The 72,089-nt window shown below is 39.1% G+C and overlaps 1 long non-coding RNA gene across 1 annotated transcript; it reads left to right on the top strand.

The window, feature by feature from the left end:
- The first annotated feature begins 33,494 nt into the window (after window positions 1–33,494).
- LOC148127735 (uncharacterized) lies at window positions 33,495–46,773 on the top strand. The gene is made up of 3 exons (XR_015741061.1): window positions 33,495–33,519; window positions 35,770–36,022; window positions 45,857–46,773. It is a non-coding gene; the product is annotated as an uncharacterized LOC148127735 (long non-coding RNA).
- The last annotated feature ends 25,316 nt before the right edge of the window (window positions 46,774–72,089 follow it).

Below are 72,089 nucleotides of genomic sequence, written 5' to 3'. Positions count from 1 at the left end.
AAACAAATCAGATTGTTACTATTTAAAATGGTTCGAATGACCCACATGTTTGGGGATTCATAATTGCAAGAACATTGTTTGACAACATATTCAGAAAGCAACAGTCCAGAGTATAAACCCATATTATTAAGTGCGAAGAACGAAGGGCTTCCAGAATGAGAAACTAGTTCAGAATATTGAAGGATGGAATATGAATTGTGGAATCATTTGAATGGATGGTGTTGGAAGGAAATTGTGCAGTTCCTGAATCAATGGTACCCAAACTACAACTATCAACAGATCATAGGAGAAGTATTTCACTACATTTGGAACAGTCATGGGATTCAAAACATTTTACTACCGGTTCTGTGGGCGTGGCTTGGTGGACATGGTGTGGCTTGGTGGGTGTGGCAGGGGAAGGATAGTGTAAAATATCCATTCCTACCCCACTCCAGGGGAAGGATACTGCAAAATCTCCATTCCCTCCCCACTCCTGGTGGAAGGTTACTACAAAATCCCATTCCCTCCCTACCCCACTAACCTGCTTTCTACCTCCATTCTCCTGTGCAGAGCAACAAAAGAAGACCCAGCCAATCAGCTGGGACTCAGGAGGCAGAGAATAGATGTGGGCGGGGCCACTCAGAGGTATTTGCTGGTTCTCCACACTACTCAAAATTTCTGCTACCAGTTCTCCAGAACTGGTCAGAACGTGCTGAATACCACCACTGATCTGGAACCCGAAGTTGAGAATAGGTGCAAACCTTGTACGCTGAAATGCACAGAGATATTTTTAATGAAACATACTGCTAGAAATGAGATGACAGGGACAGTGGGATGAGCACAGGGAATTTTTCTCTAATAAAATCCAGGTAAAAGATTAAAATGGCTGTAGTTATAGATCCATAGTTAATTCTGTTCTAAGTTATTTCACTTCACTCTTGTTGACAATAACAAAGGTTTTTCTGTGTTGCCCTAAGAGCAAGAATAGATTTCATGGCTTTATGTACAAGACAATAAATTGCAGCTGAACATTGGGATAAATTTACTGACAGTAGTAAAGACATTTCAAAACTGAAACCAGTTACACTGGAGGGTAGAGTTTTCATATATCTCTTTAGAATACTCTAGTAGTAGATTTCCCACTAATAAGAGGACAAGAGCCTTTCTAACTAGGTGGCTGAATCTAAGCACAAAAAGCTAAGCTAAGCAATAATTGGGCTAGCTAGTTTGGGTTAAGCAGGTCATGGTAACCCAGTTACAGTCTCACTATGTTCTATGAATAGGGCCATCACCGTAAACTTTTAAAAGTTTATATATTTTGGTAAAGTAAGCTATGTGAATGCACTACTAATATTTTGTTAGCCTAAGTTTAGTGCATTGTGTGAACCTCTTAAATATCTTATTCCACTCCAACATGGAAAGCTCTTTGAGCTCCATCCCATGCCAAAGCATTCTAAGGTAGGGAATTTGCTATAAATCTGGATGCCAGAGGGGTTGATGGTTTGTTCAAAAGCTTCAAATGTTTCCTTTTTGGTTCTCTAATAAATACAAACCATTGATATATTTCACGTATCATAGTCTAAAAACAGAAATGAGCACTTTATTTACCCTCTGAGGTATAGAGGTCACTCAGGACTCTGTATTTATCTTATCACATTAGCTGATGTTGTGCCCAAAATATTGAGAAACTATCAAATGTAGTCTGCATTCTTTAGTGTAGTCATCTCTGTATTATTTTACTATATACTGTATTTATTAAACTTAGGCATTTCACTATATAAGTGACTCTGGGTGGTTTACAGATGAAAAGTCATGAATTCATGAAACAGTTAAAATAGTTAAAAGAAACAGTTAAAACAGAATTAAAAGCAATTAACAAACAATCCAAAAAGATTGTCAACTACCTTTCATTTCATAACATGGAATATTATAACTAAAGTTATGATCACTGTGAAATCTGAATATCTAAAACATCTATTTCTCAACCTTGGCAATTTTAAGAGGGGTGGAGTTTAACTCCCAGAATCCCCCAGCCTCTTAAGGTTGCCATTGTTGAGCAACATGATGTAGAAGTCTCATCACAGCAATCCAACAGTAAAATCTGCTGTAATAGCAATAAACTGTAAAAAAAAAAAAAACCACCTCTGCCCAGTTGGATGCTCCATCTTTCTTTTAAACTGACTAAAATATTATTTGGACTGAAAGCTATATAGCATGCTGACAATCACATTCCAACAAAGTGGATAAGCTAGGATAAAGAAGCTGGAGATAAAAACAAAGATCAATCCATTTAAAACAAATATTAGATGATGATGATGATGATAGATAGATAGATAGATAGATAGATAGATAGATAGATAGATAGATAGATATTGAGATAATTAACTTTAGTATAACTGCTTTGTTTGATCATATGGGAAGTTAGAATTCAGCATCAATTCTCAGATAGCTCTTGAAGTTGCACTAGGCTTTAAACTGCCTCAAGAATGTGCCTCTCTGGATTCAGTAATATCTAAACTTTCAATTGGTACAGAATGCTGGGTTCCAATCATATTGGACTTATCACCCCAAAAGTGAAGGAGATTTTACTTCAGTAACACCTCGGTGTAATGGACCATATTTCCCCCCTCAGCTGTCCATTAAATTAGAGATTGTATCATCCAAGGCAATGTAATTGTACAAATCTCAAATTACATCATTTCTCTCACTTGATATCATTTGTGTAATATCAATAAAAGGTCTGGGTAATCTTTGAATAACATTGGGGGGGGGGTTCCCTTATTTAATGTTCATTAAAATCAAAGGGAGAAGCAACCTGGAATTAAGGAGAAACTTCCTAACAGTGTGGACAATTAATCAGTGAAACAGTTTGCCTCCAGAAATCATGGGCGCTCCATCACTGGAGGTTTCTAAGAAGAGTCTAGACAGTTATGTATCTGAAATAGTATAGATTCTAGTCCAGGGGGTTGGACTAGAAGATCTTCAATGTCCCTTCCAGCTCATTCATTCTATTCTATTCTAACATATATATTCCTATATTAAATCTAATAAAAATCTAATAATATTTTTGTTGTGCAGCATTCAGAATCACATTAAATGAATTGGGTAGCTATATAAATGTTGTACATTTATTTATTTAGATGATTTATATAGCTGCCCTTGTCAACAATTCCAGGTGGAAGACAATGGTAACAAGAAAACAAGTACATATACAAAAGGTAAAATTCACAGCAACCAAGAAAATCAATACACATAGATAGAAAATGCCTATGCACTCATGCATTCAGGGCTCCACGCTGAGCACAGAGGCAGACTTTTCATTGTTGCATAGTCATGGTTGTCTTTCGGGAACAAGTGAGTTTAAGTTTACACTGTGTGGCAGTATGTGAAATGAAGTCCCAGGAATCATAATGAATATCTATAGTATCAAGTTTTTAAATGTTTAAAATTCATTGGGTTAAGTTACTCAGTTAATTAACTAATGACCTAACTATATAAGCTACTGCAGTACCAACAAACTATTTAGTTAATTATAGGGACAGTGAAAAAGTCAAAGAACTCTGCTTCCAGTTTTCATTCAGTTATGAAACTTATCAAATATCAGTTAGAAAGTTAGGTCTTGATCCCATTTCAATTTAGCTGGGAAAAAATCTCACTGGACTTTTGGGATTTACCTTTTAATATTCGAATATAGGATTCCCAGGCTAGGCAAGGTGATAAAAATAAGAACTGATAAAAGAGTAAATTTGTTGTTGAGGGTTGAACTGTGGGGTCCTTGGTGCTCCCAGACCTTGATTGTTTTCTTACAGGCATTTCATTATCCAAATTAGAAAACATCATCAATGTTAAAAGGGAATGGAGTTTGCTCTCATTTTATGTACTACATTTTATGTAGTGGCTTGCCCTTTCAGTATTGGTGGTACTGGTCTTGGTAGTTCCTTAATTGGGCTATTGCCAAGATGGCGAACCTATGGCACACATGCCACAGGTGGCACGCAGAGCCATTTGTGTCGGCACGCGAGCCCTAGCCAAACTTACCTACAATATGCATATGTGAGTGCACACCTCCCAGCTGATTTTCTGCCCATTTGAGGCCATTTTCACCCACTCAGGCTTTAATTTTGTTTGTTTTGTCCAGTATGGGAAAACTGTTCCAAATATAGGAAGAAAATGTGAAAAATTATTGGAAGAAAAACCAGTGTCTTCCATTCTCAGAACTCTAGGGTATATATTGTACTCTGACAAATGTATAACATGTATTATTGGCAAGGCACTAGACAAATGAGATATGCAGCAAAGTGTTTGCATTGAAATGAGAAATGCTCCTGTTTACAACTCCATGTGCACCCACATCTCTTTTAGTTTTATTGTTTGTTTTTTGATCCCAGCTGGCATTCACAATGCCAGCAACCATCCCTCACTCTTAGAGATATTCAGTCCTAGAGGTGTTTAAATCCTGCAAACCTGAACACACTTCTCACCACATTGTTTTCAGTTTCCCATTTTCTACACATTTATTAACTGTACATCTGAATTCCCTCTTGCTATATATGATGATTGATTAAAAAGGGAATATTCTCCTCTAGACGAAATTGCTTTTGAAACTAAAAGTATGATGAGTTTTTTAATATCACTCCACCATGATGAGTGAGCTTCGTGTGTGTGTGTGTGTGTGTGTGTGTGTGTGTGTGTGTGCATGTATGTGTGTGTACGTGTATGTGTATTAATAGCAAGTAGACATGAAAAATAGATATTTTAGCAAAAGTATAAGCTAGAGGAATAGGATCAGAACCTTAAAACAAACCAGATTTGATAGATGGGGCTTCTGGAATCAAAACACAGCTTTACTGGGCTTTTCAATCAGGGTTGTTTTTGCAGGCTAGAGTATTTTCACAAATAACGTAGAAATTACCAAAATGAATAATGATGTTGTTTGGAAATGTCATTTGGAAATGTCTCTAGTGAACAAACTTATGTTTAGATAGTAAAAATAAAGAAAATAAATTTGTCTTTACATTAACCATGGGATATGAATGAGATTTTAATTTTTTTGTCATGTTGTTAAAAGGAAAGAATACATTAAAGTGAATTTTTCATCAGTTACTGAATTTGCAAAGGGAAATAATGACCTGTGTGTCCCTTGTTTGTTCATTCCATTTGTTACCATTTAAATGATCATTTAATGATCATAGCTTAATACTGTGTGCTAGTAAAGCACAGCTGTAGGAATTATATTAAAATTAATATCTGGACTACAATGTCCTTCTCTTCTATGTGAAAAATTGCCCCAAATTAGTCTAGTTCCACCAGCCACCATGAGACCTGTTTTAACTATATACAGTATATAGAAAACATTGGTAGACATTCACTTCCAATACACCAACAAAAAGCATCAAAAAGTCAGGAATTCATAGACTTCTCACCTCTATTTTTTCCCCAAAAAAATTTGGTTGAGGAAATAGCGCTGTCTTAAATTGTTCCTAAATGTCTTTGGGATTTGTTTGCCATCTTCTAGCTTGGCTTTGAGGGGGAAGGGGTGAAAATATTCAACTATTTCATTTAACAAGTGGTAACTGCCATCCATGCAATAGTTTGAAATTTTTTTCTATGTTTAAATTCTTCACAGATCTGTGGGTATCACCTATGCAAACGAATGGAGAAATGTTCAGTTCCACATTGATTTTAATATCAATTAGTGCATTCACATATATCTTTTGTACCTCGTAACAACCAGATTGAAAGAGACTATACTGTATAGATACATACCATACATATATACATACATACACACAAGTACATATCTATTTTTAGTCAGATATAATTCTCCTTCACAAGCAAGATACATACTGCAATTTTCCAACATCTTCATTGTTACAACTGCTGAATGGCCATTATTTTCCGTTTTCTGAATTCGGCCTCTGAGCTTTTGAGGACTGGATGCAGATCAGCAAATCGCACAACTTAATGCATTGTGTCTCTGATAATGCCTCTGTCACCTGCTAGGAAACCAGCAAGAAAATAACTGATCAGCAAAATTCTGACATGCGTCAAAACAATGACGAGTAAAGTATTTGGGAAGACCATTTGAGAAGATAAATATTTTGATGAATGTATTGATCTTGGGCCTGCAGACTCTTGTTGAGAAGCTGCTTGAAACTGAACAAGAGGCTTGGAAAAAATCAAGAAGTAAGAAAATTGAAAAATAACATTCAAACTTTTCTTTTTCTTCAAGCGTATATGGTACACACGCACGCACAGGCATTCACAGATAAACCTAAAAACAGTGGGTATACATTTATTTTATATACTATATTTATGTATTTGCATCTATATTCTGTCTAGATTTATAGTCCACTTTCAGCACAAACAATTAAAGTGGGTTTTTTGTGTGTGTGTGTGTGTATAGAAAATCTTAAAATATATAGTTTTCTGTATATTTATCAGAATAAATCACTTGCATTTGTGTATGCTTTATATGTTTATTTCAGGAGATGATTTTTATTTTATTTTAGTATTGGTTTTTGTGGCCACCCAAGACACAAATTATTATTCTGAAGATTAATATAGGATTAAAGCTGGAAAACCAAACATATTTTTTAAAAAAACCAAAATCATATAACCAAGGCCAATACATAATCTCTCAATTTTCACTTATTGTGGCTGAGCTCAACCCTATCCTGATCAAACTCCCATGTGGGGGAGTAAGAACAGTTGGAGATTTTTTTTCAAAGCCATTTTTCAAGGGGAAAAAGAAAGAAAGAAAGAAAGAAAGAAAGAAAGAAAGAAAGAAAGAAAGAAAGAAAGAAAGAAAGAAAGAAAGAAAGAAAGAAAGAGGCAAATTTTTCAGAATGTGAACTGAACAGTTATGTTGGAGGAGGAAAAAAAAAACACATGCTAATACAAAATCCCTGTATCGGACCAAACATTTCAGCTAACCAGGCTTTATTACACAAAATATGTTTTTTTTTTCTTTTTACAACCCTTTAATCCCTTCATTCACGGTGGAGTTAGGATGACTGAATGGAGCTGAACATTTACTGATTATCAATTATATGAAACAGGCAGCAGAACTATTCCGTTATCCTTGTCTTTGTACCAATTCAACTATTGTCAGTTCTTAGACTAAGAACTTTATTTACACTTTATAAGTACATTAATTGACATACATTAAAATGAAATTTCATTGCATACAGCTCTCAAAGGGTCACCATATCCAATGTACACTGTATAAACATGACAAAAAATGAATAAATAAAATATGCATGTATAATATATACATATATAATATGACACAGAGAAACAACATAGTCTAGTTCAGATGTACACATGTATATGACGAGAAAAATTAATCTCTTGAGTTTACCAGACAGATGGCATAGGGAACAAAGCTGTTACAGAATCTAGTAGTCCTGCTAAAAATACTTTGAAACCTCCACCCAGAAAGAAGCAACAGAAACAGACCATAAAGTGTGGTGGGGGGTCTCTAACAATGCTTCGAGCTCTAAGCACGTAGTGCTTATAAACAGTATCTTGAAAAATGGAAAGCGAGCTTCCTATAATCTTCTCAGCTGTCCTTATCACTTTCCGAATGGACCTTCTACTGTATCTGAGGCACTGCTACCACCAAACCAAACAGTGATTCAAGATAAACCGGACTAGGAAACCAAAGTCATTCAAGCTATTACTACTTTTAACAAAAAGGTAACAGTACTAAAATACCTATTTGTAGTACAAATCTGAATGTATTTCCCCCTTCCTCTCTGAGCTTTATGAGAATGAGGAACCTAAATGCTTTCTCAAATTACATTTCTTCACTGGACTCAGATTTCTTTTATCTGATTGTTATATAAATAATGGTTCTTTCTCCTATTCCCCAAAGTCATTCCTTCTACCCATTACATCTATATACTTTGGTATGAAGTTGGAAAGGAGGTCCTGCAGAACTGGGGTATCCTGTTGTATTGAGAAAATTAGCACAAATCCTATGCACTTGATACATCTCAAACATTATTTCCATCCACATTTTCTTTTTTTTTCCAAAAGTTTTTCATTTTTTAAATTTTATACACCTTTTCACATGAGCAACATATTTCCAGATTATAAAACTTGTACATAGTCATACTTTCATTTCCATTAATATTAAGTAATATTAACTTATATCATTATCCATTTCACTCATCTTTAAATAAATTTGCATTTCATACATCAGTCCATTGATTCAATATCAATATCATTCCATACATACATAAGTTTTCAATTCTTTATCCCCTATTATTTCAATTTTCAGCTTACCAGCTATTTTATTTTACATTACTCATCATTATTATCCTTAGCTTTCTCTAAGCTGATATAAAATAAATGATTTGAGAAGAGTAAAAATATAATAAAACCAATATATTTAGAATCCACGTGGTATTTTCCATTCCCTACTTTAATCATAATAAAATATTCTCGTTATACAATTCTAATAATTCATGTGTGTGTGTGTGTGTGTGTGTGTGGTATTCAACTTTGTTCGGGTATTTTCCCACGTCATTATAGTTGTGCTTTTAAAGTTGTAGCAATGTTTTGGCAGAATCTCATCTGCCATCATCAGATAGTGTTCGTCTGTGAGTCAGACTTTCACAGCCATTTCTGTTTTAAATTTGGTGCTAAAATAGAAACAGCTGTGAAAGTCTGACTCACAGATGAACACTATAAAGAAGCCTGATGATTGCAGATGAGATTCTGCCAAAACGTTGCTACAACTTTAAAAGCACAACTATAATGACGTGGGAAAATACCTGAACAAAGCTGAATACCGTACATATAAATACCCACGAAAACTTAAGAAAAAATATATATATTTACACACACACACACACATACATACACACACACACACACACACACATATATATATATATATATATATATATATATATATATATATATATATATATATATGGATCTTTGTTGTTCGGGTTTTCTCAGCGTAAGATTCGAAGTATCTAGGCAGCGTTTCAATGAAGTCTCATTCATCATCTTCAGGCTTCTGTCTTCGGCTCTGGGCTCTCAGAGCCGAAGACAGAAGCCTGAAGATGATGAATGAGACTTCATCGAAACGTGCCTAGATACTCGAATCTACGCAGGAGAAAACCCGAACAACCAAAGATCCACATACAAATACCGCGAGAACCTCAGAAAACAAATTATTATATATATATATATATATATATATATATATATATATATATATATATATATATATTCTTAAGTTTTTATGGTACTTACTTGTATGGTATTCAGCTTTGTTTGGGTATTTTCCCATGTCATTATAGTTGTGCTTTTAAAGTTGTAGCAACGTTTTGGCAGAATCTCATCTGCCATCATCAGGCTTCTGTATAGTCTTCATCTGTGAGTCAGACTTTTACAGTTGTTTCAGTTTTAAATTTGGGGCTAGCCTACTGCTGTGCCAGAATGGTTTTTTCTTCATCCTGATTGATTGGGAGTCTTGGTCTGTGTTTATTGGTCTTGGAGTTTGCTGTGTTCTGCTTGATTGGTGTTTCTAATATCTTCTGTCTGTTTTGTGGCTTTTTTTGTGTCTTGATTGGCTGGCAACATTGTGTTTCTGTATTGGAGGCTTTTAGTGCAGCTTGGCTCTGAGTAAATGGACGGCTATCATTTGTTAGGAAGCTAGGTTTCATCTGGGTGCCTGGTTGGGGTGTGTTTGAGCTGGAGGTATCAGGGGGGATCTGTTTGTGCCCAGGTGTTTGCCTGGCTAGTGGTGTGGAGATTTTTTTGTTTGTTTGTTTGCACAGATGGCAGATTAGATTCTGCCAAAATGTTGCTACAACTTTAAAAGCACAACTATAATGACGTGGGAAAATATCCAAACAAAGCCGAATACCATACATATAAGTACCCACGAAAACTTAATTATATATATATATATAAACATTCCTAAGATTTTTCCGAACAAGTTTTAAGCTAAACACCAATATATTTTCCATGTGGTATCCCCCTTATAGAATCCCTAACCCTCATCTCTAAATTTTTCAGCTTTATTATTTCTTTTAATTTTAGCCAACTTTCCCTTTTCTAAATTTCCCTGGTCTTCCTTCTTTCCTTCTAACATTTCACCCATTTTCTCTCCCCCCCTCCCCCGTTTCCTGTTTTCTTTTTTGAAGTTTCTTCTTGCATAGTTTCTTCTTCTTTTGTTTAATCCTGGGAGCATTTTCTTTTTTATTTATTAACTCTGTCATCAATATCATAGTTTTAATTCCTTTAGTTTCTTTTGGCAGTGAATCTTGTTCTCCATATGTATCTGAGCCTCTTTCTTCTTCCTTTAACTCCACCTCACTGGAATTTCTTTGTTCTTCTGCCATCGCCATTATGTTCTTTTCCAATATCTCCAATAATTCCCTTTTTTCTTTCAACATTCCTTTTACCATTTGTAATTCCAACTTAAAGTCTTTGCTTATTTCTTCCATGTTTATAATCTGTTAAATTATTAATATTCAAAGTCTTTTATTCCAATCCTTGTCAAAAGTCTCCTTTTATCTTTTTATTTTTTTGTTAATCCTTCTGTATCTTTTTCACAATCAACAGTCCCAGGGAATTGCATTTGTATATCCTCCTGGCAGAATTTCTCCCCCTTTTCCTAAATTTCCAGGATTCTTATTATTTTATTTGTCTTTTATTTCATAACAGTTATAAGTCCAGTAAATTTCCATAAAATTTTGCAGGAAAAAAGAAATCTTTAACCATTAGATGGCGCTCTGTATCATTTTCCATTTTTCAAAGTTCTTTTCTTTTCTCTTTTAATTATATTAAACATTAATTTCCAACCATTTCCACAATTAATTTTCTTAATATTAATCAATTCCAGGCAAGTCCAGCATTTACTCTAATGCCTAATTAATGCCAATTTATATCATTCAAAGTTTAGTCTCTAATTTCATTGTAGCTTTTTATGCTCCAATTTTGTTTACCTTGTATTTTCCTCTTATTTTCTGCTCACTGCTGTGTTACTCTTATGTGAGGACACTTTCTTTCTATTTCTCAGGTTTGTTAAGAAAAGATCAAGTTGTTTTATCTGGTTACACATCGCTCACCACTTCACCACTCCAGCACAAAACTTAGGTCCCGGCAGCTTTCCATTTTCAGGGCAGCCATATTCTCCCTGTCTTCCAGGGGAGTAATACCTAGCCAGGGAGGGGAGATGCAGCTCCCCTTGACCCAACTGGTGGTTTCCCCCTCTTTTCCCACCCCTTTGAGGTGGGTCAGGATGAAACCAGTCCCGTTAGGACCCTTCCGACAAGGGAAACACGGATTAGAGCCGCACATGATCGCTGTGTCTAAACCATCGTCGGCGGAAGGCCACCGGAAGTCCCATTTTCATCCACATTTTCTTAAGCACAGTAATTGATCAAGAAAAAAAAATTAGAACTGAACTTAAAAAATCTCCCTCCCTGATATAACAGCTAACATGATGAAGTAAAAAATGGTGTTTCTTAGATCAGATAGAAATGCTGTTTAAACACTGGCAAGATGTTCTCCAATCTCAAAGCCATGAAACAAATAGCCAAATTTCTGTTGAATCAAAAACAGTGAAAGGAAGACAACCTAGCATGTGTGTTTTTTCTGCAAGTACATTATCTATCCTCTGCACTAAAGCAACTAAGGGAGCAGTGTCTATGGAGATTCTCAGTCATCCAGGTCATGGTTGTCTATATGCATATACTCTTCAAATGGTGCAGGAGTATGAACGGATTTCCAGAAAAAAAATGTGTACTACAGAAACCATTTGCACTGCAGTGTGACATGCAGACAACACAGACTCATCCACAACAGCCTGTGATCAACAGTAAAGGGACACAGGGCAGAAAACATCCTGTAGAAAGCACAGCTCCACAACACATCCTTTCAGCAGTTCCAAGATGGCTTCATATCCATTTGCGTTACTCAGGTGACCCTGAGGACACAGACAAACATCCAAGTGGCCTCAATGACTCTCTAAAGGAATGAAAATGACCAACTGTCTGCAAAGAATATAAATATTTCCATTCCCCACCATCTAGTCAGAGCTGAAAAAGCTTCTTGTATGAGAAGCAAAATGTCATCAAAGTAAAACAAGAAAATCCAGTTGCCTCTTGAAAAAGTACTTTTGGAATAATATACCAGTGTTGTCTATGTCTGATTATGGAGTATTTGGAGAGTTGAAATGCACTGCTCAGCCTGGTATGTAGCTGACACATAAGTATATTGATGTTGTATATTTTAGAGGGAGAAAAGGGCAGAAGAAACAGTTTTATTTAACAATAAATACAATGGATTACAATTCTGAAACAAGTTCATATAGTTCAGTTGCTTTTTTGGGTGATTGTAGAGTGGAGAAGTTGACTCAATAAAATAGGACTTCTGAAGTATGCTATTGCCACAAGGCATGAGACATTGGGAGTGATGGATAAAAACAGTCTGGCTGTGCTTTTTGATGTTGGATGAAAATGTAGGAAAGGTTGAGTGAACAAGTATGTCTCCTCAAACACAACATGCATTATGCTTTTCAACTATTGATAGACTTACATTTCCTTCTAGAGAACTTAAGATGGAATATCACAGCTTTACAGATAAATCACCAAGGGGACACCACATGTTATCTATGCCCTGACAAAATAGACGTGCTTAGCTTCCGCAAAATCATTCTTCATGGTTTCAGACTCTGCGGTAGTTCAAGAAGAGAGACTACGAACTGTAATGCAAACCACCTAACCAAAAAGGGCAGTGTGTCATACTATAGCATCTTTACAATATAAGTCAGTATTGGAGTTAATGAAACTATTAAGCAAGATTTATTTAATATAAATGCATAATATAATGAAAGAAAATCATTCCAATGACAAATAAAGATAGAAAAAGGGACTGCTTGGGCTATTTGCAGGTACTTTTGTGATAAAGATATTAGCTTTGCATCTTTTCTGAACATCTTGAGTTCAGTTCCTTATTAATATACTGCTCAAAATTCAAGTGTCAACCCTGAAGCTGGCCTGACTTTTGAGACTGGGAGAGGGAAATAGTTGGGGTGTTGTAGCCAAAACAAAATATTTTCTTGTGGGAGCCAAGGACATTCCTGCAGATGCTCAGAAGGAGGGGATTGGAGTCACCTAGCAAATGGACAGCATCCTGATTGGATCATGTGACTGGTTGTTTTAAGAGAGTGACACCTTTCACTTTTAATCAGATGAAAACCATGGGAATATTCAGGGTTGGTTTTCCCCAGCTCATGCTCATGTCCAATTAACCTGTTCTTTGAGGAATTTGCCTGCCTCAGAGTTTTGTTTGCTATGGGTGTGTTACTTGAACCCCTGACATTAAGCTTGATTCATACCATGCTGAAGTGGCTTCCTTTTGGAGAGGGGTCCTTTCACATATTAATTTTGTTTTGAAAGACTCAGTGGTTTTGTAGATGTTCATATCTTTTTGAATTATATACCAGCCATCTGGAAATTTATAGGAAAACATAGATTTTGCATGCTTTTGTGATTATAAAAAGGTGGCTTGCTATTCTGGTCAGACCCAAAACTTACTTATCTTTCTGTATTTGATCAAGTTTTTTTTTTTTAAAAAAAGAACCCTACTAGCTAAAGTTCTCTATTACTGGGATATTTTATTGGAGGACTATTTGAAACTATGGATTGCAAACCCCAGTGCATGTTTAATTTTCTCACTTTTTCTTAATGGCAAACGGATATGAACATTTTTATTTAATTATATAATTATGTAGGCAAAACCAATTTTATATATATATATATATAACCATGAGAAAGGTAGGGGGATTCCTTTTAATTTTCTATAAAGAAAAAAATGACACATTTTTATATTAATAATTTAATATATTCTTTCCAAAGTGCAATTATGCTATTATTTATTTATTTATTTGATTTGATTTGATTTGATTTGATTTGATTTGTCAATTGCTTACAAGATAATAGGTATAAATATATACATAATTATAAATACATGAAATGGGTACATATAAGAAAAATAAAAGAAACAATAGGACAGGGATGGTAGGCACGTTGATGCGCTTATGCACGCCCCCTACAGACCTCTTAGGAAAGGGGTGAGGTCAATAGTAGACAGTCTAAGGTTAAAGTTTTTGGGGTTTGGGGAAGAAACTACGGAGTCAGGTAGAGTATTCCAGACCTTGACCACTCTTGTTGCCGAAGTCGTATTTCCTGCAATCAAGTTTGGTGCAATTAACCTTGAGTTTGTATCTATTGTGTGCTCTTGTGTTGTTATGGTTTAAGCTGAAGTATTCATTGACAGGTAGGACATTGCAATGTATAATTTTAAATACCATACTTAGATCAGACCGAAGATGGCATAATTCAAGGTTTTCTAGGTCTAGAATTTCGAGTCTGGTGGCATAAAGTATTCTACAACGAGTAGAGGAGTGGAGAACTCTTCTTGTGAAATATTTCTGGACTTTCTCAACTGTGCTAATATCAGATACGTAATGTGGGTTCCAGACTGATGAGCTGTATTCAAGTATTGGTCTAGTAAAGGTTTTGTATGCTCTAGTTAGTAGTGTGATATTACCAGAGAAAAAGCTACATAGGATTAGGTTAACAACACTTAATGCTTTTTTGGCTATGTAGTTACAGTGGGCTCTAGCACTTAGATCATTAGAGATGAGTATTCCAAGGTCCTTGACAGAGTTTGGATCATCAACAAGATCTTGACTATTCAGCTTGTATTTTATTTTCTTATTTATTTATTTATTTGCCAATATGTAAGACAGAGCACTTATTTGTTGAGATTTGAAGTTGCCATTTGTTTGACCATTCTGATACATAGTCAAGATCTTTTTGAAGGGTAGCAGTATTGTCTGTGGTATTGAACAGCTTTATATCATCAGCGAAAAGAACGCAGTGGCTCTTAATATGATCACAGAGGTCATTTATGTAGAGTATGAAGAGAGTTGGTCCTAGAACTCTGCCTTGGGGAACACCACTATTGACAGGTACAGAATTTGATAGGACGCTCACAGTTTTGACCATTTGTTTGACAGGAATGCTTCTATCCAGTTATGCAGTTGTCCAGAGATACCATAAGATTTTAGTTTTAGGAGTAGTTTGTCATGTACCATTGAATCAAAGGCTTTACAGAAGTCTATGTAGATTGCATCTATTGCTTTGCCCTGATTGAGTTGTGCAGTCCATATGTTTTTGCAGTGTAAGAGTTGCAGATTACAGGATAGTTTTTTCCTGAAACCAAATTGTTTATTGGAGAGTAGGTTGTTTGTCTCTAAGTGGAGGATGATGTATTGGTTAATAATTGATTCCATGACTTTACAGGTGACAAAGCATAAGGAGATTGATCTGTAATTTTCAACTAGGCTGGGGTCTCCCTTTTTGAAGATGGGGATGACCATGGCTTGTGACCATAGGTTAGGCAAGGAGCTGGTCCTGAAAGATTTTTCAAAGATTATGCTTAGAGGTTCGGCTATCGCAGTGGATAGCTTTTTTAAGAAGTAGGCACATATTCCATCTGGTCCAATAGATAGAGATTGTTTTAGATTGCATAGTGCTTTTTCAACATTGTCTTCTGTAAAATCAACATGTATTAGATCACTGTAGTTGTTTGTGGTTCGGCTAGGAAATACTGGGCATGATCCATTGCTGTTTACAAATACTGAGCCAAAGAATGTGTTAAAGATGTTGGCTTTAATGGTGTTGTCGTTGCAGTCTTTACCATTAGGTCCTATCAGGGGTGGGATGGACCTTGAGTCTTTTAGTTTGTTATTTACAAAATTGGAAAAAGCGCGGGTGGAATTGGTGCATAGAACGTTTTCCTCTTGTTTAATGTGATAATTGGTGCATTCAGTCTTTATCTGGTGGCATAAATTTTTGTATTGGCTTTTGAAATTGGCAACGTGACCAGATTTGTTTTTCCGCCAGAGTGATCTCTTTTTGGATTGAAGTGTCCTTATTGTTATGGGTAATCTGGTGTTTTTTTTTTGGTTTTTTTTGTTTTGGGAGTTGTTGTTGGTACATATAGTTTGATGACTCTTTTGACTTCAAGTAAAAATATGTTGTAATGGTCTTCAACAGTATTGCATCCAGTGAATAGAGATTGCCAATCAAGGCATGAGAGATTGTTGTCTATAAGATCATAGTTGCCTTTTTTGAAGTTATAATTGGGGATTACATAATTGTGATGATTTTTGTGTGGGCGTATGTTGAGACAATAGTCAGTCATATTGTGGTCATTGCTGGTAAAGGGTACTTTAGTTTGTATTCCATAAATTAAATTCAAACTATTGCAGAAGATGAGATTGAGGCAGTTGTTTAGTCTAGTGTTGTTGGTTACGAGTTGTTCCAGTCCCAGCATTGTAGAAGGTTGCGTGTATGGGTTCAGTTGTACATTCATTTAGGGTCCAGTTAATATGAGGTAGATTAAAGTCACCAAGAAAGATAAAAGCGTGTGGGCAGGATGCTGCCCATCTTAGTAGTGTATTTAGCTTGTTTACATGTTCGATGTCATAATCAGGTGCTCTGTAACATAGTAAGAATCGAAATGTGATATTTAAGGATAGTTCACAGATGATGGTCTCAGGAATAGCAAGCTCCTGGGTAACTTGGGTGTTTTTTAGATGTAAGGACTTTTTATAGAGGATAGCAACACCACCTCCTCTACAAATTTCATGATTTAATCGGTAAACATGATAGTCTCTTACTGTGGTAATGGAGTCAGGGAGAGATGCATTGAGCCATGTTTCACAGACAAATATGATGTCGAATTTAGCCATATTTAGTAAGAGGAGAAATTCAGGTATTTTATTCGCAAGGTTTCTTGCATTGAGTAGCTTGCATTTAAGGCCAGCAGTAATTGGAATTGAGGTAGTTAGGGACGTGCATGCCTAGTCTTGGGTGATGGTGGATTAGTTGAGGTAGGGTTGTGGTTGAAGGTTAAAGCTGAGTTGCTGGTTGTGTGACTTACTTTTGATACAGTCAGCATGGTAGTCAATGTACAGGTCCTTCTCTCCATTGTCTAGATGTTTTTTGAGTTCAGTGCGGAGTACACAGGAGCGGGCACGTTGCTGTATGGTTAGGTCAGAGTGACAATGGAGGTTCTTTTGGTTGGTGTTGGTTTTGGCGAGTGAATTTATAGTGCAAATGAATTTACGTTTGCTTGATTCATTTTTGCAAATGATCCTGCAGAAGTATGGGGCCACAGAGCCGTCTCTGTTTTTGAGCTCTCTGTTTTTGAGCTCTCGGCCAATGCAGGAAATGTCAAGTATTTCATCAGGGGAGATGGTTGATGCTTGATAATCACTGATGATGTTTCAGACAGTTGTGATGTCATCATTATCACTGATGTCTTCTAGACCAAATAAGATGTCATTTGGATGTTTCCATTCACACTCAACAGCTTCTCTAATGAGGATTGGGATATCATTATTTGTCTGGCTTATGTTTTTTGTGGATTGAGTTGTGGATTGGGTTGTGGTTGTTGGGTAGACATGTGGTTTGTAGCTATGTTCAGGTTTTTGCGTTGTGTCTTTTTTTTCATGGTTGGATAATCTTTCTTTTAAGGCGTCCAGGGATGCCACTATGGTGTCAAGGGATGTTATTCATGTTTCAATGGTATCAACTCTTTCCAACAAATCCAGTTTGGGTCTGCATGATTTGCATTGGGTGATTCAAAACCAGTTATATATACCATGTTTCTCATATAATAAGGTCAGGTCTTTTTTTTTTTTTTTGAGCCCCGAAAAAAATGGCTAGGCCATCTTTTTCGGGGGTGAGTTAATTCCTCCCCCCTTGCATCTTCGGGTGGGCGGTGATGGCTTGGATGTTGACCTCTGTGTTGGTGGGGCTCTTCATATCGGGGTCAACACAGGCAGCACCATATCTGGGTGTGCAACAAAAGTACTTCCTAACAACAACCCCCCCCAACCATTTACCCCCCCCCATTTCGCATGTTTTAATATAGGCCTTAATTTGGGGGGAGGGGCTTAATTTCATTTCATGCCTATAAAACATGCTGGGACTTCCTATTGGGGGAGGCCATATTGTTGGAGAAACAGGGTATATATAAAACCATGAGAAAGGTAGGGGGATTCCTTTTAATTTTCTATAAAGAAAAAAAATGACACATTTTTATATTAATAACCATCCTTCTTTCCAAAGTGCAATTATACTATTAGATCAAAGCAATATTCAAAAGGCAGGAGATTTGCTCAGTATTTCAAACCATCTGTTCCTCATTACTAGGGGGAAAAAAAGATGATGTGTTGCATCACATCATCACCTGTTTAATTCAATTTCAGATGATTGCAGCTCTTAGCCAGCAAACAAATATAAAAAAAGGAAAGAAAAGAAGGGGAAACTAAAGGGAAAATAGAAAAGCATATACAGTACAGCACCTAGTTGTTTATTTATGTTTTCCTATATCTTTCAGAGAAGCCTGTTAATGCCCACTATTCCTCCTCCTTCTGCTCTTTATGAAACTGATTAATTAATTATTGGTTTTTTATTGGCGAGGGCTGTAGTGGCCGGGGGGTGGGGAGCAATGATGGTGGGATGTCATTGAAGAGTTGGAATCAGAGGTGGTATTCAGCAGGTTCTGACCAGTTCTAGAGAACCGGTAGCGGAAATTTTGAGTAGCTTGGAGAACCTGCAAATACCACCTCTGACTGGAGATTTTGCAGTATCCTTCCCCTGCCATGTCCACCAAGCCACGCCCACAGAACCGGTAGTAAAAAAAAATTGAATCCCACTACTGCCCTGCCCCCATATATTCTCTGCCTCCCAAGTCCCAGCTGATTGGCTGGGTCTCCTTTTGTTGCCCTGCACAGGAGAATGGAGCTGGAAAGCAGGTTAGTGGGTTGGGGAGGGAATGGGATTTTGCAGGATTCTTCCGCTGGAGATGGGTGGGAATGGAGATTTTATAGTATCCTTCCCCTGCCACACTCACCAAGCCACGCCCACCAAGCCACACCATGCCCACCAAGCCACGCCCACCACGCCCACAAAACCAGTAGTAAAAATGTTTGAATCCCACCACTGGTTGGAATGGAATTTTTTTCTTGCTTTTCCCCCCATTGGTACATGTACCAATGTGTAGTCATGTCTCCAGGAAAATCAATTAAAATAGCAATTGAATTATCTTCAATGCAGTTTGGGATCTCTTGGTTTTTCTACTCGGAGTCAGGATTCTGATCTAATGTAGGAACTTCTAAGGCAAGTTCATTTTTAACAATCTAAAATTGTCAAGGCAGCAAAGGACAAATGAATCCATCGAGTTCAACTTTCTTCCAGTCCCAACAATAAGAACAATTAACCAGTGGAACAATTTGCCTTCAGAAGTTGTAGCTGCTTCATCACTGGAAGTCTTTAAGAAGAGACTGGGCAGTCACTTGTCTGAAATGGTCTCCTTCTTGAGCAGGGGTTTGGACTAGAAGACCTCCAAAGTCCCTTCCAATTCTATTCTTTTTTTTTTTTTAATAAACTTTATTAGTTTTACTTTTTAAAAATTCAACGACCACACAGCTACAAAGTATATACAACAAAAAGACGAACAGATCTTGGCATGGGCCAAGAGGGAAAAATAGGAAAGCTTGAGAGAGGAAAGAGGGAAAGGGAAGGGAAGGGTGGAGGGGGGAGGAAAGTGGGGATAACAGAAGTAGAGAAAACATTTATAATAAAACCATATTTTTGTGACTGTCTGTAAGGTCTTTTCTTCTTCCAGACTATCGTCGGCAGTGCTTTTCTTTATCTCTGCCTCGGAGGCCTCGGCCTTAATTTTCTTAGAGGTGATCTATCTTTGATTAAGCCAAATGTACAAAGGATTCCAATTGCTATAATAGGTTGAAGATTCTTTATTTTTTAATGCTTGTGTTAGTTTGTCCATTTCGGCGCATTGTAAGATTTTCTGAATAACCATAAGATCAGTGGGGATAGAGGGTAGTTTCCAGCACTGGGCAAATGCCAGTCTGGCGCGGTTAAGATGTGGATTGTAATATACTTTGACTTTTTGGATATTTGTTTATCAAAAATTCCTAGAAGGAAGGACTCTGGTTTGTACTCAATTTGTTCCATGGTTATTTCCTCTAGCCAGTGCCTAATTTTTGCCAGTACTTCTGGGTTTCCTTGCATGACCACCACATGTGAAAGAAGGTACCTTCTATGTGTTGACATTTCCAACACTTGGGGCTCGTGTTGGGGTGCATCTTCGCCAATCTCGAAGGGGACAGGTGCCATCTATAAAACATTTTATATAAGTTTTCTTTATAAGCTGCTGATTTCGTGATCTTAATGTTCCTGTTCCAGATCTTTTCCCATTCTGCTAGGGTAATGCTCCGACCCACATTTCTGCTCCACGCAATCATATTTCCCTTGACAATTTCTTGTTCTAGTTCTGTTTCTAATAAATATTTGTAAAATTTAGATATATTTTTTTTACTTGGTCCTAGTAGAATTTTGTCTAGGGTCTGTAATTTATTGTAGATTCCGAATTCCTTAAAGTCTTGTTTGTATTTACTATGAATTTGAAGGTACACCCACTGATCAATTATAAATCCTCGCTCTTGCAGTTCTTGTCGTGTTTTCAATTTTCCTTGTGGGTCTAATAAATTTTCGTACTTAATCATTTTGGTTATATCCAAATTATTAGGGTGTACTATCGCTTCCATTGGGGATAGCCAAATCGGTATTTTTAAATAAAGCTTTTTACGTACTTTTTTCCAATTAGTTAATAAAGAGTCCCTGATAAGATGCCTATGGAAATATGATTGCCTGGGTTTCCCAGATTCCCACAGAAAGGCATGCCATCCTTTTTGCATATCGTGGCCTTCTAATACTAGTGTTCTTTTGTTGGTTAGGTTCACCCAATCCTTTATCCATAGGAGGGTGGCTGCCGTATGATATATTTCCCAGTTTGGCAAGGCTAACCCTCCTCTGCTTTTCAAATCTTGTAGGGCTTTTACGTTAATCCTAGCTTTTTTCCCCTGCCAAATAAAATTCAATGTTATCTTGTTTAGTTCCGTAAAAAAAATTTTATTTAGTTTAATTGGTATTGTCTGGAATAAATATAGAAATTTTGGCAGAATATTCATCTTAATCAAAGCAATCCTGCCCAATAAGGAAAGTTGTAAATTGCTCCAAAAATCTAAGTCTTTCTTAGTTTGTTGGAGAAGTTTATCATAATTGTTTTCTTTTAACGATTTGCTTTGTGGAGTTAGCCAAATTCCTAAGTATTTAATTTTTTTGTCACTTGTATTCCCATTGTTGTCTCTAGCTCTTTATTCTGGTCTCCTGTTAAATTTTTAGTCATTAATTTTGTTTTTCCCCTGTTTATTTTAAATCCCATGACTTCTCCAAATCGTTCTAGTTCTTCTAATAAGTTGTGTCCTTTTTCTATGGGCTCCTCCAAAAAAAAACCAAATCATCTGCGAAAGCCTGTACTTTATATTCTTGAGATTTGATCCTCAAACCTCTAATTCTCAAATTTTGCCTAATGTACGTCAGAAGAGATTCTAGAGCGAATATGAAAAGCAGAGGGGAGAGAGGGCAACCCTGTCTTACCCCTTTTTCTATTTTTATCGGGCCAGTTTGTTCCCCATTTATTAGAATGTTTGCCTGTTGAGTGTGGTAAATTGTAGTGATGACATTTTCAAATCTGGTGCCAAGATTCATATTATATATTTTTTGAATTAAGAAATGCCAATTTAAATTGTCAAATGCTTTTTCAGCATCCAAGAACATAAATGCAAATTGTTTTTCCGGGTGGGCTTCATAGTATTCTGAAATGTCTATCACTGTTCTTAAATTATTCTTAATTTGTCGAAATGGGAGAAATCCATTTTGATCTTCATGGATATAAGTGTTTAAAACCTGTTTTAATCTATTGGCTATTATAGAAGAGAATAATTTATAATCTGCATTCAGGAGCGAAATTGGTCTATAATTATTAATAAGTCTGTGGTCAAGGTCCTCCTTCGGGATCAGCGAAATTAAGGCTCCCCTCCACGAGTCCGGCATCTTGGCTGCTAACAGTACCTCATTAAATACATCCAGCATCAGTGGTCCAATTTGTTCTATGATAATTTTGTAAAGTTCTACTGGTATCCCGTCTGGTCCTGGTGCTTTATTGTTACTTTGCTTCTCTATTGCTGACTTCAGTTCGGACCATGTTATATTTTGATTTAATAATTCTATCTCTTCCTCTCCAAATGCTTTGTCATTCGCTTCCTCCAGGTATTTCATTATTTTATCCTCAGAGACTTCTTCTTTTTTGTATAATTTCCCAAAGTAATTAGAAGTGATCTCTTTTTTCTTCTCTATCTCCTCTTGCATATTGCCCCCCTCATCCATTAATTGGTGTATCAATCTTTTTTCTTTCGTTTTCTTAAGTTTGTGGGCTAACCATCTCCCTGGCTTGTTTGCATGCTCAAAGTAGATTTGTTTAGTCATTTTCAGACTAATCTCCAATTTTTCTTGTTCCAGTAAATTTAGTTTGTGTTTAGTTGTTAATAACTGGTTCTGTATTCTTTGGTTTTTGGGGTTCTTTTGTAATTGGGTTTCTAAATCCTTAATTTCTTGTTGTAAGTTACTTTGTTGGGCATACTTTCTTTTATTTCTCATAGCATTGTAAGAGATTGTTATTCCTCTTATAAATGCCTTTAATGTGTCCCATATAGTTTGTTTCGAAGTTAGATCATTATTATTTTCCTTTAAGAAGAAGTTCAGTTCTTCTTTCAATTTATTAGTATATTCTTCTTCTTTTATTAAATGAGTGTTAAAAGTCCATCTTTTCTTTGGTTTTCTTCTACCCCTCCAGGTTATTTGAATTGGGTTGTGGTCAGCCCAATCATTTGGTAAGATTTCGCTATCTTTGATTTCATTAAATAATTCACCGTTTATCCAAGCCATATCTATTCTTGTCCAAATTTTATGTGGGTTAGAATAATAAGTAAACTGTTCTTTTTGGGGATTTAATTTTCTCCAGATATCTACCAGATTCATTTCATTCAACATATCCTTACATGGCTTAGAGAATTCTCTATTTCCTTTTTTGTTCTTACTCCTATTACTATGATCCTTCCGATAGTCAGCAATAGAGTTAAAATCGCCAATCAAAATAATATTACCATTTTCAAATTCTGTTATTTTTTGATGGAGATGTTTAAAAAATTTACCTTGATCATCATTTGGGGCATAGATTACTACCAGTAAGAGTGTAATGCCATTAATTGAGATTTGTACCACCAGAGTTCTTCCTTCAGGGTCCGCCCAGATTAACTCCGCTTTTAAGTCATCTCTCACATAGATTGCAATACCTTTCTTTTTGTGTTTATCAGCTGGTGCTGTAAATAGTTTCCCCAGTTTCGGACAATCTAGGAATTTCTCCTCACTTTTCCTAATGTGTGTTTCTTGTATGCAAATTATATCAACATTTTGTTTTATTAGTTTGGTTAGAATCCTTTTCCTTTTAGCTCTTGAATTTAGGCCGTTTATATTAATGGAAAGAATTTTCCTTCCTTCGTCCATTTACTTAAGTCTGCCTCGCTTTTTGTCTCGTAACTCTATGGCTCTCTTCTTGTGATTGATATGGAGTTGTTTCTTCTCTTTCTCGTTGTAAGTTGTCTTTCCCTTGAATTTGGACAGGTCTTTCTTCTTTGTTCCTGTGGCGGTTACGATCTTCCTGCATATTCCTTTGGATTTTCTCCCTAGTGAGTTGATCCTCCGTGGTTGTTAGCTGTTCTAGGAAGTTTTGTGCTTGTTCTATTGAATCTATTTTAATTTTTCTTCCCTTCCACGATATTAGCATCCCTTCTGGGATTAGCCATTTAAATGAGATTTCATTTTTATTTAAGTAATTGGCTAAAAATTTATATGCTTGCCTTATGGCCCTCACTTTTCTTGGAATCTGCTTGAGAATTATGATCTCTTTGCCCTTATATAATATTCTCTCATCTCTGGCCTTTCTATGTATTAGGTCTCTCATGCCTCTTCTTGAAAATCGGATATGGATCTCCCTTGGGCAATTGTGACGCCTTGCATAACTGGTGTTCACCCTATAGATTTCATCAAATTCCTTGAGTAAGTCATCTTTCTCTTTTCCAACTAGTTCAGCCAACAAACCTGCCATTAAATGTTCTAATTCTTCATTTTTGGATTACTCCACGTTTTGGAACCTTAAGTATGCAGCTGCTCTGTCCATCTCAAGTTGGACCAAGGAATCTTCCATTTCTCTATTTACATTTTTAAAATCTTCCTCAGTCCTTTCCAGGTTTCTCTCCGCTTGTTCCGTCCTCTTCTCTATTTCTTTTATTTTTAATTCAGTTCTTTCCATGGCCAATTGCATTGTCCCGACCCTATCTTCAACTCTCTGTATATCTACTCTCATCTCCTCTTTTAATTTACTCATTTCTTCTTTCAGTTTGCTAATATCTGCTCTGGTCTCATTATGATTCCTAATCATAATCTCCTGCATTCTAGACATTGATTCTTGCATTGATTCTTGCAGGGATAATAATGTCGCTTGTAGGTTGGCATTAGTAACAGTCGGTTGTTTTTCTCCTACCAAAGTCTCTTCTATAGTTTTCTGCGTTGTTGGGGAGGCAGTTGCCAGAGTTGTCATCAAGGTCTGGTTGTTCTTCCTTCCTGTTTTCAGGGCCGTGGTTGTTGTGGAAGTCATCTCTGATAAGATTTGTTTTTGCAATTGGACTATGTTAAGAATGTTATCCCAAATCACCATTCGATATATTATGTATTATTCTCTATATTAAATTCAAATACCGGAGTTAATTGTATTTTACCCCTAATAAATCATACTTGTTTAAAGCATACAACCAACTCTAGAATATCTCACTCTATATATACTTTTGTCCTATAGTGTATATTAATATTTAAGATTCCATTTTATCTGAGACAACCCTATTAACAGTCCTTAAAATTTTTATATATCCAAGAGATTCTAATCTATAAACCTTAATAACTGTAACAAGCAGTTTACCTTTATACTTAACTATTATAGAAAAAAAGGAAAGAACAAAGAGAAAGGGAGAGAGAGAAAGAATGCAGGAAGAAAGGGGTCTTTTCAATTTTAAGGAATCACAAAGCACGTATCTGTAGGATTAGTTCCATAGAAAAACAAATCTGAGTTGGGGTTGGCGTTTTAGTTTTTAGTCTTATCGTCTCTCCTCCTGGGCGCACCAAGGAAGCAGGGGGAGGAAGTGCTGACTAATTGCTGTCAGCAATCAGCGATCAGTCTTGGCCAGGCTTCCGTCTGTCTCTTCCTTCTTCTTCTTCCCTCCTGCCAGCAATTGTCAATCCACAGTCACTTTGGGTATCTGCCTCAGATCGATCACTTTAAAAATCAGTTTTGTAGGCAGTAATGCTAAAAGGAAAGGATCTTGCATATAAAAGTCAGTACGTCGTTTTCTGGCTCTCTACCTCTCGCTCTACCCTCCTTCGCAGCTAAAATCCTCTCCTAATCTTCTAGCCTTCTCACGCGCAGATCCGAGATGGCAATCCACTCCTGAGCTTCTTGAGTTCCCACCGCCTTTTTCTCTCCTCGGCAACGCTCCAATCCACACTTTCACTCTAAGTGTCGAGCCACTTTATCCCCCTTTCACTTTTCAAACTGCTTTTCTGGCCGCTTATCTCCAGCTTCCCCCACTGTTACTCACAGTGAAACAGGGAGAATCAGACCGATCTCTCTCGTGGCTTTGTAGTCCTTCTACCCTTTTCCGCTCAGACCTTTCAGGCAGTCACTTTTTGCTTCATCAGTTCAGTGGCAGACCGGACTTTGGAGCCGCCATTAGCTGGCAGCTGACTCAATCGCGCTGGTCTCAGAGGCTCTTCCTTCGTTGCTGGGGAGTTGCCTACCCCCAAACAGCAACCCGGGGGTCCTCTATTCTGACACGAAGCTCTACGGGTTTCGTGTATCCACTGGGGATCCCTCCAAACGCGAGAAGAGGTGTTCGAAAGCCCCAGCTGGGCTTCTCCACCTCTGGACGTCCCTGTCCTGCCACCGGAAGTCCCCAATTCTATTCTGATTGAATGCTACTATTATGGCAAGGGATCTACGCCAGACCTGGAGCTGGAATAAAATACTATCTTCTCTTGGGAAGAAATTATAGGGATTGAAATGTGTCCCTTGAAATACAGTGAGCTTTTCATTGATGTATAGATGTTTCAAATACACTGACTTCTCAGCTGTCTGAGATAAAAGAAATGGTTGTTTTGTCCCCAATTTTCATTCCTAAATAGAGAATGATGGGCAGGGGGAATCAAACAAAGAAGCACATTTGACTGTAGAAAGTAGAACTGCTGGTTGCTACAGTTACTGATAAGCTTATTTGCATTTGGCCATATCACAATGGAACTTGAGAAGGAAGACATCTGTGAAAATTTACTTTTGATGTTACTGTCGAAAAGTGGTACCAGCTTTTTACTTCAAAAGAGTTAGAAGCTAGGATAAAACTTGGTATTGCAACAGCAGAGCAAGCCTGACTAAATCAAGTTAGCTTTACTGACTATTTTTTTCAGACTTCTGTTTAGGTTACTACTGCTATTACTGTTATTACTGCTATTATTACTTATTTGGCTGGAGTAAAATATATTCCCATAGTAAAGTTCTTCCTATAAGAGGTTAACTTAATGACAATTATATTTGGACTATTTGAAAATGATGGCCTTCAACTATTGAGAATTTTAATTATGGTGAAGTCCTGGTGAATTAATCATCTAAAAAGTATCATTGCATTCAGACTGCAGGTTTCTGGATATATTTTTCTCTGTTATCTGCTGTTCTGAAGGTGATGTAGCTGGTCAATTACTTTTAAGTATTTCCAAATGATTTGTACCCAGTTATTCTTTGGTCTAAACCTTGGTTGAAAACAAAACTGGGAAGCACCTTGCCTGCAGTATTGTTTTGCCTCTCTGTGGACCATGATAGAAGGCAAACATCAGCTGAGCAAATAATCCTGTTCCAAAAGATGCTGAACAGTCAACAGCTGGGCAAATAGCCACCACCTTTCACTTTAGGCCAATAGGACTTTCCTTTCAATATCATTTTGCACTAAAATGTTGGAATGCATAAAATATTCTTAATTAGTGGAGGTGACCCTTTAACAAACAATTCTTCTCTCTCTATCCTTTGGCTATCCAGAAGCATTAATTTTGGAAATTGCAGTGAGAATGCATTGTCAGTTTCTCTAAAATATTTTAAAATTCAAACTTGATTTTGGTTTTCCTTCCTCTGACTCTTTTTTTCTCCAGCCTAGATTTACCTAACAATTTTACAGGAAGTTTTATAGAGCAAGAATGTCAAACTCACATAATCATGGCAGCATCACACAACGTATTGGGATGTTTTCCCCCTTCACTAAACTGAGCATGGGCATGGCCAGTGCACGATGCATCCAGGCTGCAGGCCGGGAATTTGACAGCCCTGGTATGCAGGATCAATACAATATAAGCTTTACATTTACAGATAATCTATCCCGCTAAAGAAGATATCAAAGCCTTGTACAGAATAAAAGCAATCGTGTTCATCGTCATCATCACCATTTTATAATCAGTCAATAAATAATACAAATCAGCTGTAACCACCATTCCATACATGTCTACTGAAAAGGAAAATCCAGAGTGACTTATTCTCAGATACCTAAGAACTGGGTTGCAGCTTAAAAATGGGAATAAGCATAAAATCCTAAGTGTCTTTACCAGAATATAAACCTCACTAAGCACAAGAAATTAATGTCTAAGGAAATGTACTACTAGAAGAGCAGCTGACCACCTGTAGGATGCTGCCATCCTCTTTACAGTTGAGAAAATGAATGCTATTCAGTAGGGTGGCAAAACGACTCCTTTTCTGATGATGGTGGAAGCAAAAGCAAGCCGTTCAAAGGACAGAATGGAGAAAATACAGATTAATAGATCAGACTGAAAAGGAATCCAAGGAACTATAATAGCTTCAAAATAAGAACTAGTTGCTGAAAAGCAGATTTCACCCTTGAGTACCACATGGATATAAGGACTTGCCATCCTGTGTAGTTCTCATGTGACAAAATGTCACACCTGACATTAGCAAACACAGCTGCTAGACAGATTTGTGAATATGCCTACTTATATAATTATTCATCCCAGATTTCTAAATAACAATAACCAGGCAAGGCAACAATACAGCACAAAATGCAGGCATGTAATCAAAATCAACAAAAGTGATATGTATATTGTATGTATGTATATGTATTTTACTAATTACTATCAGTACAATGAATATTGTGACATTATACTCAATGGCATCGTAGGAACTTGGGTTTAACAGAAAATGAATTATTATAATGATCTATTCAAATTAAAGCTTCCACCATCCAACATGAGCATTTCTCCACTGATATGTATTTTTCTAAACGATTCAAACTGATCTGTAAGCTTGACATAAAAGGTTTTTGTCAATTATTTTCATTGCACTTTTATATAGTGATTTCACCATATTGTGTGCACACTTGCATCACAAAATCCAGGGGAGGGGGAATTAAATATCAAAGGACAGTTTTGTTATAATCTGTGTATTGATTTGAACACATTTAAAGTCAGGAAATTCATACCTGGCTTGCAAACTAAACATATTTCTTCCCATCTCTATCACAGTATATGAAGTATAACTGGATTTCAAACTGCAGTAACAAACAATGCAGTAGACCTCAAATGAACTCTTGGAGTAAATAGGCAGTGAATATTATTTGGGAATGCTGTAAAATCACTTCCAAATGTGCACCTCCATGAGTTGGTTCAAACATGCCCTCTCTATAGATTTGTTCATAGAGGGCAATCTAATGGTGTTTGATTTTTTATTCATTTTATTACATTTAGAAGGCCACCCTAGTCTATAATGGTTCTGTGTATCATACAGCAAAAATATTAATAAACTGCAGATGGACTCCCCAAACATCTGGAAGAAAAAAGAACATCCATTCCTATCAGTAAAATACGTATAATCAAATATTTATTCTAACCCAAGACATGGGAGAAGAGCCAAGTCTTTAGGGCTCTTTTAAACACAAAGTTGGGACCAGATGCATAGGTATCAACCTTCTTAACCACTAACATCCAATATCAGGAACTTCCACAAAGGGCTCAAATGATCAAAATGGTAGCCGTGAGTACATAATCAAAGACTTGCATTTAAAGGGGGGAAAGTGCTTTAATCACATGGTTGTAGCCCCCATCTTGATTTTTGGACCCTGAATGCAAATGTTTATTCGTGTTTAATGTATATCCCTATAAATACAACCTGTTTAGATCTGTCTTGCATTCAAAAGATGGGTGATCATTTATTAAGAAAGCAAATACATTTTTTCACAGGTAGATATGGATGGCCACATGGGACTGGTCAACTTCTGCAAGATGGAAGGCATAACACCATGATAAAAGCTGCACCTCTTTTATGTGTGTCCTCACAAAGAGAAAACAATACTGCATGCTATACATTTCTCATTTTGCAGATTTCAACAACCCCAACTTGCCCCACCATGGGATCTGCATTATACTGATGGCCTTGCTTTTAGAATTTTTTTTTTTATAAAATGCTTCAAACCTAGTGAATGTAGCAAGGAATAAAAGAACATACAGCTTATTAGTTTCAATAATTCTAGAGTAAAAAATATGATACTTATTATGATAAACACGTTCCTTTAATTGAGCTGTCACTACTTGAAGCTTTCATGCTCAATTATTAAAGAAAAACAAATACTGTGATTAAAATTAAACAGTGACCAAAGGAAGAAACAAATTACTCAACACAGAGCTGCTGGCATATGATGTCCATAACAGATAGATACCGTAACTTATGATTTAATCCATTTTCTTAAAAGAACATTGCCCACTGAATACTGAAATTATATTGCAAAGCACGCCATACCTTAGAGTGTCCTGTCTACCATCTGTCACTGTAGTGCACAGCAAGAGGGGTTTGAACACAATGTGTCACCTGTCACATCCTCATAATATCTCCAAAATCAATAAGATGCATTTCCACATAGGACTGGGTGTCAGAAGATTAATGCATCCTGACAAGGGAACCAAAAATGTTTGAGCAGGGATTGAAATAATGCTGGACCACTAAGAAGTATATATAAAATAAAACTTATTCTAATTCCCAATTTACAGCCCTTTAAGACCTAGTCAAGAGAGAAGGTATGCACAGATACTTTTTAAAAAAATATTTTCATAACAAGACATTGATAAAGATGAAATGTTCATGACATGTTTAGGACTAAAATATTTATGGAACATCTAGGTGTACATTATGCTTGTGTGCATACACCCTGTAGCTATTTTATCCTGGGCACTAGAAAATGAAGACGAAGGTGAAGGTGAAGGTGAAGGTGAAGGTGAAGGTGAAGGTGAAGGTGAAGGTGAAGGTGAAGGTGAAGAAGAGAAGAAGAAGAAGAAGAAGAAGAAGAAGAAGAAGAAGAAGAAGAAGAAGAAGAAGAAGAAGAAGAAGAAGAAGAAGAAGAAGAAGAAGAAGAAGAAGAAGAATTATTTTATAAGGAAATTACATGGTTTTCTAGCATTTTCTACCTGACCTTTATGCTATCCTCAATGCCTACTAAAAGCATTTTATTTCACAGAAATTTATCGTTGCTAATTGCCTTGCTGTATTTGTTTGGACATTTGATGACTCATGCTAAAAGTTTTCCTTCTTCTTTTCTTACTTTTAATAAGGGTGTTTTTTTAATTATTAAAAGCTACGTTTTTGTTCTGATCTTCTCAAAAGGAATCGGAGCTGTTGTTCATATCTTTGATGCCAGTCATATGCTTCAAAACTACTAGGATCAAAAGGTGATGCTACAGAGTTCTCTCTCTCTCTCTCTCTCTCTCTGTCTCTCTCTCTCTCTCTCTCTCTCTCTCATTCTCTCTCTCTGATGCTACAGAGCTTTTATTGTTGTTGTTCTTTTGTCATCCTCAATATCACTATCATTCTTACTATCACCATCTTCAGTTTATGGGTGAGTAAATTGCTGAAATTAAGAAAGCCCCATCTTTCCTTCAAGCCACTCTAAAGGAGGAGGAGACTGACTGAGGCATGTCCTTCCTTCAGGAAGATGAGTGATAGCATAGTAGGCAAACCTACATAACCTATAGCCAGAAACTTTACCCTGCATCTAGGCCAAGGATGAAGACCCTGTACCCTGCATCTAGGCCCTTTGGCTGGGTCCTGTCTAGCCAGTACCCACCTCCAACCATTCACTTTAGTCCTTTTTTGAACATTTCCTTCCCCACCCTAAGTATGAGTCTCAGAAATCAAATTCTCAGAGCATTAAGGATTTTTCATCAGTAATCCTTCCTTTAGTCTAATGAGCTTAAGTAAAACAGAGGCTTCTAAAATGTCAACAGCTTTTCAAAGGCCACAAACTGAATAATATTTTAAAAATAATTAATTATGTGGAGACTGAGGTTTCTTGGGTTGAAATAAAACATTCAGAATCATAAAACAGAACAGCAGGGGGTGAGAAAGAATTTTCTCATCACATCCATATACTTAGCATGGGATCATGTTATACACATACATACATGCATACATACACACACACACACACACACACACACTTGCAGATAATCTTGGCAAAGGTGGACCCAGAGAGGCCTTTGAGGCCAAAGGTGAACCCTGAGAGGCCTTTGATCCTGAGAGGTCAATACAAACTAGAAGAAAAGAAAATGTTCAAAGATACTATGTAGTGCAACTTCCTGGCACAGTATCACTTTCAGAGAATGCACTTCATTTGGATGAACATATATACAATAATGTATCATATAGAGATGCATATGCAATGCAGATCCTTTTCTTCTGCCAAAAGCTTGATTATATTTAGAAGTGGAAAATCCAATTATTCAGGCTGCACTCATGCCTACCTGATCACCTCCACCTTTCTTAATTGTTAATATGAGTGTAGTCAAATGCTAATTGCCTCCAGTCAGAGTTTCCTTCTTCTTAACTAGCATTTAAGTTTTAAGGGGGAAAAATGGCTCTTCAAATTCATATCGACAGCATGTGTCCTTTGTGCTTTCCACAGCTTGTGTCCTGTTAGCAACAAATGAAGATAAATATTGAACTGCAGCGCCTGCCCTGCGTCATTCGCACACCGGAGGTCTTTTCAGTATTCTGTTCTTCGCCAGAACTAAGTAGTTGACTGGTTGTTTATTTATTTATTTCTCATCATTAAATCCCAATTTTCTAGGCTATTTCACCATTTGCCTCTAACTTCCCACATAGCAGCCAAAGGATAATGACCAGTAAATAGTAAATGTTATCTCAACAGTTTATATCAGTGGTAATTGTCCATGATTTGTGGGTGTGTGGTGACAGTAATGACAAAAGAGATGATGAAGAAGAATGCTTTTAAATTGGCACTAAAGGACACTTCTCAATGTTTTATAATATGCTGAGTGACCCAAGTAAGAGCTCCTCTTTTAAATCAGTTTTTGAATTATTCCCTTTTGACATGTTCACAATAATACAGCTAAGATTATGTACTTAAAAGGAATGGCTGCAAATACTATATCAGGGACGGTGACAGAAGTTGGAGATTTCACAAATCCCTAGATGACTTACAGACCAATCTTCAGAAACCATTTCGACAGCGAGAGCCCTTTAAAAATGAACAACAGTCCTGCCAGCTTAAGTGCTTTAAGAATTAAAGAATGTTCCCATTTTCAGAAGAAACGTTACACAAAGTTCCCTAGTGCCTGTCAATGAGAGTTGCCATTAACTTAGAGGAGTCTCATAAGACTCATAGGATATATTTTACTGATAGTTTCCTAAAGGTCACTGCCTGTAATGGTAGATGGGAAAGACCTTGGGAGACAGGAGGAAGAACTGCAGTGAGAGCATTGATCAGATAAAAGGCGGCTTAGTCCTCAGAAGAAACATGGATGTGGCAAATGTCTCAGAAGGGACTGTAATGGCTGTGGGACAGAAATGTAGTTATAGATTTACATCATTCTGTTAATGTAACCTTATAATAAAGTATAATTAGTTCATATGGACATGATTTCTGTCTGGACTACCTGGAGGATGATATGATTCAGACATGTCTGAAAGCACATTTCTCCACTGTCACCTTTACAGCCCAAGAATCCAAGAGGGTTTCTGTGCTTCTGAGGGCTAAGCTGTCTCTTAAGGCCATTCCCACAAATCATTATCCTGCCATAGGCTTTGTCAGCCCTTTGAGGTATTCCAGAAGAAAACCAAAACATAAGTACTAAGATTACCTTTATTGTACAGTAGCAGAATCTTGCAAGTCTGAATGCATCCCTCCCTCTCCCCCTTCTGCCTTTACTTTCTAGATAAATATGGTAGGTCCCTTCTGAAAATGCGTACCCCAATACCCATTCTTCTTTTGGACTTCGATTTCATTGTCTAGGCTGCAGCTTTTCCACCTGTCTCCCAAGATTATTCTCAGATCACTACATCTTTATCCAAAATGCCATGTTGGGGTCTGGCCAAAAGGAGTGAGTAAATAATCATGACAGAGTAAGAGCCATATATAGAAAATGTAGGGTTATGAAAGGTTTTGGAGAAAATTCTGTTTCTCATCAGTATTCTGGTATCAGTTACTGAGATTTGCCTCTCTCATGTATCCTGCCCATAAAGGAGGAGAAAATGTTGTCTCTAGTGGAAAACTGGAATACTGTACTGAACTGACTTTTCAAAGCTTTTTTGGGGTGAGGCCAGATCGGGCAAAAATCAAGCAAAAAGAATAAAGGTAAGACATAGGCCATCTTTCTTTGATCCAGAACCCTCCGATTGTTTTGAAATTACAACTCTCAGAATCCCTAACTCAACTCTTGTATTCAGAAGTTAATGCAGAATGTAGCTTATTGCACAGTTTTGCACAAGACTAGTCTTGTATATGTGCCATCTCTTTTGCAGGAGCTACATTTACTGTCAATGTGTTTCTGGGTAGAATTCAAAGTGCTGGTTATCACCTTTAAAGGCCTATATGGATTAGGGCCAGACTATTTGAAGGATGCCTGCACCCCTTTACATCTACTTAATCCACCTGGACAGGAAGGCAGGATGTGTTACGGGTTCCATCTATAAGGAATATACAGCTGGTGAGAAAAAAGGGGCCTTCTTAGTGATGGCATTTTTGCTGTGGAACATCATTCACCCAGAGATACAATTGGGCCCTACCTTGTTGCTTTTCCAAAAAGCCCTGAAGACATGGATTTATCAAAAAGCCTAAGGACTGGAAATGACGGTGCAGCTGATCAAGTGGTTGATTTAATTGTGTTATTGCTGCCATGTGTGTGTACATGTGTGGTTTTTATAGTATGCTTTTTTAATGTTGTAAATCACTTGGAATTATCTGTGCATAAATTTAATTAATAAATATTCATAATACAGTCTGGAGTTGTAATCCTAATTAATCTAGAGGACAAGAGATTGGGAAATATTAAAGTGGGCACTGTAAAATGTCCAAAAATACTACCAAGGCAAACAGCTTAATATCTTCCATAATGTCTGGATTTTAATTTAAAAGGTTGGTATGTAAAGAATCTTTCATTAAGTACAGTGCCCCTTGGGAGTAGAAGACTTGGAAATGGTACCAATTTAGCCTTAATCTTAATGTATTTAAGTAGTTTAGAGAACTTGTCTTTCAAACTCCTCCTCCAGAAATGCTGTCTTCTATATAGCTTTTACCAAACTCAAATTGTCTTACTTTGGACACATTATGCAAAGACCCAGGTCTCTGGAGAAGGTTCTAATGCTGGAAAAGGTGGGAATAAAAGATGTCCCTTAGCAAGGTGGGCAGGCTCAGTTACAGTAGCAATAAGTGCACTGTTGAAAGAGTTGAAGGACACATCATAATGGAGAACATCTGTCTATGTGGTCACTAGGAGTTGACAACAATTTAAAGGCATGTAGTCATTATCATCGTTGTCGTCGTCATCATCATCATATAGCTTTTATAGATGAAGAGCTTTGTCCAACTTCTCCTAGCCCCAACATGCTATTAAGCTGTCAATCTTATTTATGAACAGCAACAGACTAACCAGCATACTAGAACTAGAGTCTATTAAAGCTGGAAGACTAATAAATTTGAATAAATATACACAGATAAATAACCTATTTTACAACCTTCTCCAGGTTGATCGGGTCACACCTCAAAGATCTGTTTTAGTTCTCCAGTGAAAGAAGTCAGTAAGGTGGAATATCTTAATGTTAAGAGGAAATGAAAACTCTGGTTGCTTTTAGAAACAGATAAAACAGGCCTGAAGAACTTTTGGTTGCCTTTTCCTAGGCAGCTTTCTCCATCACTATCAAGCAGCAGGGAATAAACAGCATTGTATATAATTCTTCTCTTGGATTTACCAGTAGGTGTAATATCAAGAGGTTACACAGATTTAATTTTCCTTCAGTTACACATAACACCACTAACTCTTGGAAATCCAGAAGAGCATCTTTTCTATTGTGGCATACACCATTTTGGAATACCCTTGCCTAGAAATAAAACCTGTGCCAATTCAATTTCCATTTCAGCGCAAGGAGGAAAATTTGTTTGTTTGTTTTTTAAAAAAACTGTTTAAGAAGCATTTGATTTATGATGCTTCACTTGTACCTGTCATCTATATTTATACCATGCTGCTTTATTGTTTCTCACCACCTGGATAGCTACTACATGATAGGTAGAGAACTATTTCTAAATAAATAAATACATGCATGTATGCATGATTCACAACTTCAAACTCGATTTAAAGTAGCCTTCCCTTTTCCTAGCATCCTCCAGATGTGTGGACCAATGGCTGGCAAACGTCAGTAATGTCACTCTCATGTGAAGGATGATTCTCAGTGGCTTTGTATCTGCATCCATCCAGATGTCTTCCAACAGTGTGGAAGTGATTTGACAGTGACTTCTTTCAGGGTAGCTTTTTGAATTTCCCAGATTGCTCTGCACCCAAGAATTTCCTGATGATCTCCCACTCAAGCCTTCCCCAAGCTTGGCCCTGCTTCATTTCCAAGCCCAGAGAAGGTACTCTTACCTGTCTTTTTCAAACATCTGTAGGGTTTGAATTCGGTTCAAATTGGATTAGGTCAGCCTTCTCAGTGGAGAGCTTTTGTGAACAGTAGTCCAAACTTTTCTGGAAAATATCAATTTGGGAACACTCAACTATATTCTTCCTAATTCCTTTGGAATTAGCCTAAAATCAAATATTCTCAATTATTAAAATAAATTCAGGTGTGTGGAACCGATAATCAAAAATTAAAGCTATGATTATAATTGGAGAAAAAAAGATTGCACTGATATTGAACCTATGTGGAGTCAGACATCAAACTTTTATTTCCCTCTGCTATAATTGCTGGTTTTAATCCAGAAACACATGGACCCAAATATCAATTTAAATAGTTCCAGTAGTTTGTTATTCTAATCTTGGCTTAAAGAGTTCTAGTCAGTATGCCATAATGTCATGTGGTATGTTTGGATTGCAGATACACTACACTCTAAGCCAGGGGTGTTGTTTTGTTTGAGCAATGAGAGGCTGAACCAGAGCATGAGTGCAACAATACTTTATTTTACAATAAAGGGCTGACCGTGCTTGCCAAGCCTGGAACTGGCTCGCAGCAATCAGCAACCGGTTGGACCCCGCAGCCTGCTTTTATAGCTGGCTGCTGGGGAGAGCCAACCAATGGGAATGGGGGAAATAACGCCCACGTAAAGTGAGTGGACCTGAGTGAGAACTCCTTGAGTCCTCAGGACATAACACCCCTTCCCCCAGATGCGAACATGCATAGTCCTTGAGGTAGACGGGGTTTGTGTTGGCGCCCGGAACGGCGCAACTCGGGAACATTGTCTGTCTGTTCGGTACCAGTCTGTGATGGTCGAGCCGGCATAGTGTCGCCAACACTCTCTCTGGACTGGGCATCCTCGGGAAACACCGGGTTGGTTACTGGGGTCGAGCTCTCGTGGGTTGGATCAGGCTGGTCAACTCTCTGGGCGCTGTTGTCCGAGTTTGGGCTGACCGGAACGACCGCTGGTGCAGACTGGTCGCAGGGTGCGATGTGGCTGGGTGGCGGATGAGGCGGTTCCCTTCGACTGGAGACTCTGGACTCTTGTTGGCAAGGGTGCTGAGGCGCCTTCTAAGCTGGTCTATATGTCTCCTCCAGATGCGACCATCCTCCAGCCTGACCCTATACGATCTCGGCCCGGTGATGGCGATGACCTCGCCTGGAATCCAAAGTGGGTCCCCGCGAAATTCCTTGCGAATATCGGTTCCTGTAACAAAATGTCTAACCCCGACGTAGAAGCGAGGGAGAGTCAGGGCAGTATTGTGGGTGCAATCTGTCCAATACAGTCCTCAGGCGCCGGCCCATCAGAAGTTCCGCTGGGGACTTATTGGTGACTGCACAGGGGTTGAGTGTTGGCTCATCAGGAACCGTGCGAGTTTGTGGTGCCAGTCATCCCTGCCAAACCTAGCGAGGGCCTCTTTGGTGGTCCTGACGGCCCTTTCAGCCAACCCATTACTGGCAGGGTGAAATGGGGCTGTGAAAATGTGGCGAATGCCCAGGTTGGCAGCAAAACGGCTGAATTCTACTGATGCGAACTGTGGGCCATTATCGGAGACAATGGAGTCGGGTAGTCCATGTGTAACGAACAGGCGCGTTAACACGTTGGTGATTGCTAGTGTGGTGGTCGTGGATAGCTGCGCCACGCCTATCCATTTGGAATAAGCGCCCACGACCACTAGGAACATCTTTCCATGCACGGGCCTGCCAGATCGATATGGATTCTAGACCAAGGGGCGTTGGCGCTCTCCCATCTGGTAGGGGTGGCGATGGGGGAGCAGGACGGGATTCCTGGCAAATGCTGCAGGAACTTACCCAATTGACAATGTCCTCGTCTAGACCCGGCCACCACACGTAGCTGCGTGCTAACGCCTTCATTCTCACAATGCCGGGTGTCCCTCGTGCAGCGCTCCAGGACTCGGGTACGCAGCGAGGTCGGAATGACCACTCGAGTGCCCCACAGTAGACAACCCTGCAAACTGGACAGCTCCTGCATGCGAGTCTTAAAGGGTGCGAATTTGTTATCGACGTTGCCTCCCGGCCACCCCCTCCTCACCCAGTCGAGCACCTGGGCGAGCGTTTGGTCTGCCTTGGTTTTAGCGGCGATGTCAAGGGCGGTGATGGGTAGGTCCAACTGAGTGATTTCAAAAATGGCGTTGACAGGAGCTGGGTCTTCAGCCGGAGCGGGTAAGGGGCAGCGACTGAGAGCGTCGGCGTGGGATAGAGTTTTGCCCGGGCGGTGAATAAGTTTGTATGAATAGGCCGCTAGGAAAAGTGTCCACCTTGTCATTCTAGGGGAAAGGACTTGAGGTGTCTGTTTGTCGCCGGCCAGTAGGCCCAGGAGGGCTTATGGTCGGTGACCAGTTCGAAGAAATGGCCAAAAAGGAATTCGTGAAACTTTTTCACGGCTGCAACAGCTGCTAGGGCTTCCTTGTCTATTTGGCTGTAATTTCGCTCCGTGGCTGAGAGCGTCCTGGAGAAAAAGGCGATGGGGGCCTCGGCGCCATTGGGGAGTCTGTGACTAAGGACCGCCCCAATTCCAAAAGGGGATGCGTCTGCTGCCAGTACTAAAGGAAGGTTGGGGTCGAATTGGATGAGCACTGCCTCTGACGTAAGTAGTGATTTGACGGCGTTAAACGCCTGGTCTTCTTTGTGCCCCCAGTGCCACGGTGACTTTTTGTCTAGTAGTCTGTGTAGGGGTTCGGCTACTGAGGCTTTATGGGGCAAGAAGGATGCATAAAAGTTTAGGAGCCCCAAGAAAGCTTGTAGCTCCGTTTTGGAGGTCGGTGTGGGAGCTTCGTGGATCGCCCTAACCTTGGACTCCAGGGGGTGAATGCCAGAGGCGTCAATTTTATAACCCAGAAAGTCCACCTGTCTAGTGGCAATGGCACATTTTTCTTTTTTAACCTGAGGCCATGCTGTCTGAACCTCTCTAACACTGCTCGCACTCTCTGGAAGAGTTGGGGTCTGTCCCTGGCCGAGACCAAGATGTCGTCGAAGTAGGGTACTACACCAGGAGGCCCTGTAAAATCCGCTCCATGAGGGACTGAAAAATACCCGGGCAACACTTACGCCAAATTGGAGACGCTTGCATCGGAAGGCACCCCTGTGAGTGACGATGGTCTGAAGTTCCGCTGTTTGGTTATCAACAGGGAACTGTTGATATGCTTGAGACATGTCCAATTTAGCAAAAAATACTGCCCGGTTCGAATGTGTGCAATAAGTGCTGAATGACGGGCACAGGGTAGGCGCTAACTTGTAAATATTTATTGATTGTTGTCTTGTAGTCCGAGCAAATTCTCAGGCTACCATCTTTTTGAGGGTGTGACAATGGGCGTCTCCCACTTGGCGAAATCTGTTGGCTCAATGACCCCTTGTTTTAGTAGCTTATCCAATTCAGCGTCTAGTTTTGGTCGAATAGCAAATGGAACTCTACGTGGTTTTAATCTGATTGGGACTGCCTGGGGTCAACGGTGAACGAGATGGGGGTTCCATTATAACACCCCAGCTCCTCACTGAACACATCTGCGTAGTCAGCGAATAAGGAGTCAGTGTCTGAGGTTGAGACAGCATGGACTCCTGTTAACCCTAGGCCGAGGTGGAAACCAATCGAGCCCCAATAAGGTGGGTAGATTGCCGTTAACTACCACTAGAGGTAGGTGGCCTTTAAAAGCTCTAAAACTGACAAAGAACTTGCCTCTGCCGATCACGGGAATGGCCTTCCCTGGTAGTCCTTCAGACCGAACTGGCATCTCTGAAGCCGGGTAGTAGATAGGCTGGGGTGGAGTCTCTTGAGGGTGTTCCACGAGATTATTGAGAGCGCTGACCCTGTGTCAACCTCCATGTGGCACGGTTTACCTTCTAGGGAAACGGAGAGAGAAATTTTACTAACAGAGTGGCAAGTACGCCTGGCAAGGCGGTGCGTGCGACAGTTTAATACTTGCCTCTGTGGTCCCGAGAGTGCGAGGACGGGGTCTGTGTGCCGCGCTTTGGGGGCTTGGCAGACTCTCGCAATGTGCCCCTCTTATGGCAGTTGTTGCAAACGGCTCCTTTAAACTTGCAGGTGGCCCTTTGATGTGATCCCCCACAGGCTAGGCACAGAGTGATGTGCTTGGGTGGACCGGTGTATTCTTGTTTGGCCCCTACCTGCGACCGTCTGTCATTGGTGAGGCGATGGACATCGTTCTCATCGTTGTGGCCTTCCTCCGCTTCCACCTCTTCGGAATGGACTGGGAACGCTGCTAGCTTGGCGCTTGGGCCCTGAATTTCGGTGGCTGAGTTCGTTGCTAGCTCGGCTGCTAGGGCCTCCTCTACTGCTTGCGCGAGGTTGAGGTCTTTTTTAGCTAGCAGTCGCCTCTGTAGGTTGAGATCCTTGACCCCACAAACTAATTGATCGAGGAGCATGTCCTCCAGGTATGTTCCAAACCCGCAGTGCAGGGCTGCTGTTCTGAGGGCGGCCATATATTGGTTGATGGTCTCCTTACTTGATTGCTTCCTCATTCGGAACGTAAACCTCCTGGCGATTTGTGAAGGCCTGGGAGCGTAGTGGTTTGTGAGGATCTCAAGCAACTCGACCACGGAACGCTTTTCAATTCTCTCGGCGCCACGAGTGCTGCAGCGGTATCAGAAACGGTGGCTCCGCAGTAGATTAGGAAATAGGATTTTTCCGATGCTCTCCCGCATCCGCCAGGCCGACCGCATCGATGTAATGATTGAAACGGTTCTTATACGATTCCCACTTCTCTTCGTCTGGTTTAAACGCCGGAATACTGGATTGGAACTCATGGTGCTGGAACGGCTGGGCTACCTGCGGAAAAATCTCTCTGGGACTACGAACGCTCGTGAGTTACTAGTGATATCAGCTCTGGAGAGGTTTTTTGCTACCCTCTCTTTCTCTCTCTCTGGGTTACCACGTTGGCTGCTAGCCGTTGAGGTGTCTTGATTCGCGCCAAAAAGTGGGCGTTAGTGACTCTCTACAGCGCTGTGCTGTGATTCCTACTGGCTCGAAATTCAAATGACACCCGTTTGAATTTCGCGCCAAATGCAGAGCGGCTGCGGCTCGCAGCGCTTCACTTTCCCCGACGGGCTAACAAGCGGCTACAGACGCTTCTAACTATTTGACTCAGACCGCTTTCTCTGGCTGCGGATCTGCGTTTGCTCTTTTTGATCGCTCGTTTCGTTAGCTGACCGCTCTCTCTGGCTGCGGATCAGCGTTTCCTTGTCGCCAGCCGATCGCTTCTCTGGGCTGTAGATCGGTGGCTAGTGACTCAGCGGTTGCAAGGTGCTTCTGGTAGCCATCCCACCCTCGTCGCCAGTGTTTTGTTTGAGCAATGAGAGGCTGAACCAGAGCATGAGTGCAACAATACTTTATTTTACAATAAAGGGCTGACCGTGCTTGCCAAGCCTGGAACTGGCTCGCAGCAATCAGCAACCGGTTGGACCCCGCAGCCTGCTTTTATAGCTGGCTGCTGGGGAGAGCCAACCAATGGGAATGGGGGAAATAACGCCCACGTAAAGTGAGTGGACCTGAGTGAGAACTCCTTGAGTCCTCAGGACATAACAGGTGTCGTCATGGCAGCATCACATGACATATTGGTACTTTTTTCCCCTTCGCTAAACCAGGCATGGGCATGGCCAAAGCATGGCACATCCAGCCAGGGGGGCAGGAGTTTGATATCCCTGCTCTAAGCTCTTTCGATGCCTGCAAAGAGAATATTTGTAGGAATGATCAACCACAGTATAAGCCAGTAGAGGAAATTGAAAGATTCAGTTTACAATAGCTCTCTGCAGCTCTCTGACTGAAGGCCTTGATGTTTTTATTCAGGTCAGGCCTTACTGCAGTCTGGGAGAATAGAAGCTATACCGAGTGGATACCAAGCATGAGAATTCTGCACAAATAATCGATTGCAGCTAAGCACAAGGGGATGGCAATAAGAATTGGAGGCTAAATTGTTTAAGCATTTTACTAACAAAGCAAACAGACTTTCCAAATTAATGCATGAGGTAGCATGTCAATAACATTATTTTCACTCTTCTCTGAACATTATAATACAGTTCTCTGATTATTCAAATTACGCAAAAATGTATAGATCTGCCAAAACTATATACATGCCTGCATACATTGTGCCATATAAACCATGTGTGTTTTAGTTAAATTTCTTATAAAACACATTTAAATATTGAAGATAATCACTTCTTTTCCCACAAATCTTGATAAACACTAAATGGAAAGGCCCAGGATCAGTAATTGAATATTAGCACTTCACAAACTTGCTTTGCTACCAGTGCAAATTCCCCACATGCTTTCCACAATCTCTGGGATTTTTCCTCTCTAGTGTTACTCAACTCAAGGTCTTCTCCAAGTGCTTCATTCTGCTTCTTAGGAAGATAGAGATAGAGAGATATACCCAATCCATGGGGTAGAGGATCTGAACTTAGACCCAAGGATGTCACAGCTAGTTTGAAAATATGAATTTCAGATAAATCCTCCCATTCTTTAAACATGTTGTCAATAGTCCCTTTTTAACACACAGGTTAACAATTGGATAAACAAGAGGGTGAGAGGAATAGCCCATGTCTAGACTGTTCCGGACTAGCAGGCTCATAGCCTGCAAATCTGATTGGCCCGCTGAAAGCCGATCGTGATTGGTCGCCATAGACTGATGCGATTGGCCAGTAAACAGGCTGCCGCGATTGGCCCTGCCAAGAGCGGCAAACTCAAATCGCCTTCATTGGCTGCCTAGCCGCAGCCAGCCCTATATGAGGGGCTGCTGCGGCTGGGGTTAGTTGCTCGGATCTGAAGTCACAAATAAAGAGCTTTAGTTACTATCTGAGTCTTGCCTCCATTCTTGAACCGTCCTCCCAGATCTAACATAGACAACAAAGCCCTTTAAATGTATTACATGTAGCGCTCGACTTAACAATCACAGTTGGGAGGCATCTTCCATCGCTAAGCAATGCAGCCATTAAGTGAGTCGTGCTTGGTTTGATTACCTTTTGGCTGCAGTTAGTTGTTAACCAACTTACTACAGTTGTTAAGTGAATCCAGCTTCCCCTACTGACTTATGATCTCTGGATGCTGCAACTATTATAAATAAATGCTGCTTGCCAAAAGCCTAAATTTTGATCATATGACCTATGACAGTCTAAGTGGAGGACCAGTCCTAAGTCACTTTTTCAATGCTGTCATAACTTTGAATAATTGTTAAATGAATTGCTGTAAGTAAATGGTTATAAATATCTCTAATGCTAAGCATAGCTGCTTTGTGATCTTAAATTTATTGGAGCATTCTGCTCTCTCACTGAGCATTCAGATGACATTCAGATCTACCCTTATATGGTAGATAAAAATAAATTTGGCTATCATTTCACTGGTATGAAAAAGATATTCAGAGCTATTCCTTGTTATATGGCTCCACTGGATAAGCCAATGTAGACAATTAGCTACCCTTTGGAAACCCATGGTGTGTATTTGTATCTGTAGCTAATCCATGATTCATAAGGTTCTGCCCTAAAATGAGCAAAATTAATTTCATGACTTAAAATGTTAATGCCCATAGATTAAATTGGTTTAGTAAATTAATTATTAATGTATCAATAATTGTTATTAATAACAATTAACAGATTAATATTTCTTACTGAAAGAATAAAGCAGATTTGGAATTTTAATCTCTTAAGAGCTCTCAATCAATTTCTACCATCAAGATGTAAAGGGAGGGGCAGGGAGAAGAGAAGAGGATATGTAGTAATATATAAATAAATTTTATCTTGAAGCAAATTGTGCACCAAAGGAAGAAGCTACTTCAGTCCCAAAGTACTTAAAATGTTGCACTCAAACATCTGAAATCCACTTCAAATGCTTATTGGTGTGTAATGTTTGGGGGGGAGGTGTAGGTGCTGATCAGCTCTCTTTCTCATCCCTAGAGAATCATTTTTAGTACAAAACATCTGTTTTGCATTTAGCTTTCTCTCCCCATCCTACCTTCAGTGGCCTCCACCATCTCTCAAGATGAAGGTTAATATTAAACATGGTCTTAATGGTTGTCCAATCAATCATGATTTTTCTCTGAGTTAACGCCAGGCAGAGCAACACACTTTATAAGAAATCAGAGACAGAAGTGGATGAGATAATGTAAAATCACTTATGTCGGCACTCTAGAGACAGTGCCCGTTAAATATTTAATAAAGTCATTAACCTGATAGAGAGAGGAAGAGGGTAATGGATGGCCTTTGCTTATAGGGCAAGGCTCGAAAAGTGCACCATTTTCCCCAGGGCAAGTACTGCAAATGCCCCAAATCTATAAAGAGAGTCACAGATAAAAAGACTTAAAGCAGCCTTTAAAATACCCAGTTTGGCTCATTTCAAAACTGCAGAAGTCTTTGGGATGACACAGTGAAGATGCTGTGTAGCATACACAGCCTTCCCAAAGCAATCCAAAGGCTCACTCAGGGTCTTCCTCCACCCAAACTTCACTGTGGCATAATACCTGTTTTCTGCCCTGTTTCCATGAAATTGTCTTTATTTTATTCTCACCCATAAATGGGATTGGCTTATGTCACCGTTCTAGCTGCATTGGTGTTAAATAACATTTGCCCCTTTAAGCCAATGGCATCTAAGGTCAGCCGCAAAGTGTGTCTAAGCTGTGAGGTTTTCTCACCCATTTCCTTAGAGTCAGGACTTGAAAAAGATGAGAGAGAAGAGAAGAATCAGAAACGGGACAGGAAATTTCATGCTTGTACATAGTTTTCTACCTATTGAAAGATGGATTAAGAGAACTTCTGAAAGATCTTTAATGTAATAAGGCAACAGTACATGTCACACAGTGAAACAATGCACATATTTGGAGAAACAACCCTAAATAAACCATTATTGGAGTGTGGGAAATCTTTCCAAAATAAATCTGAATCCTCTTACCTATATTCAAGGATTTGTTTGTTTTCAGGTTGGCAAGAAAAACCCATTTTTAATTGTTATTGTATTGTTTATTTTTTTCTTTATAGTGAATGACCAGTATATAACCACAGCAAAATAGAATACAACAAAATAAAGCATTACAACCAGTGGCGGATTAAGGCTCACTGGTGCCCTAAGCACTGACAAATCTGGGTGCCCTTCCCCTCCTTTGTGCATACTATACAAACAAAGCCAAGCTTATGCTACATAAAAGTTTTTGTGGTGCCTCCTTTGGGTCTGGTGCTCTAAGCACGTGCTTAGTCTGCTTAATGGTTAATACACCACTGATTCAGAGGTGGTATTCAGCAGGTTCTGACCAGTTTTGGAGAACTGGTAGCGGAAATTTTGAGTAGTTTGGAGAACTGGCAAATACCACCTCTGACTGGCCCTGCCCCCATCTATTCTCTGCCTCCTGAGTACCAGCTGATCAGCTGAGTCTTCTTTTGTTACCCTGCACAGGAGAACAGAGCTGGAAAGCAGGTTAGGGGGTTGGGAAGGGAATGGGATTTTGCAGTAACCTTTCCCCAGGAGTGGGGTGGGAATGGAGATTTTATAGTATCCTTCCCCTGCCACATCCACCAAGCCACGCCCAACAAGCCACACCACACCCACCAAGCCACGCCCACAGAGCCAGTAGTAAAAAAAATTGAATCCCACCACTGCACTGATTACAACATTTTACAATTCAGGGGATGGTAAATCACACACAGGATTCTTTCTCACTTCCCTCTAACCATGTCAGAAATACATTTTAAAAATTGCCCTTTGGGGGCACATTCTGAGGAAGCTTAAAGTTATCCGTAAGCGATCCAGTTTCAAAGTAGTAATTTGTCTTTCCCTCTCTTCTAGCACAAATTTTGCGATGGATATGATCTAGCACACTTCACAACAGGAGCTATGGAAGAACATAATTCAGATGAGTGCAAATGCACTACAGCAGCAATCCAGAACAAGTATCTATACAATAATTTCTAACAAAATGGATACCTACACAACTTTATCAAAAAAAAAAGCCCGACCACTTAACCCGCTACAGCATAAACAGCACAACCTATGAAAAAGATAACACTACGATACATCTAAAATATCTTAGAAACAACCAACAGACTATTACAGTAGAACCCCATGACAACCTGCCCCAACTGGTCAGGCAGAGAGGGATGTTACAGACCACATGAGGTAAAGAATTCCAATTGGCAGGGTTTAAGAAGAAAGTCTTTTCTACCATTGCCACTGCCCTATGGAACTTCTTGTTCCCCAGTGGCAAGATTGGTACTCATTTTCCCAGCCTTTCAGCAGAACGTGAAGACCTGGTTCTGCCAAACTGCATGGGGGCCAAAGAGCAATGTGCAGTCTTGATGGGGGTCAGTGGCTTGAGAGTACTTCCTCTATCTTTTAATGTCTCTTTTAGACTTGTTTTTATTGGTTTGTCATTTGGTTTTAATTTAATTTTAATTGTATTTGATTTTATCATTTTTTTTTAATCTCCAAACCACCCAGAATCAGTTAGATAGAGAAGGGCAGTGCCTAAATCAGTAAAATGGGTAAATGGGTAAATATTTAATGTCATTAAAGACTGACAGCACTCGGGAGATTGTTCCAGGCAAGTTTAGCATTTCTCAGCCAATCTTATGGTAAGCATTGGAGGCATTAAAATGAAATACTAAACTCTCTAAAGAGGTTAGAAGGGGAGCAAGGGCAAAACAATATTTGTAAGCACAGCAAGTCCTGTGGTTTGTTTTATATGCTTTTCAAGTTATACTTGAAATTGATAGCAACTTCAGTGCTGATAAAGCAGCATTGCTTTTTAGCTTGCTATGCTTTTCCTGTCTTTCAGAAATTATGGCTAGCCAAAGTCTAAATGATGCTATGAGGCATTTATAAAATGCAATTCAGTGACAAGAAGTTTTATTATTGTTGCTTGTTTGTTTTGTAGATAACGGCATAAATACTCAGGAAGAAATTCAAAGTACTTCATTTTTAAGTTCAGTTCTCCCCAAGAATTACATCGCAAGATGTCTTTGGAAGTTATCATGCAGTGCATCTTCTGAATGTAGGGGCGGTGGGGGGGGGGGAGAATTGCCCTGTTAATTTCCTTATAAACAGATTGCATTAAATTTCAGCCAATGGCAGGGCTGCCAAAGAGCTTGGCTATTATAGATTTCAGACATGATTTCCAACTGTTGACTGTTATTTGTGTATCTTCAAAACAAATTATTTCCAGGGAAGCAGCTTTATCTTTGGGGTGTTATTTCTCTAATCTGCCCAGACAAGTTCAGAAATTATTTTTTTAAGAATGTGTGAGAATTTTATTTTTCATGAGAACTTCCTAAAGTTGCCAAGAACTTGGAAAGATTTTTTTTTTAAAAAAAGCCATTTTTCATTATTTTTCCCGTCAGATTTCCCAGCTTTGCCCTCTTTCCTGTTCCATTAGTGATGCTTCTTCTAATATAGCTAAGCATAAGGCAGAATAGAGGCCAATCGTCGGTATACAATCAAGATAAATCAGAGCTGAAAATGGCATCAGGATGAAATGCGAGCAGGTGTTGATAGTCTGCTGAGTTAAAATTGTACAAAATTACATCAACATAAAAGAAACAACATAAAACAACAGGACAGCAGGAACTAAAAATGGCATAGAATATAACAACACAGATTCAGACCAATTTTGCATATGCATGAAGCCATTCAACTGTGCCAACAAGAGAGGGATGGATCTAAATTGATCCTATTTAGATTCTCCTGTTATTCCATGAAATCCTGTGTACCACGCCAATGTTATGAGTTTTTTATTTATCCTATCTCAGAGTTGTCAGACTCCATCTCACTGAGGACCACATCAGGGTTGTGTTTGACCTCGGGAAGGAAGGCATTGCTGGGGGGGGGCTGGGGGGGCATGGCCAGGGTGGGGGTCATGTGGTGGCCCAGGAGAGCCCAAGAGGGCTGGGGGATCCTCCTGCAGCCATCTGCCAGCAAAACTGGAACCTGGGAGCCTTCTGAGCTGTGTTTTCACTGGCAGAGGCACTACAGGCCAGTCCTTCGCTATTTCCAGGACGCCTCCATAGGCCAGATCTAAGCACCCCATGGGCCGGATTCGGCCCACGGGCCTTCAGTTTGACACCCCTGTCCTATCTAAATGTCCTTCAATTTATAAATTATTAGCATTGTGTCATTCTTTTAAGCATTGCATATTCTTCCAATCTTTGAAATACATTCACAACATACTTAAAATAGATCTAATTACAGATAGTCCTTGCCTTATGGATCACAACTGGAATCAGAAATTCTACCGTAAATCAATGTGGTCATAAACCGAGTCAGATCCAATTTTATAACAAATTTTTACAGCAGTCATTAAGCAAATACATGGTTGTTAAGCAAATACAGCTTTCCTTATTGGCATTTTGGGGTGGTAATTGGAAAAAAAGGGCGGTTGCAAATTGCAATTATATAACTCCAGGATGCTGCAACTGGTTGCAAATGTTGCCAAGCACCCAGATCATTAGTATGTGAACACAAGGGACTGCAACAGTCTAAGTATGAGTACAGGTCATAAGTTGCTAAATGAGATAGTATTCCAGGAACAATCTGCATGTGCAATCAAGTCAGTGCTGATTTTTAGTGATAATATACATTTTCTCCAGGGTGATGTATCTTCAAAATGGTATTTCAGGTTTTCCAACTATGCCACTATTCATCACTGTCTTTCAAACCCTGGGCCAGGGTTTGCCACACCTGGGGGGAGAGACCCCAGCATGCAAAGTGGGTGGTAAAGACACCGCAAGCAGTGTCCCGATTCCTGAGGCAGCAAGTAGCAGAGAGGTGAGCAGTGCAGAGCTGCCAAACAGCTGATTGTTGGCCAGCTGGTTTTCTGTCTGGATCCTGAGGTGGCAAACAGTGGTGCAGCGAGCAATGTAGAGCCGCTGAACAGCTAATTGTTGGCCTGGATCGTGGTTGCCTGTAAGCCAACTCTACTGACTCTACCAATGATCAGCTGATTGGGCCTGCCAGATGGGGCGACTGCTCTGGAGATGGAAGGGTGTGGTTTCAGCCTTCAAGGGGTGCTGGGAGGAAGAGCGTAAACTTTAGTCCTTATTTTGGGGGAACTCACTGTGTGCTGAGAATCTGGCCTGATAAACCACTTGAAGGTCACCGCAAGTGGCATCCTGATTGTAGGTTGGTCCAGAGCTCAGACTTTTGAGACTATGATCGAGTCTTGTGATTTCTTCCTCTCTTTCCTTCTACCTTTCCCAGTAATATAGACCTCTTCAGAGATCTTGGTATTTTCCTAATGTATGGTAATTTGACCCTAATGTATGGTAATTAGTTCCTCAAGTCAGAACATTGGATTGCTTTGTTCACTGATCCATCAGTTTGTTTTCTTAGTTATCAACTATTCTCAGGAGTCTTCTCCAACAGCAAAGTTGAAAAAGTATGAATTACTCAGAAGCATCAGTACTCTTTCTATCCTGCTTCTTCAAACATTACCATAGAAGGTTGAAGGGAAAACCTGTCCCCAAATGTATTTGCTATATCATATGGTAATGGAGGCTGACTGGACCTTTGAATATACGCTAACTATATCACTGAATGAATAGTTGCAGCAAATATCCTGTGACATAGATTACAAAGATCAGCTATGATGGTGAATCTTTAGGCCAGGCTGCGTATGTTACTATGTGGTTCAGCAACTTCAGCCCGACAGGACAGACAAACTTCCACTAACTCTTATGACACTTCCTCTAGCAGACCCTGCTTCATTTAACCCAATGTCACATCACATCACTTTCAGGGCATACGAATTTTAACTAACTCCAGTATGTTTGAATAGCCTATGTAGCAAATGCCCTTTCCTTAAATGTTCCATTTTCTAGTATTTAAAGCAGCATCTTATCTCATCCCGACATATTTCAAAGGGGTTGTTTTAATTTTTTTCCCCAGCCCTTTTATGGTTTAAATTGGTTGGTTACATTCTCAAATCTTAAATCATTTCTTGTTGCACTGCATTCCTATTCTCTTTCTAAAGACCACCCCGTGTTAATAGCATTGACACAGGGAATAGGTTGATCTTGTTGTTATTAATTTTTTCTGCAAAGCACTCTTAGTTCAGTGATTTAAAAATAGAGAAGGAAATCTGCTTGCTTTGAATTTTTAATTTTTCGTCCACATTGGAAGGGCCCAAGCAAGTGAGGTGCATGTGATGACAAGTACCAAATATTAATGGATCGCCATAACATTTTCTCCTAAATGATATTCAGAGCAACTCTGTGGACCTTTAGATAAAACTTATGAAAGGGAGTTTCAGTGAGATTTCAGGAAGGGAGGGAGGGAAGGAGGAGAGGAAGGAGAGAAGTTAGCTCTATATATTCCAAGCCACAAAGTTTAAATTTAGACATAAGTGTAGTTAAAAACAAGTTAAAAACTGACAAAATAGGAAAACAAAAGTATTTAAGCTTCCAGCAATAACCTTGACTTATACTCTTCAAACATGTGCTTTGTAGCTGAACGTTAAACATAATCCCAAATCAATGGTATATAGCTGCTATGACTGCTATGCAATATATTCAAATTTTCTGTTTGTTTTTAATTACATAAAAAGGCTTACAAATTTCCATTTCATCTGGTATCATCTTTTGTCCTAGAAGTTGATAAAAGCAGATAAAAATAAAGTAGTAGTCCAAAGAAATAATTACTCTTAATCCTCTGAAATAATATAATTAGTATGTTATAATAAAAGATAATATTATATGGAAGCAATTCAATTTTTGTGCATTAAATAACTCTTGGAACATAGAAGCTGATGTTTACTATCTTTTGAAAACTTTTATGCCATACTCAGTAGAGCAGACAAAAAAAATAGTATGCATTCCTGACCCATGAAACATATTAGTAAATGGATGGTTGGAGGAATAAATATACCCTAGGAGCAAAATATTATAGTGAAGCATTTAAATAATTTAAGGTGTTTATTTAGATTTTTGATTTGAATGAATAGCCCACTTCAAATTCAGTTAAAATAATAATGGCTATAAAAATTCAGCCAATGCTGATGTAACCCCATTGTACAAAGCTCTTCAAATTGAAAAGCATAACTTGCTATTCACACTGTTTTGAATAGCACAATAATTCTGTTAGTTGAATAAATAGGACATGAGAAATGCTTTTCTGTAATTCTTTCATGACAAGATTATTTAGCAACATTTTCACTTATTTTAAGCAATCAGTGGGGCATAAAAATGGGGCAAATTCGCTAAACAAAGGTTTTGCTTAGCAACAAAAATGTCAGGCTCAATTATAGTCAAAAGCCAAGGATTCACTCTTCTGTTTTCCAGCTCTCCTTTCTTTTTCCTATTGAAATTTAAGAATGCATCATCTGAAATGCATTGGGGGTTCTGGCATTGTGGAGAAATGTGAAGTTTCCACACAGTGTTCTCTCCGACAATGGATCAACCTAAGAATTCTCCGAGGCATAGCTAGAGGGTCCCCCTAGAGGAAGGTATATCTGATCACAAACTTCAGAGGTGGTGTTCAGCAGGTTCTGACCAGTTCTGGAGAACTGGTAGTGGAAATTTTGAGTAGTTTGGAGAACCAGCAAATACTACCTCTGCCCCCATCTATTCTCTACGTGTGATGACCCGGAGTGTAACACAAATGTAACAAAATCCAAAATGTAAATAAATGTCCTTTAATGCCTCCAACTTGGCCCAACTGTTCAATAATTCTCAGTTGGAGATAAAACTTACTCAAAATAGTCTTTAAAAGGAAGCAATACAGTCCGAACTTAATGAGCAGATAGAGGTGAAATAAAAAACCAAAAACAAACTACAATGAAGGAAATTCCACAATGGACCAGGATAAGTAATTACCAACTTCAAGGAGATAACAAGGCACAGTCTGTTGGAAAGATGCTAACTAAGATAACTTCAGCCCAAAATTAAACATGCTTTGCTTCTAGCAACGCTGTGTTGTAACCGTCTCTCTCATATACTATTCTCCCCAGCTGCAACTAATAAGGGACATCATGGCCACTTCCTCTCTCTTAAGCCAAATTGTTTCCTTCTCCATTCCTCCCTGTGTGTCCTAGGATGAAGAGGGGATGGGCCTGGTTCTTCCTCTGACTGCCCAACTGGCCTCTGCCCTTCCCCAGCCTCCTCCACAACCTCCGGAGCCACACCTCCACTCCCTGTCAGCTGTTCCTCCTCTCCCTCAGAGTCCGACTCTACCAAAGGCATGACACTACCTCCCAAGTCCCAGATGATTGGCTTCCAAGAATGCCTTACCTAGGAAATTTGGCTCTGAGGTTTGAGCCTGCTTTATTAGAGGACGAACACTCAGACAGTGGGGAAGAGGAGGTTTTGGAAATGCCTTCCTCCCCAGGACCTTCCTCTTCGGCAATGCCTTTCTCCCTGATTGTGACTCAGGTGTCGGCAGATAACTGGGAGGGAAGACCTGAGACTAATCAGGAAAAGGAGGAGGGCATATCAGAGTCTCTGACTGAGAATCCAGCAGTGGAATGCTGGCTTGATGCGAGGCAACGTCGTAGGCAAAAGTGCGAGCTGCAACGGAGAAAGAAGGGACGAATCAGAGACTGAGATGAGGGACTGACAGGCCCCCACAGGGAATAAAAGTGGGTGTGTTCACTCTGGGAACTTGTTCGGGACAACGTATTACTTATTGAGAGAAGCTTCGGTGTGTATTCTGTGTTGTGGCAGCTTGTGTGATTTATATTCCTCTTATCTGGTCAGACTTGGCAGACAGTGTGTATGAGACTGCCAAGAACTTTATTGGCTCAAAGGAGTTAACTCCATAATTACTGGAGTTGCTTGCCTGTTTGTATTCAGTTGGAAATTTGGACTTCTCACCTCATTTGTACAGGTGAGACATAACACTTATGACAGTTTATTTAGTGACTGCTCAAAATTACAACACTAGAAAAAGTGACTTCTAATCATTTTTCACAGTTATGAGCATTACAGTCACATGAACAAAATTCAGATGTATGGCAACTGACTCATATTTATGACAGTTGCAATATCACAGAATCATGTGATCCCCTTTTGCGACTTTCTGAAAAGCAGAGTCAATGGGGAAATTAGATTCACTTAACAGCTGTGATACTAACTTAACAACTGTGACATGAAATGGGGCAAACCTCACTTAACAAATGCCTCACTTAGCAACAGAAATTTTGGGCCCAATTGTGGTCATAAGTCAAGAACTACCTGTACTTGCCTCCAAGATCCCCATAGTCAGAGTCCATAGGGTTAGTTGAGAAAAAAATTAGAAGCAAGCTCCATCTTCCTCTCTGGGTCCTTTAAGAAGGATTTGCTCCCACCTACAAACTAATTTTCTTCTAATATGATTCTCATGCCACTCACGGAACATATTGAAAATTCCTTTTAAAGTGCCTTGAAAACAGCTTTGTTCTTCTACCTATTGTGCAAAATGAAGCTATCTAGGTGAGGATTACCTCATTTCAAGGCACACATTTCCATCTTTTAAAATAGTTTCTCAGCTGTTCCTCCTTTGGGCCATAGCACTGCTAGCAGGAACAAAATCTCTTTTCTTTTAACACTAAACTTGGCAGAGATTACAGATGGAGTGATAATTTCACCTTTTCAATTTGCAAAGTCAGGGCCACCCTCAAGGTGTCAAACATTGGTGTAAAGTTTTGGAGAGAGATATAAAGCACCTTTGTGGATTTTAGGCATTGCAATACACAATAACCACATTTGTTCACTGCTTGATAAGAACATCATGGACTACTGTATACACTTCACGGTAGTCCCAATTTAATCATCCTTAATGGTCTTTGATATATCGCTAGTCCTTTGTTTGACCTTTTTTTTTCATCTTGACTGATGACTTTGGAAAGTGGAATGGGGCTTCATGCTTGAAAAACATGCATTCCATGATGACCTGGGATGTGGCACAAAGGCAACACAATCAGAATAATAAATAGGGTTCTCTTTGCCCCCAATGTCCCAGTTACCTTCCGGTCTAGAGAAAAACTCTCCCAGGAACCTGCAACAGCCTTTGACTACAGATATTCCAGTCCAAAATGTTATAAACAGAAAACTTTAAACTATGAATTTAGCAAGGCAACATAAGGTAATAAATCCAGCAGGGCAAGATAAGGAATTCCAGAAGTGAAGTAACATGGCAGTAAATCAAACCAGGTTGGGAGGATGCCAGAAACTCACATAACAGGAGCCAACATGAGATAAATTCAATGTTTGTTTCCAACAAATGACCTTTCCAAACTCTGTCTCTTTTAAACTCCCTTCCTAGGTGTGCCTTGTGAAGGGAATCAGGCCCTTTCCTCTCTCGTAAGCCACGCAATCCACATTGCTTTCTTCTCCATTCTTTCCTGCATGTCCTAGGATGAAGGAGGGGTGGGCCTTGGTCTTCCTCTGAACCCCCTCTCCCTTGTTCTACCTCTTCCCTGTTCTGCCCAGCCTGACTTTGCCCTTTCCCAGTTTCCTCCACAGCCAATGGAGCCTCTCTCCCACTGTCTGTCAACTGTTCATCATTCTCTTCAGATTCCAACAGGGGCATGACACATTCTGAAAAAATATCATAGATTGGATTATCTTAGTTTCCTACAGTGGTGAGATCTCTAAATCCACTATTAACAACCCTTCTGGACCTTCCCGGAAAGAGACTTTTTTTTTATTCCAGAGAAAAATCTGATTCGGTACAATTTATTACAAAAAAAGGGGAGGAAAATGCATGCCTTAAGCCAGGGGTCCCCAACCTCTGATCTATGGACTGGCACCAGGCCACAGCATGCCAGAAACCAGTCCACACAAGCAAGCAAAGCCCCACCCATGGGATGCAGGTAGCACAAGAAACCACACCCCCTCCAGTCTGTGGAAAAAAACTCTCTCCACACAACCAGTCCCTGATGGCCCAAAGATTGAGAGTCTCTGCCTTGTTGTTGTTGGTAGTTGCAAAGTCATGTCTGACCCATAGCGACCCCATGGACAATGTTTCTCCAGGCCTTCCTGTCCTCTACCATCCTCCGGAATCCATTTAAGGTCATGCCTACTGCTTCAGTGACTCCATCCAGCCACCGCATTCTCTGTCATCTCCTTCTATTGTCCTCAATCTTTCCCAGCATTAGGCTCTTCTCCAGTAGCCCTTTCTTTCTTTCTTTCTTTCTTTCTTTCTTTCTTTCTTTCTTTCTTTCTTTCTTTCTTTCTCTCTCTCTCTCTCTCTCTCTCTCTCTCTCCCTCTCCCTCTCCCTCTCCCTCTCTCTCTCTCTCTCTCTCTCTCTCTTTCTTTCTTTCCTCTACATTGAAAGAAAGGCATGTAGGCTAAAAAAATTGGGCTTAGGATACAAATGCATAACCTAGGTCAATCTATAAAACAGATTCTAATCAACATGTAGCTCCGCTATATTGCCTGTGGTTATTTTCTTCTGTGTCTTCACCTCTCCTCTGAGTTGGAGTGTGTTTTTTTTTAATTGGCTGGTGCCAGCCCAAAAGGAGGAACTTTCTTGCCCTGTGATGAAAGACAAAAGAATAAAGATAAAATGGATCTGATCCCCTTTCCCTTTAAAAAAAAAACGAGAGAGAGAGAGAGAGAGAGAGAGAGAGAGAGAGAGAGAATCTTCTCAATCAAAGATAAAAAGTTACAGTTTGATTTTATCTGACTTTGGTCACCTCTACCGTCTCTCTAGATTGGCAGGTCTAGCTTAAGTTTCCTTTAGCTCTTTATTATTAATATTATAATTAGTATTTAGTTAGAGTATATTATAGTATATTACACTATATTAGTAGTATAATTTGTATTAATAATTAGTATTAATGGAGCTTGGGATTTCCCCCTTTGCTACATAGCATGGTCTATGTGTACAATTCTTGAGGAGCAAACTAATTACATTAGAATAGATATTTCCATAATTCTTCCCTCCCGTTGTTTTTAGTGAAATCAGTTCTTTTCTTCAATATTCTGTAAAGCTGAAAACAGTAACAGGGAACATTCTCAAATTATTGTTTAAGTGTACTTTTAAAACGAACCTTCAGTTTCTCTTGTTATTTTTTATTTTCCAAACTTCTTGTAGGACAGGGAGAAAAGAGGAAATGGTAGGGATTAAACAGGACATCTACTGAATAGGAGTTATTTGTCTATTTGTTTCTTTTTTTAAAAAAATGGCTGTATTGGATCAAATATTAATGCCCAGCTTGTTTGTAACTGTTCCCATATCTATCATTTTCTGAATGTTCATTTGGAGACACAGACACAAACAAACACACACATACACACTACTAGCAAGTTCCTAAATAAATAGCTGGACTATTGAGAGTTTTCCCCTTAAGCACAATAAGCCTGTGTGAAAAAGATTCACCTGGGGCTTATCACAATAGCCATCAATGAGGCTGACAGAACACAAGCTCATTACCACCAACACAAGAGGTTGTCCTTTGGAGATGTCATCCTGTTATTCTTTTGAGACACTGACATCTGTTGTGCAAAACTAAACAAATGTTTGGGAACTAGCTGGCTCCATCAAGTGATTGTTGATGAACATTGCAAAACAAAGACATTCTAAGGGTTTACTTTCAGAAAACCAACTTTAGACACAAGATGGGTTTGTTTAATGATTCTGTTTATTTTTAAAAAGATGAAACCCAATTTGAATTGATATCTATTTTATTCTATTCTGTTCTGTTCTGTTCTATTCTATTCTATTCAATATACTCTAAATAGGAAATGTCCATTTTTAGGATTTGTTCATAAAGTGGTCACAGTATTGAAATCTGTGTCCTACTTATATTTAAAATCAAACTATTACAGGTAGTCCTTGACTTACAACAGTTCATTTAGTGACTACTCAAAGTTATAATGGCAATGAAAAAAGTGACTTATGACTGCTTTTCACAGTTATGACCTTTGCAGCATCCCCATGGTCACATGATCAAAATTCATATGCTTGGCAACTGGTTCATATTTATGATGGTTGCTGTGTCCCAAGGTCATGGGATCACCTTTTGCGACCGTCTGACAAAATTAATGGGAAAGCCAGATTCACTTAACAACTGGGTTACTAACTTATCAACAGCAGTGATTCACTTAAAACTGAGAAGAACGGTCATAAAATGGGGCAAAAATTCACTTAACAAATGTCTCACTTAACAACAGAAATGTTGGACTCAGCTGTGATCATAAGTTGAGGACTACCTATATTTTATTCCTCCAGGAATTTCTTCTGTTGGTTGCCCTCCTTATTCTTATTTACACTCATGGCAACGTGCCATTCCCCAATTACAGAAGAGATCAGAAGACAGTCTATAATTGCTGTCATTGTAACATTTTTTTGCACTTTTTCAACAAACTTCCTAAATGTTCATCTCTCAAAATATAAACACTATGTAAATAGGCATGGAAAAAATGTCATTGGCTTTGAGCCTGAGTTCTTATGGAAAACGTGTGATCCAGCCCCATAAATCAAATCTGGAGTGTGTGGAGTATGCAGTAATTGGAGCACTAAGTGATTTGAATGATAGTAATTGGCATGTCATGCTTAATGTGAGTTGAAAGGAATGCATAAATAGGAATAATCTGGTATTATGCTATATAAATTTTGCATAGGTAAGGCAATGTGGCTACAGTTACTGTAATCCCACCTGCCCCAGTTATTTAAGTTCCCCATTACCGGTGCTCCAATTTCAAAGTTTAACTTCAGATTAGCTTTTGTGGGTGGAAATGTTCTGAGCTCTTAGCACTAGCTGGGCTTCCTCTTTCTCACAATGATCGAAGGGTAGAGGTCAATTGAGGTTTCAGGTTTTGTGGGTACATGAAAAGGTAGGATAGAAAAGACTGAAGATCTGAAAAAGCCTAAATCCTGATAACCCCTATGGTTATTTCTCAGACCCATGGGAAACCAACTAGTCCAAATAATTTCTCTCTCAGAAGATGCTTTTAAAGAAGAGCACTGGAAAAGATCAAGGAGATGCAATTGTTTATCTGAAGTTGACAGGGTTGTTGCTTTAAAGATCACCATGAGGTCAGGCAAAGAGACTACTATATTGGTTAGCCTGTGCTCATCAAGTTTATAAGTCTGTGACGTCAAGCAAATTAGCTTAATTTTAATAAGAGAAAGATCCTATTGCTATTATTAAAATATTAAAATAATAATAATAGTAGTAGTAGTAGTAGTAGTAGTAGTAGTAGTAGTAGTAGTAGTAATACATCAAGAGAGTGAAGAAGGTCTACTGAGTCTACTGAGTCCAAACTCAGTAGAGGAAATGCTATTGAGGCAACTAATACCTGGACAATCCCAGTTGTTAGACACATAAGTGGAATAGTGGACTGGGCTCAAGATGAATGAAAGGCCCTGGATAGGAAGACCAGAAAAATAATGACAGTGAATCATGCCCAACATCACACAGTGATGTTGACAGAGACTATCTCTCAAGGAAAATGAGTATGCATGGAATGTCTCAAGTACATCAGACTGTTGAAGAAGAAAGAACATTGGAAAAATATCTGGACAGTGAATAATATGCACTGAAGCTAGTATACCAGGGAGACTTACAGAGTACTGGAGAGACCAAACTGGCCTTTAAGGAAGACCAAGTGAAGAATAGAAAGGAGACATTAAAAATAGCAGGCAAAGCAGATAATAATAAGACCTGGCACTGGGCAGGCAAGTTGAAGGAAGAGACAGAGGGGCCAATTTTGGCTGCACAAGACAAAGCCTTAAGAAAAAATGCATACAAAACCAGAATTAAGAAGACAGCAACAGATACCAAGCGCTGCCTCTGCAAAAAAAGCTGAAGAAATAGTGGGTCATCTGCTTCAAGAAGATAGTACAGACTAACTACAATCACGTGACAAAGTAGCAACAACAGTACATTAGAAGATCTGCAAGAAATACCATTTGCCTGCAAGCAAGAACTGGTAGAACCATGAAATAAAGAAAGAAGTAGAAAATGAAGAGGCTAAAGTGCTTTGGGACTATAGAATTCAAACTGCCAGGCATCTATCACATAATAACATTCCAGATTTAACAACTGTTGATAGGAAAGACAAAAAAGTATGAATAGTGGGTGTGGCAATACTTGGAGACCGCAGAATACAAGAGAAAGAACAGGAGAAGATAACAAAAGACTTACAAATTGAAATAGAATGATTATAGCAAAAGAAAGCAAAGGTAGTGTCATTAGTAATAGGTGCCTTGAGTGCAATCCCAAAACAACTGGATATTTGAACACTATTGCCATTGACAAATTCAGTACCAGTCAATTGCAAAAGAAAGCTTTATTTGGAACAGCTTACATCCACCTGCAGTAATACCTCTAGCACCATCAAATATCAATGTCTACCTATCCCAGGTTCTTGGGAAGGACTGAAGTGTAGATAAAAATGCCAAATCCAGTGTGAACATCTGGCTGACTGTGCAATAAATCATAATATAATATGTACCAAATTGCTATCATTTTTTGTTGACTAGTCACATTAAAAACTTTGTGATTTTTTAAAAGTATTAAACACTTACAGAAACATAGTTCTTTAAGGGGTCACTCCTATGGAAAATGTTGCAGATTGGTTTTAGGAATCTCTATAGGAAAAACATGTTTTCTGTAACTGAACTATCATACTCCTCAAATTTGTTCAATACAACTTCCCATTGTAAAGTGAGGCACAGAATATCAATACTGAACATAATTTAGGCATATAACTTGGCTGATATCTGATAGCAGACTTCTGGTTGAATGGAATAAGCAGAGAAATAAAAGGTTTGTTCAACATAAGTAAGATGTTCCATTTATACAGTGAGAAAATTAAGCATATGATTAAATATTTCCCATTTAAATCAATGTAATATTTAAGACACTAAACTTAATACGCACACATAAAAATGAGGGAAATATATGTGAATAAAACAGAAAGAACAAATTACGATACCTGCATAATGACTTGAAGCTAAAAAGAAATTTATTGTGCAGATCATATAGAACTATATTTGTAGCTGCGTATACTTCTCAGATAGAGAAGAGATCGAAAGTAAATTATGGCTATAATTAGTACTCTTCCTAGAAGCACATGGTATACCCTCACTCCCTTGCTTCTTCCATTCTCAACCCATTCAATGCTCTCTTCCTGCAAAATTGCTAGTAACATTGGTCCAGCAGCCAAATCAATGTAAAGACCAACTTAGCAACACCTCTTTAAATCTGTGGGAACCTCTATTCCTTTGCTCAATCTTTTTCTGAACACACTGTGTTCAGCACTGTGATCCATGTCACAATCATTTTGCCTGTGTGTCAATGTTGCATGAATGTAACAAAAGGGGAGGGACTAAGATCATGTTGCCACTGTGCCATCTACCTTCCTCCTTAAAGGTGCCCACGATTGACTTCCATACTGCAAGCCTCCCAACTGGAGTTCAGTTCCTATAATTCCTGCCAGTTTGGAATTCCGATGGAGTCCCAACATATCTCAATGGTACCTAGTTAGAAAAAATTGATATAGTAGCATCATGACAATTCTAAGCATGCCAAAGTCTTCCTCTGAACCATATAAAAGCAATTTCTGGCAATCTGGAAATTGCTGAACTGTGAGACTTTCCATGAAAAATGGCTTCTGGCTTAGGTTTCTGCAGTTTTATTGAACTAGCAATCTGGAATGCTGCAGTATGTAGGGCTACCACATCTGGCTACAAACATGCAGATGGTGGCAAGGAGACACAGAAGCTCCAACTACCTCTAATAGTCTTCCAGTTCAATGGAAGTCTAATGGTCTCTAATTGTCTTCCAATAGTCTTCTTTCAGTTCATATCTTGTAACCCTGACATGTTGCTATTCTGGATCCAACAAAACCTTCTTCATCTGATGTGGCATCTAATGTGCAGCCCCAGGAAGAAGTACCCCTGACAGCCTCAGCATTGACAAGTGGGAAGACCAGTTTCCATGTGATAGAAAGCCATAGGCTACTTGGTTCAATCTGTTTAAAAAAATGATGCACAACCAAAGCGTAGGGAAAAAATGAAACATCAAGGTTTACTATGATTTATGTTGCAAACTTCTCAGCAATTACTCCTAAAAACAGCAAGCAGGAAAGCATCAAGAAGAAGGGGAAGATTTTCCCTTGAGAAAACACTGACCTTGAGAAGGCAAACTAAACTTATTTGGATAAATATATCATCTTAGAAAACTAATATCTGCATTAGATGAAAAGTTATTTATGTGATGCAAAGACAAAACATCACTGGAGAAGATGAGAAAAGCAAGTCAAGAGACAGCAATCTTTTTCAGCTTTACTTCTTTATGCTTTCAATAAAGTGCATTCAAATGCAACTTGGGGCAAAATATTGCATTACTCCAAGCTTCTGTTTCTGGATACAGTCACAGGATTTTCCTTTACACTGCATTCCACTACTCTCCATTTTTGTTTCTTCTCCCCTGTGTACTGAGTGGCATCTACAGCAAGAAGGGGTGTTGCAAAATTTACAAGATGGTTCTACCTTGCGTATGCTGACCCCCTTCTTCAGATATCCCTGAATATACTGGAATTTATGGTCCTTAGCTGTCAACATTTCATGACCAATGAGCTGAGCCAGAAAAGCCAATAGACAGAAATACAGTATATTGCCCAATGGAGGACTAATTGGAGGCAACCCTAGAGAGCAATGGAAATCTCAAGAAATCATCACATATTACAGAAGTTCAGCTTTTTCACATGAGGTTGATGGAGATTTTGAGGCTACTTCATCTGATGAGATATGATCACTTGTAAGATCTTGGATGATTCAGGGGACATTCATACAATAATATATTGCACTAGAAAAAACTGTTCTCCCATACGTCTTTCTTCCATCAGGCCTTCTCTAATACACATTCACAGATTTGCCCACACAAACATTGCTTTTCTTAGGCAGTAGTATAAGCTGATTATATTGGATTATATTGGAAATAGAAGTATGGAGAAAACAGTTCATTGACTGAACTGTAAGTTCCCAGTGTTTCTAAGGGTTTCAATTAATGCTGGTAGAAATCAGTCCAAGAATAATGCAGGTACAAACATCCCACTTAATTCTTCCAGTTACATATGAATTATAAATTAACAAATGCATATGAGGTTTGGCAATGCAGAAAATTCTATTATCACTACATCAAATAGTTATAAGTACTTAGCTCTGCCAAAACACTGAAGCCAAGTTTTACCATGTCCTATATTCTATTTTAATAACTCTTCCCAATGTATATGAATAATTTATTTTTGTTTAAATCCATGAAAAAAAATTAATAGTAGTCTTCTAGTTCGCAGACAATAGAAACACACTTCCTCACAACAAGTCCCGGACTCCTTTGTTTCCAATGATGGCAAAAATCCACTTTAAAACTTTTAATGGCAAGCAATTCATTGGGGAGCAAGTGCAAAGGAACACTTGATCCTGGGTTTCACCATATGGAAGAAAAATGTTGGATAGCAATTTAGAGACAGCTGTTAGTTTCTCATGTGTTTAATTGGCATCTATTATACCAATGGATGGTGCAAACCTAAGGTCAGAACTTAGCCCATTAGAAAGAAATGGCTATGGAAAGGAAGACATGTAATACGGGGTGACATCCTGTTGGGTATCAAATAAGCCTTTGTTTATTCTGTCCTTATAGTTTCCAAGAGCTTCATTTCCTTTTAACAAGAGATCCCACCATTACGCTAATCGAAATGTGTGTCCTTCCAGATACTTCCCCCCACCCCTGAGAACTTGCTTCCCCCGCCCAAGTATCCAAATAAGGTTTGGCAGGCAATTCCTGCCAAATCGGCCTGATTGGTAGCCATCTTCATGAGTCACAACACAGCAACTCCAGATGGAAGGCAAAGAAAACTGTTCCCTCCAGAGTTATTTCCAATTCAGCTCTATCAATCAACCAGCAGCTGGGAGTGAAGAACCATTCAGTGCTTTAGCCAGCTCACTCATGCCAACAATTCTGCACATTATGGGTTTCCTGTGCTCATCTCTTCTGGGAAAGGAGAGGAGAAAAAGGCTTTATTTGCTCATGATTTCCCCAGGAGGTGCTACTAGTATCAGGCTAATCTCAGGATGATGTCTGTTCGTGTCTGAAAGTGAATATGCTCTGGTGAATCTAATCATGGTGGATTTCATCATGCATCTGTTGTAAGCCTTGATCTGTAAGATTTATGGTAAATCAAGAATGGGGATGTGTGTAGATATGTGCTATTTAAAAATAACTCGGCTCCTTCCAAAAAAAGATATGTGTTTTTCAAAGTGGAAAGTAATGAAAATGAAGGCATCAGAACATGTAACTATACTGGAGACAGTCATTCATTGCATAAATTTATTATGCTTATTATGTAATTGGCATCAATAGAGGAATTGGCTTGCCCTCTGCAACTTTGGTTGAAACCAGGTTGTTATCTCCAGAGACAGAAGACATGAAAGAAGTTAGTCCATCCATGAGCCAAGATTAAATGGAAAATAAACAATTACACTATCCAAGCAAAATTGTGAAGGCACATAGCTATAAAACTAGCACAATGTGCAGCCAGAGAAATCCAGTGAGAGTGAAGGAGGAAAGGGATGGTCTTGCAGAAGTGAAGTATTAAGAAATGAGCCTTAGTTCATCAGTATTGCGTTGTTTAGGGCACATCAATTTCACCACTGCACACTTTGATATATTCAGCTAAAGGATCACAGAAAGATCATCATCGTTATTGCCTGTTCAGACATTCAGACCAATTCCCATACATTATAAGTATTCGCTAACTTTACATTTTCTTTTTAAGAAAGGTCAGCAATTATTATTTGCCAGAGGGCTGATAGGGAACACAACAGTAGTGAATTCATGAAAGAGGCCATCGCAAAGGTGCTTTTTTCTTTCAAGAGGAAACTAATCTTTCTTGTTTTTCTTTGAAGGCATTTCATTTCTGATCCAAGAAGCTTCTTCAGCTTTGACTGGTTGTAGAGAATGGAAGGATTTATACTCCTTGCAGACAGCTGGTCATTTGCATTCTTTTAGCGAGTCATTAAGGCCATCTGGAGGTTTATCTGTGTCATCAAGATCACCTAAGTGGTGAAAATGGGTGTGGAGCCTTCTTGGAACTGTTGAAAGGACTCTGTTGTAGATTGGAGATAGATGGGGAAATAAAACATATATTGGGGAAACAAAACAACCACTTCATAACTGCATGGCACAACATAGGAGAACACATCAGGACAAGATTCAGCAGTCCATTTGCATTTAAAAGACCACTGGCCACTGTTTGGAAGACAGCAAAGTCCATATTTTGGACAGAGGATGGCTGGTTTGAAAGGGGACCAATAGGCCATCTATGTCAAAATTGAACAGCCCTCTCTCAGTTGAAAGGACTGTGTTATAGACTGGAGATAGATGGTGTCATATCTCCCCCTCTCTGTTGAAAGAGGACTGTTCAATTTTGACATAGATGGATTCTTTGACTCCTCTTTCAAACCAGCAGTCCTCTCTGTTTAAAATGTGGACTTTTGCTTCTTCAAAAGAATGGCCTTTGTCTTTTAAATGCAGATGGACTGCTGAATCTAGTCCTGGTGGTTTGTTCTCCTATGTTGTGCCATGAGTTTATGAAGTGGTTGTTTTGTTTCCCCAGATCTGCACATGGCTCGTTGCATTGTACTGCATATACCACATTGCTCAGTTTGTGTCTGGGTGTTTTATTAGTGTATTCAGCCTTAGTGGGTGTTTTATTAGTGTATACAGCCTTAGTGTATTCTTGGTTTAAATGTGCACATATGTTGTGTTGGCTGAAGGTCCTTTTTAGCTTTTCCAATATTTCTGCTAAAAAAAAGCTTCTTGGATGAGAAGCGAAACATCTTCAAAGAAAAACAAGGAAGTCCAGTTGCCTCTCGGAAAAAAAGCATCTTTGGGACAACTATCACTGAATGACTGAAAATTTCCATAGACATGAAAGAGGCAAGTTTAAGATCAAGGAATTTGTGGGTTCATAGTTTTATTTTATTTTTTTGCTGCTAAGCTGAAGTAAAATTGAGAAAATTCTATCAAAGACCCTGGAAAGTTTTTACTATTGCAAACAGAACTAAATTAGCTGAATTGATTGTTCAGATTTATGACAACATCATTTCAGTATACATTTGAAATTCCATCTTGCTAAGTGTATGGAACTGTCTCGAATGTACTGAATGAACAATAGTTTCGGTAGTTATTTGACATTGACATGACATCTGTTCTAAATCTGTTGCCTGATGTCTTGCTCCTCTTTACAATAGAAAACATCCCCACTAGTTTATTTTAATGAAATCAGTTGGCATTCTTTAGCATTATTAATAATGCTTCAGAAGAACCTTAGACAACTATTTTTCTCTCCTGCTGAAATAAAACCAGGAATAAACAGATTAAAGATCAGGAAGTGGTTTTAATAGGACCATGACTCTTCAACTTATCTCTCCTACAGATAGTGTGTGTTTAGAATGTGTAAGATGCCAATGTCAACAGGAAAAGTTTGTTTGTTGGTGGGGTTTATAGAACTACCCATCTCAACCATGTGATTCTAGGCAAGCCCACAATACAAAACACCACAAAACACAGTATATCATAAAACACATTGCAATTAAAAAAAAAACTGTATGCAGGGGTGGGTTTCTACCAGTTCTGTCCACCTCTGTAGAACCAGTAGCTCTGAAGAGCAGCAGGCATAGAACCGGTTCTATGTCTGCTGATGTTTTTGCCCACCCACCCACCTGGTCTCTTACCTGATCTTTATTTCCTGATTTTTCAACTTCAGCTGCCGAAGAGGCATAGCTGCAGTTAAAAAACCAAGAAAAGAGAGCTGTTTCAAAGGCTGCTTCTCGGCAGCATGCTAATGACAATTAACAGGTGCGTGGCTCACAGCAGGCAGGGAAGCTCGTAAATTCCGAACCAGTCATTAATCCTGTCGTATCTCACCCCTGCCTGTATGTCAGACTCAACTGTCAGGCTGACTCCAATGTCTGGAGGGAAAGCCAGGTCTTCAAGGTTTTGTAGAAGGCTATTAGAGCCTGGGAGATCTGGGTCTCATGAAAGATGCTTTTCCATAGAGCAAAAGACATGGTGGGAAAAACATACTTTACTGTATCATGGAAGGGGCCCAGAGCATGCTTACTCAGTCAGATCTGATGAGCTAGGCTGAGGACAGATGGTTCCACAAACAACCTGGCCCTGTGCCACTTAAGGATTTGTAGTTAAGCACCAGCAATTCATTAATAATGTCTGTAGTATAGTAATATTTATGCACTGTCTCAGTTCAATAACTCTGGGCTCAGAGCTAGGAGAAATCCCTCATCTTCTCTCAAGGCCCATTCATTTTTGGGGTCTTTGCTCAATATGAAAAGAGGCTGAACTAGAACTTGAGATGGTGTGGAATCAAATACAGGAGCCAAAGTGAATAATCAAGGTTTACTGCAATGTTTATTAGAAAAACACATGCGGGCGGGACTCCTTCCAAAGAATATTGAGAGAAAAACCCATCCAAAAATGGGATGCATTCATATTTATATATCTCAGAAAAGCAGAACAAGCAGCAGGTGATATAAGTATACATAATCAAAGGTAAAGGATCTTAAGTTACTATAAGTAATGAAGCTTAGGTTACTTCCTGCAGCTGTTTTCCTTCAGAAATCAAAAGGAAGGAATAAAGCAATAAAACAGAGAGGGAAATTAAGAAGAAGAGGCAGTTTAGGAATGCCAGACACCAAAGGAAAAATATTTCCCCTTGCAAATCCATTGTTTCATTGTTCTGTAGCCTTATATCTCTATATATCAACTTGATTTAATTCACTCCATTCATCCAAGAACTGATTTTTCCCAAAGTGGAGAGAGGCTCATCCCTGGTTTTCACAAGTTACAATTGAGTCACATTCAGCTCAACAGCATCAGTTAGTAAACCCAGATTACCTTAGATGTTTGAGGGTAAAAAGTCACCCTTTTCCAAATCTCTAGATCAGGTGTGTCAAACGCACGTAATCACGGTGGCATCATGTAATGTACTGGGACTTTTTTCCTCTTTGCTAAACTGGGCGTGGCCAGCACATGACACATCCAGTCCGTGGGCTGGGAGTTTGACAGCCCTGCTCTAAATAGTGTGGTACCCTTGGTTTTACCACCAATTGAAAATGAAATTTAAAAAGTATGAAATATAGGAACAAAGGAAAAAGAATTCATTTGGTGAGGAGATATTTAGAAGACTTATTCAATCTTTAGCTCCACACATCCCAATGGCAAAAGAGTTCTTTGGCATTGCTCTGAGAGTTTCTTCATGCTATATCCAGTGTAATGTTTTAGTTCTAAAAAGCCAGAATGTCATTAAACAGAATGACATTTGACATTGCCTAAAGCTGCCCTTGTGAAAAAAAAAAATGATTATTAGCCCAGGGAAATGGGCAAACCTGTATTGTCCAGTGAAGTTAAAAATCAGCCATATGTCCCTTTACATCTGCTCTTTTCAGTGGCACCGGGAAAAATCAGTGATGGGTACAAATGAACCAGGCCTCCCTCTTTTCAGTCAGATCTATTAAACGCTATTTAAGATGTTTTAATTCTGAAACAGGACACTTTTCCAAAGGTGAGGAATGAAAAATAGAAGACTGGCTCTGCCTTGGTTTTTAACAGCAGCGTGAAGCTGGACAAAAATCATCCTTATACTGACAAGCAAGGTGACCTGAAAATTATTTGTACCCTTATTCCAAAATCAGTAAGGGACTTGTGTGGAAATAAGCACCCGGTGTGTGTGTGTGTGTGTGTGTGTGTGTGTGTGTGTGTGTGTGTGTTCACAGCCAAACACAATTCTCTGCCCACAGAGCTCAGCTCTCTTCACTCATCAAATGTCTCCCAAACCACCTGTCACTACTTGGAATGTCATGTTAATGTTTTATGGTCAAACCACCTTTCTTGCTTCCAGAAATGGCAGCACCACGTGAATAATTTACAGCACTACATTTCTGCTCTCCTTTCCCCCTCCAAGCTGCTTTAGACAGCAACAAACAGTGGGGCTCTAATGGGATGCTGGTGATTTGTTTGCTTGCACACTTTGCTCTGTCTTTTTCTGAAGGAATGAATTAATATATATATATATATATATATATATATTTCTTTTCATTTGGGAACATATATATATATGTTCCCAAATGAAAAGAAATAGATTAGGGCAAAGAGTTGTAATATGTCTATGAGCTTAGTTTCCATTAGGTGCAGGAAAGTTTAAATACGGTAGAGAGGCCTCCAGCAGAAAATGCTTTCTTTCAGGCTCTCACAGCTTCTGCTGCAAATTCCCATTGCCCAGCTGCATCAAAGATCAGATTTGCCCTTTTGGCCAAAAAAGCAAGCTGAAATAATACCTTTATTCCGCTCACTTTTGCATTCATACATCATTCCGTCATGTTTTGGTAAAGGAGGTAGCTGTGCAAGAAGTCATTACACCTCTGTCCACATAAACTCTTTTGCTAGTGCATCTTCATACTATCCCATTTCTCTTGGCCACCCCACTGTTGCACATTGTAAGCCTGTGGAAACTCTTCAAAGATGCTGCTACCCATTATTGCTATCAGAATAACAGAATAACATAGTTGGAAGGAACCTTGGAAGCTTTCTAGACCCCCCTGATCAAGCAGGAAGCTCTATACCATTTCAGACAAATGGTTGCCCAATCTCTTCTTAAAAACTTCCATTGCTGTAGCATTCACAAATTCTGGAGGCAAGCTGCTCCTCCTCACTGAAGTTACTATACCAAGTTGTTCATCCCCATTGAAGTTGCTGCTATGTTTCCAGAAGCTGGCCATACATCTCACTATGCCATAGTGGAATGTCTGTCCTTCAAATTCTTTTTTAGGATCTGAAGAAAGTATAAGCAAAAGATAGTCTGAGTTCTATAGATAAGATAGGGTAACCTTTATTGTCACTTTTTTGTGTGAACACACTGGCACACATAAAACAGTGAATTTCTGATGTTTATTGTTCATTCTCAAAAAAACATACATAATATATACGTGTGTGTGTGGGTGGGTGGGTGTGGGTGGGTGGGTGTGTAGCAAGGCACTGCCATTTTGAGTATTTTGTTATAGGTAATCCTCAACTTACAATTGTTTGTTTAACCATGTTTCAAAGTTAAGACAACCTCAGAAAAAGTTATTTATAATCTGTATTCACTTATGATCATAGCACACACTCTCCTACAAGCATGTGATTGTTATGCAGGCACTTGGCAACTGGCTCACATATATGACCAGTTGCAACATCCTGTGGTCATATAGAATAGAATAGATAGAATTGAATTCTTTATTGGCCAAGTGTGATTGGACACACAAGGAATTGGTCTTGGTGCAAACGCTCTCAGTGTACATAAAAGAAAAGATACATTCATCAAGAGTCAAGAATCATAAGGTACAACACTTAATAATAGTCATAGGGTACAATAAGCAATCAAATAATACAATATAAATTGTAAGGATACGAGCGACAAAGTTACAGTCTTACAGTCACAAGTTGGAGGGGATGAGTGATAAGGAATGATTAGAAGATTAATAGTAATAGTAGTGCAGACTTGGTAAATAGTTGGACAGTGATATGATCACAACTTGCAATCTTTTATGCCAATTTCCAGAATCGGAGTGGTGGCCTAATGGTGAAGACGCTCTCCTCCTATTCAGAAGGTTGAGAGTTCAATCCTGGGTAGCAGCAGATGTTTCTCTCCTAAGGTGCAAAGAAAAAATATCTGCTGTGAACTCTGGATTGTGTCAGGAAGGGCATCAGGCCAGTAAATGCTCAGCTCCATCCAGTCGCCTTGACTCTATCCCAAATTTAGGGATAGGATCGTAAAAAGGGATTTTGTTATGTCGATTTCCAGATGACCCATTGGGGAGCTAGCTTTACTTTACAACCTATAATTCACTGAACAGCTGACAAGATTGTTTTAAAATTGGGTCTGACTTGAACTTAAAATCGCAATAACCTACTTCAAAAATTCGAAGACTTCCCTTGCTAAGACAACCACTCAATCCGATAGATATATTGGCACTGCAACTTTGGTCATTATAGCTGGCCACTGAGGAAACTGCAGTGCCAACACATCTATAGCACAGTGAGGCTTACTGCTTAAGGAAACAATGACTGCATGTGTCACAAAATACCTCTGAAGAGAGAACCTGAAAACTTTTCTGAATTCAGGAAAGGAAAGAAAAACATCAATAGCCAGTTGAAGGAAAGGTTTTAATATATTTTTTTCAGTTGGGAGAAATGCATTTCTAATCACAGGATATAACAATACACCTCAATTCTGGGACTGCAGTTTAATTTTACTCATAAAATATAAAAAACAATAAAGTATAGAGGTCAACACTACTTAGCTTTAGGAAATATTATCATTAGGTTTTAGACCCCAGTCATATGTTAACTCAAAATCAATATTTGATGCCTGCACTTTATTTAAATTACCACACTGAAAAGTGCATTAAAATTTTAATGTTTTAAAAAAAGTCCTTGGCTTCTCATATAAAACCAAGAAAGGACCAGGCAATAAACAATTTATATTTCTTTAACACATTTTTTTCCAATTCCATTGTGCCCTGTGGGTATATTTCATGGCCTAGCAGATTGCTTAAGACATCTCTCATTTTCCATTCTTTGTTGAATTTATAAGGTTTAGAGGCCTTGAATTAAATCCAAATTGTGTGCTTGCAACTTGTAACCCTCGATGGGAAGCATTTTCCCTACTGCTTTAGATGCCACGTCCAACCATTCCTATGGGACATTATCATTCAGATGCAACTAACATCTGGATATAGCAGTTTACAATTACATATCAGGTTGCAGTTCCTTTTTCTGCTGACTTTTTGACAAAAAGCACCACCAGGTAAGAATTTTTTTTTTTTAAAAAAAACCCAAACTTTAGCCCAAACAAGTCTTGCCCCTTGCATTTTTGGTATTCTTTTTATAAGGATGTTGGATTTCAGGTAATCCTTGATTTACGACCACAAGTGAGCCCAAAATTTATGTTGCTAAGTGAGACATTTGTTGAGTGTAAAGTTTTGCTTCGTTTTATGGCTTTCCTTGCCACCTTTGTAAGTGAATCACTGCAGTTATTTAATTAATAACATGGTTGTTAAGTTAATCTGGCTTCCCCATTGACTTTGCTTGTGAGAAGGTCACAAAAGAGAGCACTGCAACTCTCATAAATATGAGTCTGATGAGCACCTGAATGTAAATCACATGACCATGGGGATGCTACAATGGTCATAAGTGTGAAAAATAGTGATAAGCCCCTTTTATCAGTGCCTTTTATAATGTTGAACAGTCACTAAATGAACTGTTGTAAATTGAGGACTACCTGTACTACAGTGGATATTTTTGAGTGGCTGGACTTGAGATGAGTTGAAATTGGACTTGGAACTAAAACTGGAATTGGAATGGAATGGAATTTTATTTGGTCAGATATGATTACACACACAAGGAATTTGTCTCCACAACAGAAATATTCAGTGTATATGCACAGCAACAGAATCATCATCATCAACAACATCCCAATAAAAGGGCAAGGAAGATAATAAGAAGGATAAATAATAATACTACAAGCCAGTGGTGGGATTCAAAAACTTTTACCACTGGTTCGGTGGGTGTGGCTTGGTGGGCAAGCTTTGCATGCGTGCACATACTTTGTGTGCACACACACACAAACCATGTACTTTGCGCAGGCAAAGAGGTGTTCCAACTCACCTCCTGCAAGCCTGCACTCTCCCGGTCATTTCAAAAGCTGCCGCGCGGCACTCTTCTGTGCCACGCAAAGCAGCTGTGCTTCAAAAACAGAAGATAATGGTGAGTATGGGAGCCCAGGCGGGCAAGTGGGCCCAACAGCAGAGCAGAGGAGAGAACCGGTTCAGCCTCCACTGCTACCGGTTTGGTAGAACCAGGCCGAATCGATAGCATGCCACCACTGCTACAACCACAATTCATGACTAAATATGTGTGGACATTAGACCAGGGGTGTCAAACTCGATTACATTGAGGGACACATCAGGGTTGTGTTTGACCTTGGGGGGCTGCGATAGGCATGGCCAGCTCAACGTCACTCGTCAAGGCTCCATTTTCGG

The sequence above is a fragment of the Pseudonaja textilis genome, chromosome 1 (genome assembly GCF_049901715.1).
Source record: "Pseudonaja textilis isolate UNSWEBS1 chromosome 1, rPseTex1.2, whole genome shotgun sequence".
Classification (NCBI taxonomy): Eukaryota; Metazoa; Chordata; class Lepidosauria; order Squamata; family Elapidae; genus Pseudonaja; species Pseudonaja textilis.
The sequence above is the reverse complement of the archived record's forward strand: the minus strand, read 5'-3'. Positions and strand labels throughout refer to the sequence as shown.